General features: G+C 39.5%; 6 protein-coding genes, 3 long non-coding RNA genes and 1 pseudogene across 9 annotated transcripts; 7 read left to right on the top strand and 3 right to left on the bottom strand.

Moving 5' to 3' along the window:
* The first annotated feature begins 9,910 nt into the window (after positions 1 to 9,910).
* LOC131318089 (MDIS1-interacting receptor like kinase 2-like) lies at positions 9,911 to 13,597 on the top strand. Its single transcript, XM_058347894.1, has 3 exons — positions 9,911 to 12,097; positions 12,182 to 12,629; positions 12,749 to 13,597. The coding sequence occupies exons 1-3, from the start codon at positions 10,001 to 10,003 to the stop codon at positions 13,120 to 13,122; spliced, it is 2,919 nt and encodes a 972-aa protein (XP_058203877.1). The 5' UTR covers positions 9,911 to 10,000; the 3' UTR covers positions 13,123 to 13,597.
* A 645-nt stretch (positions 13,598 to 14,242) lies between these two features.
* Positions 14,243 to 16,459, top strand: LOC131317079 (uncharacterized; annotated as a pseudogene).
* Positions 16,460 to 16,624: 165 nt separating this feature from the next.
* Positions 16,625 to 17,328, top strand: LOC131318120 (uncharacterized). Its single transcript, XM_058347947.1, has one exon. It carries the CDS (start codon positions 16,625 to 16,627, stop codon positions 17,156 to 17,158), a length of 534 nt encoding a protein of 177 aa, XP_058203930.1. The 3' UTR covers positions 17,159 to 17,328.
* A 6,508-nt stretch (positions 17,329 to 23,836) lies between these two features.
* LOC131318124 (uncharacterized) lies at positions 23,837 to 27,255 on the top strand. Its single transcript, XM_058347952.1, has 3 exons — positions 23,837 to 23,996; positions 24,570 to 24,632; positions 27,034 to 27,255. The coding sequence occupies exons 1-3, from the start codon at positions 23,903 to 23,905 to the stop codon at positions 27,207 to 27,209; spliced, it is 333 nt and encodes a 110-aa protein (XP_058203935.1). The 5' UTR covers positions 23,837 to 23,902; the 3' UTR covers positions 27,210 to 27,255.
* Positions 27,256 to 40,986: 13,731 nt separating this feature from the next.
* Positions 40,987 to 42,069, bottom strand: LOC131318148 (uncharacterized). The gene is made up of 2 exons (XR_009197520.1): positions 41,947 to 42,069; positions 40,987 to 41,360 (listed from the first exon to the last, which is right to left on the bottom strand). It is a non-coding gene; the product is annotated as an uncharacterized LOC131318148 (long non-coding RNA).
* Positions 42,070 to 47,425: 5,356 nt separating this feature from the next.
* On the bottom strand, positions 47,426 to 48,282 carry LOC131318139 (uncharacterized). The gene is made up of 2 exons (XR_009197511.1): positions 47,817 to 48,282; positions 47,426 to 47,660 (listed from the first exon to the last, which is right to left on the bottom strand). It is a non-coding gene; the product is annotated as an uncharacterized LOC131318139 (long non-coding RNA).
* Positions 48,283 to 50,569: 2,287 nt separating this feature from the next.
* LOC131318143 (uncharacterized) lies at positions 50,570 to 50,994 on the bottom strand. The gene is made up of 2 exons (XR_009197515.1): positions 50,854 to 50,994; positions 50,570 to 50,817 (listed from the first exon to the last, which is right to left on the bottom strand). It is a non-coding gene; the product is annotated as an uncharacterized LOC131318143 (long non-coding RNA).
* Positions 50,995 to 55,014: 4,020 nt separating this feature from the next.
* Positions 55,015 to 55,791, top strand: LOC131317078 (uncharacterized). Its single transcript, XM_058346660.1, has 2 exons — positions 55,015 to 55,407; positions 55,489 to 55,791. The coding sequence occupies exons 1-2, from the start codon at positions 55,015 to 55,017 to the stop codon at positions 55,789 to 55,791; spliced, it is 696 nt and encodes a 231-aa protein (XP_058202643.1).
* A 3,326-nt stretch (positions 55,792 to 59,117) lies between these two features.
* Positions 59,118 to 60,716, top strand: LOC131317077 (uncharacterized). Its single transcript, XM_058346659.1, has 3 exons — positions 59,118 to 59,208; positions 59,308 to 60,497; positions 60,585 to 60,716. Exons 1-3 carry the CDS (start codon positions 59,118 to 59,120, stop codon positions 60,714 to 60,716), a joined length of 1,413 nt encoding a protein of 470 aa, XP_058202642.1.
* Positions 60,717 to 60,833: 117 nt separating this feature from the next.
* On the top strand, positions 60,834 to 61,403 carry LOC131317076 (uncharacterized). Its single transcript, XM_058346658.1, has one exon. The coding sequence runs from the start codon at positions 60,834 to 60,836 to the stop codon at positions 61,401 to 61,403; it is 570 nt and encodes a 189-aa protein (XP_058202641.1).
* The last annotated feature ends 9,299 nt before the right edge of the window (positions 61,404 to 70,702 follow it).

Genomic DNA, 70,702 nt, shown 5'->3' with positions numbered 1-70,702 from the left:
GACCAAAGCTTGGATTTCCCTCGAGAAGTTGCAAGTTCGAATCCCAAATTAACATTCCAAACAAACCAAAACTTGGATTTCCTAAAGCTTGGATTTCCTTTGTAGTGGCACTCTTGTAGTGTCATTTGTCATGTCAAGGGTTGTGCCATGGTACCCTCACTCATACCAAAATAAAAAGAACATTCCAAACATCAGGGCCATTGAAAAATTGCATAGCCATTAGTTTTAGTGCCCCACAAATAATTAAGTAGCGCATAAGTTGATCCGAATATCCATTATTAGGAAAAATAAAGGATGAAAAATGAAACAATATATGCCTTATCTTTCTCACTCCTCAAATTCACCTAAACTTCATATCTTTTTCCTCATTGTCATGTTTTTGCTTTTACATATATATTCTTAGAGTTCCCTTCTTATAAGGACTACCTTATTTTAATAAAATGCGGACCTTCCTTTTCCGATCGAATTTCGATGATCCGAGCCGCTCAATGTGTTCAGAACGTGATTTTAAGGATATTCCTGAGAAATCAGCAAAAAAAAGGACCGGGAAGGGTTTCATCCGAGCAGTTTTTATTTGTTTTTTTATCTAACGGTTCAAATAAAAACTGCTCAAATCAAGCCCTTTCCGGTCATTTGTTTTGCCGATTTTTTTGCGGGTACCCTTAAAATCACGTTCTGAACACATTGAGCGGCTCGGATCATCGAAATCCGATTTGGAAAGGCGAGAAATGGAAGATCCGCATATAAAGTCCTTATTTTAAGGTCCTCACCTGAAGATTTTTATATATTCTTATAATTTATCAAACATTTTTTTTCCCTATTGTTCAAACAGATATGAAGGATGGGGAGCTTGTTGTTGCCCTTGATAATCCTTGGGCCCCACAATCAACCATGATCTATATCTCACTAAACCAATATTACGATTGATATAGTATTTGAGATCAAGATCAGCTGGGATGTCCGATTCTTCGACAACGGGTATTTCGTCGCGAAAGTTGAAATCCAGCTGAGACAGTGTACGGGTACGAAGGGGACGCCCTAAACAGGGAAGGGAAGGGGATCGCTGGATTAATAATTCCTCATCTAGTACTGTTTGGTTTGGACAATAGAAAATGAAGTGAAATTGGAATTTATTTCGTGGATTTTTTTTGGAACCATTCCTATAGAATCACTGTGTTTTTGTACTAACATTAACACTCAAGTTGTTTTTCTCCTTTTCTTCTTCCTTTGCTACTTCATTTGAAAAGCAACTATCTGTAGAGCATCTTGCAGGGTGCAAACTAGATCATCCATCTCGACAATATAATCAATGTTCCGGATTGAAAATAAACTCTTTCAAGAAAGAGTTAACGTGGAAGATATATTTTTTTAATCCAGACTGTTGAAAACACTTTTGGACGGCCTGGATGTGCCTTGCATCTCTGTAGTGCACCCCTGCACTATAGGGTTTCTGATTCCTTATATCCCCAGAGATCATTTTTATTTTATTTTTATTAGCCCCAGAGATCATCACGCTACAAATTTGAGTAGAAAATGATTGGGCGCGTGGGACATGATCTATTTTTGATCTCTCTGTATTCGGCTCAATGAATCAAACCATTCGGCGGATCAACCTCACTGTTTGCTAGTTTGGGAGTTTAATTAAAATTGGAGTAAAATTTTGTATGATCTTGCCAACACGAGTATTAATAACCTGCAAATTGTCAAACGTGGTTCTTCACTTTTAGAGGGCAGTTGGTCCTACAATGTTTTTTTTTTGTTTCGTTTATTATAGGCAAAAGTAATTCCATTCATCCCGAAAGATACAAAATGAAATCAACAAAAATATATAGAGTAAAAAAAAAGAAATGCAATGGGCAAGTTGGTCCAAGAATTTTACAAGTTGCAACCACATAAAGCTTGAAACAACAAACGACAATATTGTTCAATTGAAGTTATTTATACAAGATCCACTACAATTTCATTTTAGATAATTTACTTTTTTTTTCAATTATTGCTAGAAAAATATAGAAAAGCAAAAATAGCAGCCCACAACTGCGAGACTCAAACCCAAGCATTAGTCTTGATGAGGAGCCTCCTATTCCGAAAGAGTTGAAATAATTAATTTCATGGATTATGGCTCCACGGGCCACGGGTCATCGCGTTTGCCCAATTTCTTCGTGGGTGAGGGTGCTGTCTCTGTTGAACAAGACAATTGAGGCATGTCAATAATGGCATTTCTTTAGCAAATCAAAATAATAATAATAATAATAATCTTTTCTATTGAACCGTAAAATTATTTTTCAGAAACTACCCCATTTAAAAAGTCAATAAAGAAGCTGATAAAAAAAAAAAAGTCACGAAAGAAAGAAGAAAAAAAGACTAATCAAATTTTGACATTGTTTGTGCTTCGTTTTCTTATCTTCATAGGGTTGTTTTGTTGTTGAAATGAAAAGATAAGGTGGGGGAGGGGGTATGAGGAGTGCCTCATCTGCGTGGACTAAATGTGGACAACTCGAGAGCTGTCAATAATTTTTTCACCTTCAATCAGATTAAATAGTCCCAACCATAAATAGTCCGGGTATATCCTTTTGGGCTGCCAAACCAAGGCATACATTACGAATGGTCCCTTATCCGGGCGCATAAATAATCCCCCTCCCTATGCATGCATCCAATCGGGGCCATTGGGCAGTCAGCGACGATTTTTGTTTTATCTTCAAAATATGGTCCATGTTTCGGTTATTATTCTGGTTTCTTTTTGGACGAGATAAACCGAATAAGTACTCCCTCTGTCCGGATTTAATTATTCCTAATTCTATTTTAACCGGCTAAAAAATGGGTTATATCTTTGAATCTATAATGAATTTTATATCGAATATCGATCTTGTTTGATAGATCTCTATTAGTTCTATAGTACAATATTTTCAAAATTATGTAAACATTATAAATTGGAAGATATAATTGATTGAAAAATGACACGAATTTTAAAAAAAAACTATTAAATCTGGATGGAGAGAGTATGTAAAAAGTATCGAAAAATGTCATATTCGATCCAAATGGGACAAAAATATCACCATTGTGGCTGAAATTACCGAGAATTGTTCTTGAAATTGCTACAATACAGATCCCTTATTCGAAGGTGTATGGTATGCAATTTTCAAATTAATCGCTTTAAATTCATATATAATTAGCCTATGTAAAAAAATACATACACGTCTGTAAAAATTTATAAAGTCAAGGTTATTTTCTCGAATTTTCAATTTTACGTGAATATTATATATTTGTAATCAAAGTTGCGAATTCAAGAATAAGTTACGAGTTCGCATCAAAGTATCATAAAATCCTATCCATAATTGAAGGGTGCATATCGTATACACTACTCAAATATAGATGGCATTGGTATATTACCATTTTCTGTTATTTTCGGATCAAGTAAACAAACAGATAAGAAGGGAAAACTCACCAGGGACAGGGGAAGTTTGGAGCAGTTCCCTAGCAGCCACCTGAAAAGCCAAGAGAAGGGTACAAAACAAAAGGACTTTCCAAACGACAGAAAGCATTTTTAAAGCCATTTTCCTTCAAGCGTAATACAGGGAATATAGGGCTCATCTCTTTTTATAGCCCAAATAATACTAAGGAAACTTGGGCCACAAGAAGACTTCAAAGACTACCAAAAGTCGTCCTGGACGCGGGTGGTGCTGGCCCTTCCGTGATGCACAGTGTTGTGCCACATTCAGGCCGTCTGTCTCGACAATTATTGGCCTGAATTTAAAAAAAATGCTTCGGGAAAGAAATTTTAAAATCTAGACTATTCAAAACACTTTTGAACGGTTGAAATTAAACACAGCACCGTGCATAGTACCTTCGTCCCACCATTGTGCACAGTACCTTCGGCCCACCACCGTCCCCGAATCTTTCTGAGGCAAGGGTCATGGTGGAAGTGGTCAAATGGTATAATAAGAGCTGAACTAATGTTAAAGAAAATTCGCTGATAAAGAAAAACAGGTTAAAGAAAATTCTTCTTCGGCCACGAGAAGAATTTAATTTACATCCATTCTTACGTCATCTCTTACAAGTCATGGCAGGACCATCTCGATAGTTTTGTGGGCACCACCTTCAAATGTGAGAAAGGACGTAAGAATAGATGTGAACTTGGATGTAAGAGCATCTCCAATAGGAGATGTCAAATTTGATGTGGAGCTTGTAACGGTAATATTTGACACTAATTGACAAACCAACCCAGATGCCTTTTTTGGGCCAAATCCTACGCGGCTTTTGACATGGATGAAAGGGAAGAAAGCATGCTAACTTTAACTACCTACACCTTGCTTGCCAAATTTCAAAAAATGACTATTTGTATTTTGACATAAGGGTTGGAAAGGGATAATTTGATGTCAAATAAATAGGATTTGACATAAGGGTTGGAGAGTAGGTTCTGATGTCAAATTAGAGATGCCAAAATGCCACATCAGCCTTCAAAAAAAATTGACATCCCCAGTTTGAAGTCAAAGTTAGAGATGCTCTAAGCTATATATCCCTTGTTCCTGGATGGTGGTCTTTGTTGGAGGTGGTCTTACACATCGCAAATACAAAATAACTAAATCGAAGTATTTAAATCTCGTATGATTTTTGCTTTTCTTAACTTGGTGAAGCATTAATGAGAAGGATATGGCTTCTTTGCAATTTGATGTTGGACTGAAAAGTATTTTTAATGGTTCAAATTTGTTAAAAAAAAAAAAAGGACTCTAGCAGGTAAAAGTTTATTCTTGTCACCAGGGGTGGACGCAAGTAATGGCAAGTGGAGATAGGTGACCCACTGAGTTGAAAATTACCCCAGAAAATCTATAAAGTTTTGAGCTATATTGGTAAATTTGGCCCAAGAGATGTTATACTTTGTTCAAGTATCTCAACAATATTACAATCCTTGACCTCAAAAAATTCTTACATCTGACCCACTCTCTCTCTCTCTCTCTCTCTCTCTCTCTCAAAACTTGTGATTTGATTGGATCCACGTTCAAGTACATATACCCACTCCCATTTTCTCTCTCTCTCTCTCTCTCTCTCTCTCTCTCTCTCTCTCTCTCATATTTTAAGAAAGCAAAACAAAAAAGAAGAAACATGATACATGGACTCCAATTTGGAAACTCTAAACCTGAATTAATCAAGGGCAAAACCGAAGTCAAAGTAGATTTTGTATCATAGAGATATATTTTTCTCCAAGTTTTACAAGCTTTTCGAGAGCCCGGAGTGAATTTTTTCGAATGACACCCTTAACAAATTTCACAATTAATAATTTAGAACGATAAATTAAATATAGAAATTACTCCATATTGCAAGTATTTTAAAGGAAATGATAATGTTAAAACTGTTTTTGTTGGGGCCAAAACTCTAGTGCACAAAAACCTTGCACCATGTGTAGTATACAAGACTTTAATGTACTGGAGTTTTGGCACAAACAAAAATAATTTTGACATTATCACCACCATCACCACCCTATTTTAAAGTATAAGTAAAGGAAATTAATAGTCATGCCATTAGAGCTCCAGGGCCGGCTCATAAGTTTTGAAGGTCGGAAGCAAACCTCTTGAATGAGGCTACCCTATATTTTTCATATAAAAGTGATCTACAAATTTTACCAATTAGGTCAACTGGTTAAGATAATAAAAAACTTACTTGGTAGAGGTGGAGAGTTGGAGATAGTAAAAGAGAGGCCTCAAGGAATTCCTTGTGCAAGTATTTTCCGTCCACAGTCGTTGGTTGTTGTCTTCCCTCCCCTTCGACTCCTCAAGCATGAAGCGTTTCTAGTTCCTGCCGTACTTGCTCCTTATGATCGGCTATATCTTCTTTTTCTTTTTTGATCTTTTTTGATTGGCTATATCTTCCTTGCTAGTTCCTACCAACCCTTAAGTTATTTTCTTTTTTTTTTTTTTTTACTGCATTAGTGTTTCTAATGAATAATTCCACAATTTGGGCTTATTTTATGGCTCCTAAATCTCAATTGGGCCTATTTTGTGGCTCCTAAATTTTAATTGGGCCTATTTTGTGTAAAGAAGTCTAGTGCAATTTTTTGTGGACCATATATATATATAGGAATTCTAAAAATTTGGGAGCCCTCGTTTTTAATTTTTTTCGGAGGCCCGAAGCGCTCGCTTCCCTCGCCTTGGCTATAAGCCGACTCTGAGAACTCATGAAACAAATTCCTACATATAAGACCGAAATCTAAAGACATCGATAGTGTACAGTGGCATGCAGGTTCCACTTCAGATCCCGCATAGATAATCCGAGCTGTTCAATAATTTCAAAAAAAAAAAAAAAAACGGAGTGGGCCCTTGAAAAATTAGCGTAGTTGAATATATGTAGGTGCTCAATTCAATCTTCTAATTTTTCATTCATATTCGGCTCGGATTATCCGTACGGAATCCGTTGTGAGACTCGCGTGCCAGTATATTCATCGTTGGTGCCCATAACAATTCTGATATAAGACTTGACTCCAGTGACATAAAGTTCTACATCCGCCCCTGCTTGTCACTAAGAGTTGGAGTAATTTATTCTTACTGATTTGCATGTATATAACAAATTTGAATCCTGATAGTGAAAATGAAGTCAGGTCATAATGCGAGGGGTTGTATCCCAACCAATTTGGGTTGAGACTAGTTTGGTCCAGTTAAGATTGATTGTGGGCCCAACAATGATCGGAACCGTTCATTTTTTAGAGCTCGTCTAGAATGTTGACCACACCAAAAATTACATTGATCGGAAATCGTTTTTTATGTTTTCGAAATGCATTAATCTTCAAATAATTGTGTCAAAGGGTTGCAATCTGGTGTTGCACACTTTTATTCTTACAAAATTAATGCATGCATTTCTAAATCATGTCAAACTATATCTGATCAACGTGATTTTCAGTGTGGTCAATGTTTTCAACGTGCTCTAAAAAATGAACGGTTCCGATTATTTTTGTGAGCTCGGGGAAGGCCACAATCAGTTTTAACTGGACCAAACTGGTCCCAACTGAATTGGTTGAGATACGTCCCCATAATGAGAACTCCTATGTTATAGGAATACCTTTGACCAAACTCCTATGTTTCTGTCCATTTTTGACAAGTAATCTTGCCTCAATAGTTTGGATATTTGTGTCTTAAAATATATTTTTTAAAGGGCATAATCGCGCTATGTCATAGGTAGGCGTCAATGGACCGGATTCGATCCGAATCCGATAAATCCAAATCCAATAAGACTCGAATTTGATAGTGGTAATCCGAATCCGAAAACTTTTTTACTTAAAAAATTGTAGCAAAAAAAAATTATTTTCCAAAAAAGATTTAAAATAAAAATACAACTTCTTAAACATATATATTTTTCAAAATAAAAAATTTACAGTTTTTTTTTGTAAAAAAAATTAAAAAAAAACAAAGTTCAGATCGGATTGATAACGGATTTAATCCGATCCGTATTTGGATTACCGGATTTGAATTACCGGATTGACATTATCGAATTCGGATTGAATCCGATTCATTGATATGCCTAGTTATGGGTAGGTAGATGGACTTTGAATAATAGCCACACCAAGGCAAGGGTTCATGGTTGAAAATTCTCTAGATTAATGTCAGGATAAAATATGAAGTATTTGTTTTTCTTGGACAATGAAAATAGTAAATTCGTTAAAGGACCAGAAAAGGGAACAATAACCGGAACAAAATCGGATTTGACTAAGTGAACATAAAAAAGTAAAGAAAAGACTTGCCCCAAGAGATCGCAAGTTCAAAATATTGGGGCCATTGGAAGATTGCCCAGCCGTTAATTTTAGGGTCCGAAATAGTCAAGTTGTGCACAAGTTAATCCGAATGTCCCGTCATAAAAAATATATATAAAGGACCAAAAATGGAAGTCATTTTGGACAAGTGAGATTATATATAACGCGGTTACGACCATCAAAAACTAAGTCCTGTAAAGCAAAGTCTTTTTCATGCAACTCATTCTGGGCATTTCAAAAGGCTAAACGGCTATGTTTCCATTTGTTTATCGAACGGATATTTTATAGGACTTGATACTCTCTGTCTCTAAAATACCACGCTCAGTTGCATGGAATGGAAGGAAAAAAAAATAGCTTTTCCGTATTTTTTATTTGTTCAATTATCAAGAAAGTTATAGGATCCACATCTTTAACTTTCACACTTTTCTGCAAAATAGGTCTTGCCAAAATGAATAAACTTTAGTTTTCCTGAAAGATTTCTTGTAAAAAAAAACACATACAACAAAATAAATAATATTATTTTTACTTTACCAAACCCCACTTAACTTTCTTGGGAATTTATTTCCCACACAGTATTCCCGACAACTGAACAAAACCTCTGAATGGTTCTGCCCAAGCAGCCGAACCTATTGTGGATCTTTCCCGAGGTCACTTCGATGATTGATTGCATATCGTTGTTCATTTCTTAAATTTAGTTGACAAAATTAACCACCCTGAAAATAATGTTGACCGGGTATTGTTTAATGTGCTTTTGGAAGATGTCTTTTTAAAGAAAAACAAGTTTCCGATCTAGCTAATATTGCAATAATTTTCTTCAAGTTAAAAGACTTTTTGAAATGTTACGATATCCAATGATTCCAATCAAATATAATTTTTGGCGTGCCATAAGTACTGGACAAGGTCCTAAACATGAATGGTCCTGATTATTAAATTGAATCCGAGAAGGGCCACAAATAGACGGAATGGACCTGGACCATCCCGTCCCTTTGAGAAATTGAAGAGAGACAAGAGACTCCAATTCCTATTTTTACTTCCTCGAAGCACTTCCATTGAAATCTTAAATTTATTCCATTTTTTTTTTCATTTTTCATGAAAGACTAAGAATTTTATTGATAAGAGAATATTACAACCTACTGTGTGCAACCAAGAAAGAAAGCGATAGTTGAAAAGTCTTTTTTTTTTTTTTCATACAAGTCCTTCTACGCTTACTTGGATCTTAAGAAACCAATCTGCTTAATTTTAGTCTAGAGCTTGGTATAATTTCGAAGTCCAAGTCGTCGGTGTCATCAATAAAGGCTTCTAGAGGAGATTTTTAAAATAGAGATACGTGATGCATATGGTCTATGCATGGCAGCTTCATTGGTCAAAGAGGGAAAGTGATTAATAACTACTTTTTCTCTGACCAAGGGAAAGTAATTCTATCAGTTTAAGCAATGATTAAGTAGAGATGGTTTTATAATAGTTTTTTTAGAATAGTTTGTTTTTATTGTTCAAATTATTACTCATTTTTCTACTTCGTTATTAAACTAATCGGATTGAATGGGTGGAATTTGGATAGTTTAAGGACGAAATGAGTTGTTTTGGTAGTACGAGGACGAAGTAAAAAAGAAGAGAGATAGTTTGGAGGATAAAAATATAAATAATTCTTTTATAATCCGAGGACTAGACTGACAACTATTTGATAAATGTATCATGGATTTGATATGTGTGTGGAGACTAGTCAAGATAAAATCCTAGACACCTTTACCGGAAAAATATGAATAATGACCCTAGAACAGCCACATCAATCCACCCACAAATTAGATGTAGTATATTTATAAGTTAATCACATACAAGAAACGGAGAGTAGATGTATAGATCATAAGAACACGATTTTAAAACACAAAACATAATTGAACGACTTCGAATATAGTTATCTTTGAGTTGTATTTTTAAAGTTATCTCATGTACTTTTGTTAAATGTATGTGGACGTGGGACAACCTGAAATATGTTCAAATATCACAAACTAGATATATATGCTAGACAAGTCAATTACCAATTAAGAAACCAAGCTAGCTCAGTTGGTTGTCTCATTTTTTCTCAGTGGAGGTCAGAGTTTGGGTTTGGGGTTCAGGCTATGGACAATCTCTGAATCTTTGTTGAGTAACATGGTAAAACTCAAGAAGTCTAATTTTTGTCCCTCCTTATGTCCCTTTCCTTCCATTTGAAAGGGGAAATAAATAAAGTGCACCCAGAAAATCAAACCACCAAAACAGACCTTTTCACAAATGCCAAACCTTTTCAACTACCTTGCTCTGGCTCTCTCAGTCGTTCTGGTGGTTTTCGCACCTCCCTCCACCGCTCAACCACCACAAAATCCCGAAGTCGAAGCGCTTCTCCTGTGGAAACAAAGCCTACGCAACCAAACAATTGTCAGCTCATGGATTTTCAACCAAACAAATGGTAACTCTTCAGCTTCAAGCCCATGCAACTGGCGAGGAATTTCATGCAACGCTGCAGGAAATGTAACTGGAATGAACCTTGCCTACACGGGATTACCAGGTACTCTTGATCATTTAAACTTCTCATATTTCCCTCTTCTCCTCCGTCTCGACCTCAAAGTCAATCAACTAACCGGTGCCATACCCACCAACATCGGCCTACTCTCAAACCTCGTGTATCTTGATCTCTCCACCAACTCTTTCTCGGGCACAATCCCTCTCTCTGTCGCGAATCTCACCAAGGTTGTCGAGCTAGATTTTGGGCGAAACGCCATAACAGGGCAGCTTGACCCGCGGTTATTTCCTGACCGTGGGTCAAGTCAGGCTAAAACCGGCCTGCTTAGCCTCCAAAAGCTACTCTTCCAAAATACTTCGCTCAGTGGTCCCCTCCCGCCAGAGATAGGTAATTTGGAAGATTTGACAATCTTGGCTTTAGATGGTAGCAGATTTTCTGGCCCAATTCCTCAATCTTTGGGTAATTTGAGTAAGTTGACTTTCCTGCATCTTAACCGAAACCGATTAACTGGCCCGATTCCTAAAAGTTTCGGCACCTTGACCAAGTTAACCGATTTGAGCTTGTATTCAAACTACTTATCCGGTTCAGTACCGGAAGAAATCGGAAATCTTTCATCACTGGTACGTTTTCACGTACTTTCTAACAACTTGAGTGGTCAATTACCTCCACAAGTGTGTCGAGGTCGAAAGCTACAAAATTTCAGCGCTGGGTACAATAATTTCACCGGTCCAATCCCGGTAAGCCTAAAAAACTGCACATCCTTGCGCAGAGTCCGGCTTGAATATAACCAACTGACCGGAAATCTTGATCAAGATTTTGGATTGTACCCAAATCTCACTTACATCGATTTGAGCCACAACAATTTACAAGGGAAAATTTCACCCAAATGGGGAGAATGCAGTAACTTGACACTGCTGAATTTGGGCGGAAATTCTATAGAAGGTGAAATCCCCGTGGAAATTTCCCAATTGAACCAATTAGTAGAGCTGGACCTTTCCTCCAACAAGATTTACGGCGAAATTCCTGCCCAAGTTGGACAACTGTCGAAATTATCATTGTTAAACTTGAGTGACAACAACATTTTTGGTCGAATACCGTTAGAAATCGGGGGACTGTCCAATTTGGCTTCTCTTGATCTCTCAATGAACATGCTAAGCGGACCTATTCCATATCAAATTGGAGACATCTCAAGATTAATCTTTCTAAGTTTGAGTACAAACCACTTGAATGGGAGCATTCCATATCAGATTGGTAATCTTGTATCTATACAAATTCTGCTTGATCTTAGTAACAACTCTCTCACTGGAGAGATTTCGCCTCAACTTGGGAAGCTGATTAGCCTAGAAGCTTTAAACCTCTCCCACAACTCTCTCTCCGGTTCTATACCGGATTCGTTCAGTGGAATGCTCAGCTTGTCAACCATCGATTTGTCGTACAATGAACTGGAGGGTCCTCTGCCTGACTCCAAGGTTTTCAATAAGTCTCCGTCCGAAGCGTTTTCTCATAACAAGAACCTATGCGGTTATCCAAACCAAGGATTGACAGCATGTAACAACTCAGTGTCTGGGGGTGGAGGTAAGGAAAATAAAGGAAACTCGCGGTTGATCATTATTGCAGTTTCTGCCTCGTTAGGCTCGTTGTTTCTCTTGCTTCTGCTTGTTGGAGCCATCGTGCTTCATCGAAAAAGTAACCGGAAAGGCCAGAAAGAAGATGTGGTAAAGGGAGAAAACATCTTTTTGATCCGGAATTTCCGTGGAAGAATTGTGTATGGAGATATCGTCCGCGCTACAGACAATTTTGACGATGCATACTGCATTGGACAGGGAGGATCGGCCAGAATCTACAAAGTTAACTTACCAAGTGGGCAGGTACTTTTGGAAGTTTTAAATAAATTTTCTCTATCTATCATTTCGATTGATAACTATCTTATATTCTGTGTAAATCCTCAACAGGTAGTAGCAGTTAAAAAGCTATTCATGAATGAAGGCTCAGAGATTGGGGAGATCAAGAGTTTTGCGAATGAGGTAGCCACGCTGACAGAAATAAGGCACCGGAACATCGTGAAACTCTATGGCTTCTGTTACCATGAAAAGCACACTTTTTTGGTTTGTGAGTACATGGAGAGAGGAAGCTTGGCGGATGTTTTGAGGAGAGATAAAGATGCCAAGGAGTTGGACTGGAGTAAGAGAGTGAACGTAGTTAAAGGGGTGGCTCACGCTTTATCTTACCTGCATCACAACTGCGCGCCTTCCATAATTCATCGGGACATATCGAGCAAGAATGTTCTGTTGGACTCGGAAATGGAGGCTCATGTCTCAGATTTTGGCACGGCAAGGTTTTTGAAGCCCGATTCTTCAAATTGGAGCGCGGTTGCAGGCACGTTCGGATACATTGCTCCAGGTAACTTTATTTAGTGCTCGAAAGGCCATCCTTTATTTGCTTGGCTAGTTTGATTCGTGAGTGAGAACTAACATGAGACATTCTTGGTGTGTTTTTTTTTTTTTCCTTGGCATGGCCAGAATTATCGTACACAATGGCAGTGACAGAGAAATGTGACGTGTATAGCTTCGGTGTTTTGACACTAGAGATTTTGATGGGATTGCATCCGGGAGAACTCAGTTCGAACCTATACTCATCCGTGGACAATGAACGCATACAATTGGCAGATGTGTTGGATCCTCGTCTTCCGCCTCCTACTAGTCAGAAGCTACAAGACGAATTGGATTCCATTTTGAATCTAGCAGTCTGGTGCTTGCGCGTCGAACCACATTCTAGGCCTACCATGTATGATGCATCTCAGGTGCTTGAGATGAACGCGGGAGCTGGCAGAGATAGTCCAGAGTTGGTAAAATCTGTTAGAGAGGGTGTTGATGAGCTGCCCATGCTTAGTTAGTTAGTTGAATGTTTCTCTCTTTCTCTCTTTCGGTCTTGTAATCAGGGTTAGAGTCAGGATTTTCGGGTAGTGGTGTCAAGTACCAAAAGCCATGTTAATTAAGGAGCTGAAGACTTCGCGATGAAAGGAAAATGTGGTTATTTTAGTTGTCTTTGGGGCTATTTTCCTACTATTAGTGGTGTCAAATATGAATAATACAACCGAAATCCTTAGGCATCTCCGCTATTGTCTCGTCTTATCAAAGCTCGTTGGTGTATCCTTTGGCTCGTTGGTGTATCCATTAGGACTTCATCATGTATCATAGCCAATGACTTGGTGACTTGCAAAACTGTATGCATTGTCGATGATTGTTTGAAAGAGGTTAGGGGTGATATACAAATTCCAGTCTCGCATTTTTCTAGTGTACTTTGAAGATTGGATTCAGCTTCTACTTTGAAGATTGGTTTCAATTTGGAAATCGATTCATGATAGCCTGTGGAGGTGATTTCACTCAAGGATGTATCTGTTTTTACCTGATTCTAGTTTTTAGCCGAATTGTGATCTTGAAAACATCGACTTGTGATCCTCAATCCTTCCAAAATTCCGTACCTTAGTAACAAATACATCATTCATGGTTGCATTTGTTAGCAAAATATTCTGAATTGTCATTCAGTGTGATTTTGCATCTGCTTCTCTCCAAAGTATGCCACAAATTCGAACCATCCATATTTTTTTTTGATGCACTAAAATACTCCGGTCCAGTTTTTTTTTTTGCCAAAGTTTAGGAGTAATTTTATTGACAACAGAATGTCAAACAAAATACAGCAGAATGTCAAACGAAACAAAGAATTGCCATTCCTCCTAACAAAACTCACTCTCACATCAACAAAGTCTCGCATCAACATTTCACATCTGCTATAAGAACCCTTACCGAGGAGAAAGAGTCCTCACTGTCATTAATCATATTGACCACCTGAAAAGAATCACCTTCAATGTGTGCCCAATCTCCTTAGTGATAACCAAGCACTCCCTTGCCGCCAATATTGCCTCAAGAGCCAGAGGGCTCATCACATACCCAAGATGAACAGCCCTTGCCGCTCTAACTCTAAACCTTCCATCATGCTCCCTAGCCACAATCCCCATGGAATCCACTCTCTTTGATATGGCTGCCAAGACCCCCAATCAAAATTCAGCTTCACCCACCCAAAAGCTGGCTTTTCCCACCCATGCAGATTACCACCCACATGTGCCTGGCTTGCTTCGCACAGGCTCGTTAGCTGCTAGAAATTCACTTGCTTCTAAAATTGCTTGCGTACACGCCATGTCCGGGCAGCACGATTTGCCATTGAAAACCTAATCGTTTCTGCACTTCCAGATTTTCCATATAATTGAACCTGCAACAGCCCAAACCTCTTTATTCTCTCTTTCATGTTTTACCATCTTTCCAGCATATTACCCCACCAAGACATAATATCCTCCCTTAAGACAGTTGACATGTTCAACCCCCAACGGGGACAACCTCCACACCACTTGTGCAATGGGACATCTAACAAACAAATGAACAACTGATTCTCTATCCTCCTTGCACAGAGGGCACAACACATCATTCGCAAGATGTCTCCTGACTAGCGCATCTTTAACAGGAAGAATATCATGAAAGCATTTCTGGACAAAGTGGTGAATCTTACCTTGACAAGGTAGTACCAAACACTTTGCCAGAGTTCCTTCCGTTGGACCCGATATTGCTCCCTTCTTCACCATCAGCACTGCCACTCAAAAGCCCATTTCTTCTCATAGCAAATTCACCTGTTTTCCATACTACATCAACCAGAAGTTTTCCAATTGTATACTCAAATGTCAATTAATGCGCTTCATCACTTGTTTGCAAATGGTACCTAGATACCATCTCCAAAATTAAACAATCAAATGTCAATGAATGTGCTTCATTACTTCTTTGCAAATGCAACCTTACCATCTCCGAAATTCAAACAATCAATCGGACCCATAGTTCAATTCTTATGAAGCGGAATTATTTGCTCAATATTTCATGAAAACACAATGCCCATCATTCCACCCAGCCAATTTGGTTATGAGCCATCTCAATTTTTGTCTTAAGATAGAGAATGATCCAGCTAGTCCATTAAGTCCACTGAGTGCACAAAAATTGCAAAAAAAATGGCTGCGCTCAAACGCGCTTCGAATCACAAATCGAGTGTTTTCATCTCACAAAAGGAACACCGCCTAGTGTGATTGGTTCCTCACTCTTTCTATTAAGTGAAAGGGTCCTAAGTTCGAGTCCTCATGGATGATATACTCATGAACAAAGCCCTTTAGCATTCTATCTATCGTCGGGAAAAAAAAATACTTTGCAAAAACCTTCGTAAAAGGTGGTTTAGGTTTGGTCAAAGAGAGGGTTTTGGGTGCTGTAGTGCACCCCGTGCGACGATCTAGCCGTCCATCTCGGCAGAACGGCTAGGATTTTCATCTAAACAATGGACGGCTCGGATTTGGAGGAGCTCGGATTAAATCCAAGCCCTTTATATCGAGATGGACGGTCGGATCTACTAGTGTGGCTGCCGCACTACAGCAACTTCCAATCCAGGGTTTTAGGGTTTCCTGGAAGAAAGAGGGTTATCGGGATAAACCCCCAATTTTTTGAATGTCTCTTCTTGAAAACAGGTGAGTTCCTTCTCTGTTGCCCAAAATTCTTGAGTGCGCAATTTAGGTGGAAATCTTTGCTACATATGAAATGGTTCGAGCTTCACTAGCCCACAGAGAGGGTTTGCGGTTCATGAAGGAAAGAGGGTTACAAGGTTCCAAGCTTGGGGAAATCTCCTCTGTAGTGAAGGTAAGTTTTAGTTCCTCCCCTCCGCGTGACATACTGAAATCTCATCAAATGTTGAAGTTTTTCTGCAAATCACGCCATGGAATATCTGCTGCTAAAGCTTCTCCAACCTATGTTTTCTATTGCCATCATCTAACCCACCCTTTTTCCACATCCCTCAAACCCATGGATAAATCTTCAAATCAGCACTCGTTCACGGTCACATACCTCATAAACTAGTGTGGGTTGTCTCCAGAAAAAGCTCTCTCAGCATCTAAGTATGTCAAATTTGAGACTCCAGATAAGCCTGACTCAGTCTTGGCATTCTTCAGGAACCATGGATTCACCCAAACCCAGATCTCCAGTGCCATTAGAAAGTACCCTCCTGTGATAATACGTGATCCCCAAAAGTCCCTTTTGCCCAAGCATGAGTTTCTCAAATCTAAGGGCCTTTCGATCACAGATATTGCCAGATTAACGTCTATGTCACAATTCATCTTGAAACGCAGCTTGGAAAACTCAATTATTCCTTAATTTCTATGGTAATTTTCTTCAATCCGAAGAGAAAGCGCTTGCTTTTATTAGACATTGTGACATTGTGCTTGGTTTTGTTTTTTTGATTATCAAAGTCATGTTATACCAAATATTGAAATTCTGCGAGAAGTAGGTGTTCCCAATGCCAATATTGGGCTTTTGTTGATGAGACGACCTAGAGCATTTGCTGTAGGCAGCAATCGGTTTAGGATTTGTGTGGATGAAGTTAAAAGGATGGGTTTTAATCCTTCGCAAATGGAGTTTATGTCAGCCATTCGTGTGTTAACAGGGATGAGTAAATCTACATGGGAGAAGAAGGTTGAGGTTTACAAGAAGTGGGGTTGGACCCAGGACGAGATTCTTGTTGCTTTTAAGAAGCATCCAAATTGTATGATTGCATCACAGGATAAGATCAACCGCGTGATGGATTTTCTTGTTAAAAAAATGGGTTGGGAATCTTCGTTGGTTGCAAGAAGACCAAAAATTATACAACTAATCTTGGAGAAGAGGATTGTTCCGAGGAGTGCAGTTTATAAAGCTTTGTTGTTGCAAGGTTTAATCAAGACTAATGGTATCAGCTTGAGTACATGGCTAAATTTTTCTGAAAAGCAGTTCTGGAAGAAGGTTTTGAGCTATAAGATGGAAGAAGCCCCGGAGCTATTGAAGTTGTATAATGAAACATTGGATCTTGCGAAGTAGATGGGATATGGGTATCAATGCCAGACATGTTATGGATGTAGTTGCCCTGTGGTTTTGCTTCTCATGGTTCAACTCTGGGGAATCGAATTCTTGTAATTTCAAACCCGACAAGTGTGAGTTCTTTTACCGTGAGAGAAATGGAATTTGAAGCTCAACATCGGATTGCATTATGTGTCATTTTGTAGTGGTTGCGTACTTTATGCAGTACATCACCATCTGCTCATCTCTAGTAAGTTGGAAAGGTCTTTTTAAATGTGTGATTTACGATTGGATTTTTCTGGTTTCAGCATTGTGGGTTGTTTAATAAAGGGGAATTTTTAGGCCGGTCCTAAAAATTAGGTTCGGACTTCATTTAGTCCTGCACAATTATTTATATTTTTTATTCCAACCTTGCCCCTTCACGTGCAGCAGCCCACTATACTAGAGAGCATTTAATATAGAAAAATTATCCAATGCTCCATGAGTATTGGTGCACCATTAAAACATTGTTTAAATTTCAAAAAGTAATATCTTTTGTTGTAGTTATTCATTTTTTTTAAAAATTATATTTTTGGAACCTATTCGACGGTATCTACCAAACAAGATCCATATTGAATATGAAATTATGTAAGATTAAAAAAATATAATTTTCTATGAGAACTTTCTATGAGAACTGTTTCTATGATAATTGTCTCCATGTGAACTGTCTATGAGAATTATTTCTACGAGAACCGTTCCAATGAAAACTGTCTTTATGAAAACTGTTTCGGACAAAAATATCCTTGACTATGTGAACTGGTTATGAGAACTGGCAATTCTCATAGTCAGTTCTATGAGAATTATATGAAATAACTATGTGAACTGAAAAATACACAGTTTAAATAGTCTTACCACACACTTAAATAGACAGTTCTCATAGAAAATACACAATTGTTATAAAAAATACACAATTTTCATGTATAATACTCAATTCTCATAGAAAATACACAGTTCTCATAGATAGTTGTCATGAACAATATACAGTTCTCATAAAAAATATACAATTCTCTTAGAAAAATAAACAGTTCTTATGGAAAAATACACAGTTCTCATAGAAAAATACAATGTTTCCATAGAAAATACACAGTTCTCATGTATAATACACAGTTCTCATAGAAAAATATAATGTTCTCATATAAAATACACAGTTCTCATAGACAGTTCTTACCCTTAGTTATGTGAATTGGTTATGAGAACTGTCAATTCTCATAGTCAGTTCTATGAGAACTATGTGAAAATGGCTATGAGAACTGAAAATATACAGTTCATATATAGGGTTTTCAAGGGTAGAAGAACCAAGCTGGAATAAGCAGATTGAAAGGGGGAGGGGGGAAATAGATTCGGCTTGATTTCTAAAGCAAGTTTATCGATTATGAGAGTAGTCCGTGGAAATTAGGCGGCAGCTGCTAATGGCTTCATTGTTGGACTAACCAACCACAGGTCGAAACAGGATTGCCGATTGCAAAATTTTACCTTAAACTAGGCTTGAAAACAGTGGGCTTGGAAGCTAGGATATGGTCTTTTCTTAAGGGGTGAATAGTACCAAAGGACAGTAACTAAGGCTAGCTCTTTATTAGAAGGATGACAAAGAAAGGAAGAAACGAAGGAAAGGATTCTTAACCTCACTAGGCATAAGCAAAATGAAGTCGATAAAGAGCAAGACGAAGTAAATTAAACAGGCTAGGCAGTAGGCACAATACGAAGGTGAGGCTAACATGAACCATGCATAGTAAGTTAATAACCTCATTCGTGCTTGGTTTAAGAATTGACGGTATCGTTTTGCTATAAGAATTCTCTATGAGAACTATTTATATGAGAATTGACTCTATGAGAACTGTTCCTATGAGAATTTTCTCTATGAGGGCTGTCTTTATGGAAACTGTTTTTATGAGGACTGTCTTTATGAGAACTGTTTTCATGAGAAGTGTTTATGAGAATTGTCTCTATGAGACTAGTTATGAGAACTATGTCTATTAGAACTCTCTCTATGAGAATTGGGCACAATTCTTATAGAAAATACACAGTTCACATAGTTTCACCACACACTAAAATACACAGTTCTCATAGAAAATACACAACTCTTATAGACACTTCTCATGGACAATACATAGTTCTCATAGAAAAATACACAGTTGTCATTAAAAATACACAATTCTCATAAAAAATACACAATTCTTATAAAAAATACACAATTCTCATAGACACTTCTCAGGGACAATATACAGTTCTCATAAAAAATACATAATTCTCATAGAAAAATACACAGTTCACATAGACAACTCACCTAATTGACATAGATAATAAATACAAAAATTCAACTACAGAATAATTTTCTAAATGAGCACGAAGAATCTAGAGCAAGCTTCAATATACCAGTTGATAAGCTTTATCTAGTTTTTTATTAGTATACTACAATATTATTTGACACATAGTAGACTGAAGTACCGAAATACCATTTGATAAGCTTCAAAAAAACAAAAAAAAAATCTTGTGGACTGAAGTACCGAAACAAAGAATCACAGGTTTTGTATCATTAATAGCTTCAGAGGTGCGACTAAAATAATGTTATAGTAATTGCCGACTCGAGATTGTTTCCTCGCAGCCACTGATTGTAGATTGCGGATTCGTTCTCTGATCACGCCGCCGCTCTAGCGTAGTCGACGACGCCGGAGCTTGCGATGAACCGGAGGATGAAGAGCATCGCCATTGACGAAGAAGACGAGGACAGCGATGACGTGGTTAACAAAGAGAGAGATCTGCATCGGCGACAGAACACGACACCGGTCCACCGGAGCTGCCGCCGTTGTCAGAGATGAAGGGGACGCCTTGGAATTTACTTCTTCATGGACGAAAACATGCCAGGTGTAGAGGTAGAGAGAGGAGGTGGTTGTTGGAGAGGAAGAGGGAGAAAGAGATGATTTGTTGATGATGGTGAGATTGAATCAACGAGACAGAGTAAAAAGGCAAGAAAGTCATGACATGACATATCCGAGCCTACGCAGTTTCGGAAATAATATTTAGGGTTGGGATCAAAACGAACCTAAAAAAGAGGACCGGCCTTTAATTTTCTATTTAATAAACTATAGTGCAATAGTTCAGTTATTAGATTTCCTAGTGTTTGTGGAATTTTATCTTTATCATCGAAACACATGCATTTAGCCATCTAAGCGTGCCCTGAATTTCGGCTTCTGTGTATGTTGCTTAAACCACTGCTCGTAGTATATAGTAGCAGCAGCTAATACTTGCTCTCTTTTCTCTGGATGACAATTGGATGACCATAGTAAGGAGATCAAGATTCAAGGCCATTTTCAACACCATGGTATAGGGGTGAGCATGGTCCGGATTGGTTCGGTTTCATACTAAACCAAGAACCAAACCAATACTTCCGGATTATGAATTGGGAGAACCAAACCAACACACAAAAGACATAAAACCAAACCAATCCAAGTCATTTAAATACGGTTCGGTTTCGGTTTTAAACCACGGTTTGCTTTGAACTATGTTATTGTCTTCAAAAAATATTTAAAGTACTTAACATTATGAAGATAAATTAAAAAAATACATATATTTAAACCAATTCCATTCAAATTATTAAAACACACTAATATCAACAAACTAATTAAGGGTAAGATTCCAAAAATTACCTCAAGTCTTAAACTAAGAAAATAAAATGCTGATAAGTTACTAAACTGAACCAACTAAGAATACCACCTACTAAGTATCTTAAGATAGTTTAACCAAATAAAAGACCAAAAATAATTTCTAAAACTATTGAATTGAAATGAGGTAGCAAAAGGGCAATAGTAGCAGTATGGTAGAAATCAACTTGTGATATCACTCTACATCAAGGTTCGTATCTTTATCTTGGCAGTGAAGAAAAATTAAATATTGCAGTGGATTTAATGGGATCAATAAATTAAGTAGTTGACTAAAAGCTCCCATATTTATTGGGTGAATCATAATTAATTTATACATATATGTATGTATGTATTATATGGTTCGGATCGGTTTGAAACCATAACCGTAAATGTGAATCCATAAACCAAACCATATAACGCGGTTTCTAATTTTTTTAAACCATGACCAAACCATATTACTAAAAACCCAAACCAAACCTTCCGGCTTGGATTGGATTCGCGGTTTGACGGATATTTTGCTCACCCTTACCATGGTATATTGATTTTCGCATTCTGGAACCTTGAGTTTGTTGCTCGCCTATTTAGACTTGACTAGTAAAAGAGCACGTGCGATGCACGTGATTGTTTTTTATGCTACTATATACTGATGAGATCCAAAGCATACAACTTAAAAGAGTAATGGAATAGAGTAGTCATTAGGTGAATTCCAACCCTCAATCTCTCCTCTCTTTTTCTAGCTTCTACATGGTGTTTTGCAGAAACCCAAGAAACCCTTTCGTATGTATAGATTTCAATGCATTATATCCAAATATGCACTTTCCTTATAGCAATACATATAAATTTATAATGGAAGATTCTGAAGTTGTGTTTGAAGTTGTATTTCAAGATTTTGTTTCTAGACTTTTTTGTTGAATATCGGGTCAGATAGCTTGTCAGATCCAATTTTTGGTTTGCGAGTGGTGGACGAATCTTAATCTGAATTTGATTTTGCAAAATGCCAGCCCTCAAATCCATTTCTCTGGATGTATTTTTCGGATGGCAAGATGGATTCCATTTGACATATTATTTGTCACATAATTAATTTAGTATCTCCTAGTATACTCAAGTAATTAAAAATTGAGTTGCTTAAATAGAGGTCCTAGTCTCGAGTACCCATATTGGAGTATAATATTATGTATCCATCCTAATCAAACTAATGAGCTATGTTCTCATCCTAACATTCAAACATACTTGGGGATGGCGCTGTGCGCATCCGGACCGTTCGTCACAGCAATCAATGGTTAGGATTGCCGAGACAGTTGAGATTACGCACAATACCGAACAATTCGGACCATTGATTGCCGAGGCGGATGGTTAGCATGCGCACAACACCGTCCCACAATCCCATTCAAACAAACCCAATTGTATTAATTGATTAATTCTATCACCTGCCAACTCCCCAGTTAGTTGATTTTGATAATAATTAATACGGTGGGATTAGAATGTGTCAATAATTAATCCTTATCCAAGGGAGTGGACAATCCCATTCTAGGACGGAGTAAAACCTGATCAGGAGCCTTGTGGGGGAAGCAGTAATTGGTTAAGGCTATGAATAACGGACTTCGGATTGGTGCTGTGTAGTGAGTTGCAAAACACCGAACATGCTGTGTACCTACGAGCCGTCGGATCGTGCATCCGACGGCTCAGATCTCATCTCGGCAACTAATGATTGAGAGCCGTTTATTGCCGAGACGGACGGTAATTGGTTAAGGCTATGAATAACTATCGGTTTCGCTGGTGTACGTCTTTATCCAGGTTAATATTTTTAGGATCATAACTTAATTAATTCTAAAAAAATACAAAATTATTTTATTAACTTTGAAAACTATTTAAGCCACTCTTGATTTGAGTAATATTGAATAATGATTCAATTTGGTATAGATTTAAGTGGAGGAATGGAGAGAGCATTAGAATTTTTACTCAATTTTTTTTGTTTGATGAAACTAAGGCAACGTACAGACTGAAGATCACTTGTTTATATCAAATCATTTTGAATCGACATAAAAAAATAGAGAAAAAGACAGGCAACAAGGTTTTAATGATTGGTTTGACTTATCATAGGTGTGGTCTTGCGGCTCTTGCCCTACGGAAGTGGAAGCTGTCATCGAAGATATTCGCTTCGATCGGTTAGGATTTGTGATTTTCTTTTTATTTCTAGGTTGGCGAAGGTAGTTGCGTACGCTTTAGCAACTTCGAATTTGTGAGATTCTAGTATTCGTATTTGGGAAGCTAGACCTTCTGATTGGTTACTGAATCTTCTTTGGAACGATAATTGTTTTCTTTAATGTACTGCTTTATATGATCTTTGTTATGAATGAAATTTCGTACCACGTTGACAAAAAAAAAAGTTTTAATGATTACGATGGTTCACCCTTTAAGCATTAGACTTTTATTTTACGCTTGTACCAGTTCAATATATAATGGGCAATGCATTCACGAACTAATTTGTATATTATGAAATATATTTTGACTTTATAACTAACGAAAGGGACCCTGTTAATTCTTTTGTGTAAATTTTTGGAAGCCCTCGAAGGCCACCCTGTCATCTTCCCCTCAGAAAAGGCCCCATTAACAGCCTGAAGAAGACTTCGATTAATTTTATGCTAGCTTCTACCAGTTCGATTTTTGTTCAATAATGGGCCATCCAATGGTATTTTAATTATGCCTTGCCCACACATAGAATTGGAAATTCTGCAGTGCCCTCCTCTGTTGTGCACCTAACAGGACAGATCCGGATTGTCAATCTCGGCAATGAATTGTTCAGATGTGTTTGTAAACTATTACCGGTCAAAGTTAATTACTACCGGTAATAATTAACAAATATATCTGAACTATTTATTGTTGAGATGGACGATCCGAATCTGCCCTGCAGATACTACAGAGAGTGCCCTGCAGCATCCTTGGATCCGCCCAACACTTATTGTTTTCTATATCATTATTTTATAAGCACTCCATAAATAGAGTCTATGGCTCCTAGATCAACAAAGCATATACCATTACCTTCATAGGAGACTAAAAGATTGGCAACAAATTTGAGAGGAAAGATCTAATGAGGAAATTGGAAGCCCTCTCCATCCTTTCTTTAACTCTTCTTTTGAGCTCACTTGCCCTTTCTCAAGGTCAAGCTCTAGGACCTGATCAAGGTATGATCGATATTCTGAAACCCTTACTTTTTAATTACTTGAAAATCGATAGCCGTCTACTTTGTCAATGAACTAGCGAAACCGACAGCGTATGTGGTGTCCCTTTAAACCCTCCTTCGTTGTACATGTTCCTTCAGATGATTTGCCTTTCTGAGATGCTACCGGCTTCGGTCATCGAGTTTAAAATTATCATGATTTTATCTTGAGCTGAGGCGACTTATCGAACTCTTTCGCTCGAAGTAGGGGAGGCATTCCATGCTACGTATGCACGAACAATTGTTCAGTGCTATTTATAAGTTTGGCTAATATATATCTCCCATTGGAAATTAGTACATGCAATATCCAAACCCCATAAATAAATTTTCCTTTCCTTTGAATCCAATCCCTTTCTCATAGTACTGATCACAACCAGTATATAGTCTTAAACTGGTACTGTCCTGTCCATCTGAAATTCACCTTTTGCAAAAAAAGGAAAAATTATTGGTACTTCCATGACGGCCATTAATTTCGACCGCTTGACACTCTCGCATCTCTTCTCACTATGACACCCATTTGCTGTAAAATATGGTACAGGTTACTCGTCTGCGTCGCAGCGGCGACATCACCCTATGCTTGCTCAAGAAAAGCCATTAAAAGGTCAGTTTTACCATTTCAACTTTCGTTCTTATTATGTTTATTTAGGGTTTTGTTCTGGGCCTCTTCTACAAAACCCATACCATACGTTGTTTGGTCTCATTTCACATGCATTTATGTCTCTCGACATGGTTTATATTGGTATTGCAATACTTCCGGAGCGTTGGGAAAATACTCATAATCGATAGAGGCTAATAATTTTTTTTTTTAATTTCAAAGCAAATCTTTTATATTTTGAAGTAAATAAGAGAAAATATTTTAATCCCTTCTACTCTAAATATAATCGACAAAAACTACCCAGACTATAGAGTTTTTAAAATTGGATGTTGTCTCTTTAATTCATATTATTAGGAGATGATTAAAGTGAATTATTAATAACCTTATTCTCCATTTTATCCCTCATCCAAATTAACCAAGTACTATTTAATCCTTCATTGAAACCAAACCAACTAATTTCTCTGTCCCAAAATGTTAAGACATTTCTGGGATAGCGTGCCATTTTAAATTCCCTATATCTTTTAATGTGAATGTCAAAAAATATGCAATATAGATCTTGTTTGATGGATTTTAAATAATTCTATTAAACAAAGATTTCAAAATTACATAAGAGTTTATAAATCGAAAGATATAAGCAATCTAAAATGGCACACAGTCCCAAAAATGTTTTAACATTTTGGGACGGGGGGAGTACTTTTTAATTCACCTTCCATAAAAATCACATTAATGTGAATCTGTCCTCTATAATAACTTCTACTACTATCTTATCCACCTCCATAAATAATACCCCCAAACTCATTGCACATTCAATTGGGCCATTAGGATACAAAGTTTCAAACTAAGAATACAAAAACGATATATCCAAAACAGCAGTATAATTAACAAAAACAAGTATTGTCGTTCGTGGTATTTTTACATGTACCCAACCAATTTTGGGCTAATAAGCTAGCCAAATGGCCTATTTTTTTGTCCTTGTTAAATTTTTTTCGCATTTGTTAGTTTTTCGTCGATTTCTTTTGGATTATTGCTTATGTCATGACGAAAAGAATCTAGCTAATAAGTAAAAATTTACGACCGAAACCCAAATTTTTCTGAATAAGATAACTAAAATAAGCCAATTTTTTGTCTTTATTCAAAAAAAAATATAGATTTCGATCATAAGTTTCTAACTTTTAGATTCCTTCCATCATGACAAAGCAATAATTCACAAAAAAATCGACGAAAAACTAAAAAATGTAAAAAAATAAAATAAACAAGAACAAAAAAAAAGGCCATTTGGCTCATTAGGCCGAAATAGGCCCGTTTTTGTAGGTAATCAAAACACACCACATAACAGACAACTCCAAAACGCATCTACCAGATTTCCTTGTTTTCCTTTTCCTTTTCTTTCGATATGAGTATAGTAGGTTTGTGTGAACAAATGGCTCTTGACAGAGCTCAATGGAGGAAAATAATTCATGTAGCCAACCTCAAGTGATTGGGACTTAAGGCTCGGTTTGGTTTAGTTTTCCTTTTCTTAGAATTCAATATCCGAATATAGCGTTCATGTAATCACGTACATTTGTATGATATAATATAGGAAGTATGTCATATTCAATATCCCAGTTTTAGTTTTTTTGAATAAGAAGATAAAAATAAACCCACTAAAACTGGGTTTTGATTCAATGTCTTTTTTGGACCCAATTTTGATTTTCTTCAATTTTCACATATGCCAATCATGTATTTACTAAAGTCCGATGAACACGATTTTCGGTATGATTAAGGTTCTTGTCGAACTCTACATAATGAACGGGATCATCCAAATGTGATCAGAAAATGACTGGAAAATTAGAAACTTCCCGGAGGGGATACCAACCCCCTTTGTATACCAAGAATACATAAAAGTTTCTCGTGTAGATGTATGTAGTATGTATGCAGAAAGTTTCAAATGAGAATCTCTTAAAATGCGGACCCCCCTTTCCTGATCGAATTTCGATGATCCGAGCCTTTCAATGTATTCAGAACGTGATTTTACGGGTATCTGTGAGAAATAGGCAAAAGAAAAAGACCGGGAAGGGATTGATTTGAGCAATTTTTTACTAAACTGTTCATTAAAAAACTGTTTGGATGAAGCCCTTCCCGGTCATTGTTTTTGTTGATTTCTCGCATGTACACTTAAAATCACGTTTTGATCACATTGAGCGGCTTGGATCATCAAAATTCGATCGGTAAATGAGAGAAATGGAAAGATCTGTATTTTAACTAAAATGAGGACCCTCTCATGGAAAACAGACTGTGTAAAATGAGGACCCCCTCATGGACATTATGGCATACTGATCAGGTTCACCTTTCTCAAATTCAATATCGATCTCAATGTAATTAACCTTGTATAGTTAATTCTTTTCAATAATGATGAAATGAATTTCAGGGAGGCAGTGCAAATTTAACTTTGGATTACCAGAGGGTACCAAATGCGGGTCCAAAGGGAACCAGTCGTGCAAAGATCGTTACAATCGTCCCCCATTGCACGTTCAGGAATGTGAATGTCAATCACATCTACCTCCTGTACCTGGCAATTACTGCGCATGCCGTTTTTCTTGTTAATAGTAATTTCAATCAAAATTCAATAAAATGATGTTTTTCCAAAAACATCTGTCTTGTGATTCTTTTGGACGATGTGTGACGAAATACTATTATTTGTTAGGCTATTTTGAATAATTCAAAATGGCCTAATGAAAAAGCATTGATTGTAGGACTTTCTTTTAGGTATTTCGTTACAAATGACACCCCCCAAAAAATACAAAAAAAGATAGTAGATGTTTATATCTATGTCGCTGCTGTTTGATATTGGGGCGGAGGAGGTGTACGTTTGTTTACGCCGACAAGTAAATGATTGTTAACTTGAAATTTTAGAGGTTTTTTTTTTTACATGCACCTATGTAAGAATGTTTTATGGTTCGTGTTCACCAGAAGAACTTCCGAGACCAATCCGGCTTAAAGAACAATTAAACCTAACTTGAAAAACGATTGGTATGGTTAGTGATGAGAAAAAATGGAGTTGTGCAGGGACCGGACACTCTAGCCACGCCCTTGAGTCCACCCCGGACTGATTGACGATTATGGTGATTCATGTTTTTTGCCAATATAGTATACATCGGTGAAGGTTAGTTGGGAAAGTTAGTCAATTAGTCCACAGAGGTTATCTATAGCCTTGAATCCACAAACCACCCACAGCGGGGCTCGAACCCTGGTCTCCCATAAGGGAGAGCCAGGAGTTATCAACTGGGCTACAAGCACATTGGTTGGTGATTCATGGTTTTTTTTTTTTTGGTCAAATGGAAATAATATGAAACTAGCGAATCCAAGTCACAAGGAAAGGTACCATATTACACACCATCCTAAAAAGGAGGAAATACAAGAACCATCGGTTTTGATGAGTTACTCCTGTTCTGTGTTTTGTTATTTATAGTGTTAAAAATAAGGCAAAATTCACTTTGACCTCCTATGGTTTGAGTCATGTGCGGATACACCCCGTATGTTTGAAAGTGTGCAATAACACCCCTGTGCAGTTTGTGAAGTGTGCACATGACACCCAATTTCGTCTATAATAACGTCAAGTGTGTGATGGACGCGCATCAAAAGTTTGATATACCCTCATCTTCTCCCTTGATTCATCTTCTTCCTTAATCTAACCAATCCATCCCATGTACTAAAAATTACATCTGAATTGTTGATATTGTAAATTTTGACAAGTACTACATCTATACCAAAATTCAAGTTGATCAAAAAATGAAAACCTCATGGTCAAATCGAATTTATTATGAAGGAAATTTTCAAATTTAAATTTATCATTCATCTTAAAAAGAATTAGATCACTGAGTTATTGATATCTGATCGAGTATGTGTGTGTGTGTATATATATATATTTATTTATAGAGATGCTCTACAATTTGATGCATGGAATATCTTCAGTCTATCACTGAGTTATTGATTTTTTTTCATTCAACTTCCCTACAATTTGACTGTTTAATCAACTTCAGTCTATTGCTACAAAAAAATAAAAAAATTTAAAATTGACAAAGAAAAAAGGCAGCTTACAAATATACGAGACTCGAACCTAAACATTAATTTGTCCGGATCGATAAGGAGTCTCTTGTTCTGAATGATTTATTTTGACATCACGAAAATCAAGGATTAATATTCTGAAAAGAAATCCCTGATATTCCTATATGTGGTGGCCCCAGGGATCATCCTGTCTCTTCGCGAGCTTCATAGGCATCTTATCTGTTGAAACGAGACAAATGACATGTTAACAATGGCAATCTTTAGGGGCAAAAAAAAAAAAAAATTGCCTTTAAGCTTTAGATAAACTCAGTGACCTTTTCTTTTAAAGCATACGTACAAAAATTAATAATAAATTTGCATAGAAATTCATATTAGCTCTATGAAAATTCATGACCTCGAGACAAAAAAAACTCATAACACATAAATTAATGTCATGAATTCGGTTGATGTTATGAAATCATAGTATATATGTACATGTTAAGAATTTCTATTCAAAAGTAATAAGATTGAGTTTTTTTTTTGTCAAGCGGATCAACGGGGATTAGGAGTAGTTAGTAAGTTATTCCACAGAGGGTTCAAAGGGTGTCCATAGTTCTGAACCACAGACGCCCACGATAGAGCTCGAGCCCTTCATATCCCTGGGAATTGTTTTCAGATCAAGTGAATGACAAATAAGAGTATCTCGAGCAGATATTGTAAAAATTAGATTTAAAAGTGTATTTTGCTACTTATTTAGCATTTTGTTTTATAAAAAAAACCTTATTATGTACTCCCTTTGTCACATTTTTAATTGGGTGTAAAAATACAAAAAAAAAAAAAAAATACACAAAAATATATTTTTTGGGGATTTAAAAATGCACGATCACTACAAGAAATTTTGCTTTTTCCGGCATTTCATAAATGCCGCTAAAAGTTAAAAAAATGCCGGTAAAGAGTATTACCGGCATTTATTACAAATGCCGTCTAGGAGTGTGTCGTTAAAAGTACAAATGCCAGGAAAGATCTCTATAAATGCCAGGAATAGTTGGACTCATTTGCAGCATTTGTACAAATGCCGGGAAAAACTATACCTTATAAGACAAAATGCCACATGGGCGCCACGTGTCAACAAATGCCGGTAATAGTATAATGGTATTATTTTTGGCGGAAAAATCAACTTTTGCCGGCATTTTTTTAAACAAATGCCGGTATTGATTATTTTTTTTCGGCATTTCTTGAAATGCCGGTAATAATGGCTTTTCCGGCATTAATTAAAATGCCGGTAATAAAAATGCCGGGAATAACTATTTTTCTTGTAGTGGATTTTTTGCAAGGAACATTTAAAATGAGACGGAGAAAGTATTTGGTAAGAATATCTCTCCAACAAATGAGAAGCTAAAGGAGAAGCAAACTTACGAGGGACATGGGAATTTGAAGTCTCGAACAGTTCCCTTGCAGCCACCTCCAAAGCAAAAACAAGGGTAAAGATCAAAATGACTTTCCAAAGTACAAAAAACATTTTCAGAGCCATTTTCCTTGGTATAATTAGGGAAGGGGATCTAGGGTTCATGACCTTTTATAGCACAAAATTAATTAAACTAATTAAGACATGGGCCACAAGAAAGTCTTCACAGAAGACTTGGACTTTTTGATCAGGCAAAGGGAATTAGTGCCAGCACACGGTCAAAAAGAAGTGAGAAACTTATTTGCGACAGAACTGTGAACAAGTTTTTGCGGAATCGTGCAATCGCAACAATCCATTTCCACACTTAATGATTGAGATTGTTTTTCAATTTTGACCGGTTAAAATTGATTTTCAATTTAAATCGTCCAAAAACACTTTTGGACGCATGTGATTAGGCCCCGTAAACCTATTTTTACGGAAATCTCCGTAAGAAAATTCTCCAAAAAGAAATGGTCAACAAATTCAATAATGTTTATGAAAATTCAACGTAAGTGGGCTTGACCTTCGACGGTTCCACTTCAACCAGTTGACATTTCTACGCTTATAAATTTTTCGTTGCTTTCATACTTATTCGAAGTGGTGATAAAAGAAAAAAAAAATATTCGCAGTTGATTGGTTTCTGTTCAATTAATAAAATATTAGTCTAGGGTTCACTATAGAGAACTTGTAATCCAGTTAGTCTACTTTTAATATTTGTAACTCATCTAGTCCACTAATATAGTTCAGTAAGGCCTTAAGTCCATTTCTTTTAAAAAGAAATTAAACCAAGATAAAAATACGCTCTTGTATAAATCTGGAGCACAGCCTCCTCCTCCTCCTCCTCCTCCTCTCTCTCTCTCTCTCTCTCTCTCTCTATCTATCTCTCTGTCGGCGCCGAAGAAAAGTCGTGGACAGATGTCACAACGCGCTCGGCACCACCGTCGGCGCAGTCAAGGAGTTCATTCATGGGCATGGTGAACTCGCCGATGTCCTTGTCGCCCAAGTTTCTTTAGAGGTTGACGATAAGAAAACGAAAAGGTTTTTCTTTAGAGAAGGACTATTATCCACCTTCATTTTTTTGTTTGCCTTTGTCTCGCTTTTGTTTTCCTTCTCTAGTTAATGTACTTTTATAAATCCTGACCCGTCTTGTTCTTTGTGTCTTTTTTTATCTGATAAAACTTTTGATTTCTTTACCCCTAAAAAAAGTTTATATCCTGCATTTGACTAGTCTTTTTGATTGATTCGATTTCACTTATCATTAGTTTGGCTTGAGTTGTGTTGCTTTACAATTCAATTAGTATTATTCAATTTGACTATTACATCACGAGAAATGATGAGTTTTCTTCTCCAGCGAAGTTTATGCGAGAAACTTGCTAGTCATTAAATTTGTTTTATCTCAATTGAAAAGGGCGTCGGCGATCGAGACGATGACGTACACGTCCATTTTGGAGATCAGGTTCACATCTTTCAGGTTCTCGGCCGAGACCACCGTTATGTACAGCGGACGATACTCCATTGATCTTTTTGAAACAAAAGGTTTCTTTAAGGGATCTTGTCTTTTGATTTTTTTTGATGATAGTATGAGAGAATACGGTGGAGATTAGAATCAGGGTTTGGGTGTCTATATGTACTAGAGATTGGGCACACACAATTGAGAGGGGATGGATAGAGATCAGGGGTAGATGTTACGATGGCTACCGGTCCGTCAATGCAAGGGAGAAGAGAAGGGGCTAGGGTTTCATGGTTATATGTCTCAGATTTAGCTTTGTTTTTGATAACATACAGAGAACAGAACGTAGGGCCAAAAAATTTAGTTCAGTTTGATTTGGTTCGGTTTTTGTACTATGTTCAGTTAGGTTCCTTTTTTTTTTGGATAAAATAGAGTTCTCCTCCCTTTGACCAAGAACGTGGGGCAAAAAAAAAAAAATTGGTTTGATTCGATTTGGTGTGGTTTCAAATTTAAAATACACATGATTTACACCATTACTTACTTTTAAAAAGACTAAAGTCAATTGCCAAAGTATAACTCAATATTGGGCAAATTTACGAACTCAATAATGAAATCTAATAGAAGAGTATATTAGATCTTGAAAAAACAGCAGAGGCGGCGGTGTTGACAATTCTGTACATTACCATACTAAATTTAACATAATTTGTTCGAACTTCCCGTTTATTGTTTGATCAAATTTTGACAATTCTGTCAAAATTCGATTTGCACACGCATCGCGTGTGCCCCAGCCTCTAGTTTACACTTATGCGCACGCGGGACATGATCGATTTTTGATCTCTCTGTATTCGGCTCAATGAATCGAATCATTCGGAGGCCCAACCTCGCTGTTTAATTGCTAATTTAGGAACTCAATTAAAATCGAAACAAAACTTTGTATATTAATAGCACGCAGATTGTCACACATGGTTATTCACTTTTATAGGGCAGTTGGTCCAAGAATGCTACAAGTTACAACCTCATAAAGCTAGAAACAACAAACGATAGTGTTACAATTGAAGTTATTTATACAAGATTTCACTACAATTTTTTGTGGTAAGTAGAATTTCACTGCAATTTCATTAGATAATTTATTTTTTTCCAATTATTGCTTGAAAAATATAGAAAAGCAAAAATAGCAGCCCACAACTACCTATGAGACTCAAACCCATGCACTAGTCCTGATGAGGAGCCTCTTATTCCGGAAGAGATGAAATTAATTTTGTAACAAACCGAATTTATTACAAATTGTCGCACCTTTTATTACAAATTACAGTTCCGGTTATTACAGACGTAATTAAAATATTACTTTACTGAATAAAGTTGAAAAGTGCATTTATTACAAATTTTCAAATATAAAGTGCTCAAAGACACAGAGCCAACAACTAATCTACTGGTACAGCCATATATGGCTCGATCGGCTAATTCGACCTTGTGTTCAGCTGCTATAGAAATGTCTTCAGAATACTCTATATCCTTGCCTGCACCTGGCGTTGAATATACCGCACTACCATGAGTTTGTGAAAACCCAATAGAACAACACAAAACTATCCTCACCCCAATGTATGCATGATATCCATAACCACAGAAGCACACATAATTAGAAATAACAACGGAACAAGTAATTAAACACGTAGAGTCTTATTAACGTGATCGACCCAACGATGTTCCCGTACACCATGCTCCCATTCACTGTGTTCCCGATCACCATGTTCTGATACTCTATGCTCCCAACCACCACCTTCGGCATGGCTTAAGACATAACACGGCTCACGACACAGCACGGCTCATGACATAACAAGGCCAGCTCACGACATCAACCCATCCCCGGGTTCTACCCGCTGCGGGTTCTACCCGCTGCGGGTTCTACCCGCTGCGGGTTAATCCATCAAATTCCACCTCAACCATATTTCCAGATTTACCGCAGTACTCAGAAGTCCATCTCCATACTTGTTCTCAACATTTCTACTCATACTTTTAATATATTCTATTAAGCAATAAGTTAATAACAACCACAATAATAGTTTTGCGTCAAACTTTTGAGGTTACTGATCGAGGGAAATCGGAAAATAATTTTTTTTACTTTTACCCAAGTATTTTGATAAATAACCATTTTTTAGCAAGAAAATGTTATTTTTTTACTAAAAAGTGGTTATTGTTCAAAATACTTGGGTAAAAGTAAAAAAAATTACTTTTTCGATTCCTCTGGTCGAGACGAATCAATGACCCACAAAAATTTGGCGCAAAATTAACAAATACAAAAAAAATTCAAATAAAGACAACTTTCAAATTTAAGTTAAGTTCAAAAGAATGGGGCCTAACGTTTAGCTAAGCATGCACATCCTACGAAGACTTGGGCAACAAGAAATCTTCAAAGACAGGGTCCTCTCCCCTTCTCTCTCTAGAAACTATTCCTCTCCCCTTCTCTCTCTAGCTTTGGGAATTTAGGGTTTCCTCTGGGCGGGGAGGCGCCACCGACCTGCCTCATCCTCCCCTCCCTCTTTCTTCCTTTATCAAAAACGATTGGCATGGTAACGAAATGGCTGGAGGCAACGGTGCTGGTGGAAGAAGCTGGGGTTATGGCTCTTGACATCTGGGGTTCCTCCGATCTTTTATGGGTGCCGATTTGACAGTTACTTGGCAGTCACTTTTGGGGATACTGGACGGCGACAAGGGCGACGTCGTTCAAATTTGTTGAAAAAGAATCTAGCAGGTAAAGTCTAATCTAGTAACTAAGAGTTTAATTCTTACCGAATTGTGTGTACATAACAAATTTGAATCTTTGATCGTGAAAATGACGGTCAAGATGCTACTGCTTCCTGCAACCTTAGTTTGAACTGCAGCGTGAAGGGAAGCCGAGTCATATTGAGAAACTTCATACTCCTTTGTTAAAGGAAAACCTTTGAAATAAACACTTCAAACATGTGTTTCTGTCCATTTTTGACAAGTGATCCTGCCTCGATAGCTTTGATATTTGTGCCTTAAAATAGAGTATTTTTTACAAGGCAATCACGCTAAGTTATGGGTTAGGTAGATGGACTTTGAATAATAACCATACGAAGGGTTCATGGTTGAAAATTCCCTAGATTCATTGCAGAATAAAATATATTTGTTTTTCAAGGACAAATGAAAAAGTAGTAGATTCGTTAAAGGACCGCAAAGGAAACAATAACCGGAACGAAATCGGGTTTGGGTAAATAGCTATGAAAAAATAAGGATTGTGATTTTGGCACTTTAAAAATTGATGGAGGGGCTCTAAAACTGAACTGTATTAATACACAAAATGACGTCGTTTTGGAGCTCCTTTATTAATTTTTGGAGTGCTAAAATTAATTTCTAAAAATAATTAAAAAGCTTGTCCTTAAGAAGTCGCAAGTTTGAATTTCATGAAAATCAAATTAACATTCCAAACAACCAAAGCTTGGATTTCCCTTGTGGTGGCACTCTTGTGGTATCGTTTGCTATGTCAAGGGTTCGAGCCACGATACCCACACTCACCCAAAAAAAAAAAATTTATTCCAAAGATCGGGGCCATTGAAAAATTGCCCGGCGGTTAGTTTTAGGGCCCCAAATATAATTGAGTTGCGTACAAACTAGTCCGAATATCCGTTACTATAAAAAATAAAGGACGAAAAGTTGAACAATATATGCCTTATCTTTCTCACTCCTCAAATTCACCAAAACTTCATATCTTTTTATTCATTGTCATGTTTTTGCTTTTATATATATTCTTGTAATTTATCAAACATTTTTTCCCCCTCTTGTTCAAACAGATATGAAGGATAGGGAGCTTGTTGTTGCCCTTAAAAAACAACCATGATCTATATCTCACTAACCCAATATTACGGCTGATATATTTGAGATCAAGATCAGCTGGGATGTCCAATTCTTCGACAACGGGAATTTCATCGCAAAAGCTGAAATCCAGTCGAGACAGTGTATGAGTACGAAGTGGACTCCCTAAACGGGGAGGGGAAGGCGATCACTCGATTAATAACTTCTCATCTAGTGTTTGGTTTGGAGTATTGTTTGTAATAAGTATGAGAAATTGATTAATTCCCCTATGTACTTGTGTAATTTTTTTTTTTCTGGGTCAAACGGAAATACATTTTGTATGGACAATAGAAAATGAAGTGAAATTGTAATTTATCTCGTGGATTTAAATGTTTTGGAGCCATGGCTTTACTCCTATAGAAACATTTGTGTTTTTATCCTGACATCAACACTCAAGATGTTTTTCTCTTTTTCTTCTTCCTTTTCTACTTCATTCGCAAAAAACGTAAGAGGTTACTTTGCACTAAAGGAGAAGTACAAAAAGAGGATGGACAACTCGTTTATCTGTAGGGTGTATATCCAGACTGTCCATCTCAGTAATCAGTAATCCGGATTGAAAACAAACTTTTTTACTCTTTTAATTCGAACCGTTGAAAATACTCTTAGACGGCTTGGATGTGCCCTGTAGTCCTAGAAGGCACCCTTGCACTATAGGGATACTTTCCGATTCCGTATATCCCCAGAGATCATTTTTATTTTTATTTTTATCAGCCCTAGAGATCATTACGCTAAAAGTTTGTAGAAAAATGATTAGGTGAATAAATGTGCATTCAGTTATAATTGTGGTCAAGTTATGAGTTTATGACGTCTATCTAATTTCAGAGTACGTAGCAACATTTACACTTATGGGCGCGTGGAACAAGATCTATTTTTGATCTCTCTGTATTTGGCTCAATGAATCAAACCATTCGGAGGATCAACCTCACAGTTTGCCAGTTTGGGAGCTCAATTAAAATCGGAGCAGAGCTTCGTATGATCTTGCCCAACACGAGTATTAACAACCCGCAGATTGTCAAACGTGATTGTTCACTTTTAGAGGGGCAGTTGGTCCAAGAATGTTTTGTTAACTCATAATTAAGACGAAATATAGAGATAATAGGGCCTCAATAGTTTGGATATTTGTGCCTTCAAATATATTTTTTCCTTGGCATATTTACGCTAAGCTGTTGGTAGGTAGATGGACTTTGAAAATTCTCTAGGTTAAAGTCAGAATGAAATATATTTGTTTTTCTTGGACAATGAAAGTAGTAGATTCGCTAAAGGACCACAAAGGGAACAATAACCCGAACGAAACCGGGTTTGGCTAATTGGGTATGAAAAAACAAATAAAAGGCTTGCCCTCAAAAGATTGCAAGTTTAAATTCCACGAAATTTAAACATTTTAAATATTGGGACCACTGGAAGATTGCCTAGCCGTTAGTTTTAGGGCCCCACGAATAGTTGAGCTTCGCACAAGCCGGCCCGAATGTCCCGTTATAAAAAATATATATAAAGGACCAAAAATGAAACAATATGCCTTTATGCCGAAATTTCAAAGTCTTCCATTTCTTAGTTGGAAGTGATTTTAGACAAGTGAGACTATATAACGCGGTCACGACCATCAAAAACTAAGTCCTATAAAGCAGAGTCTTTTTCATTCAAGTCATTATGTTCATCTAACGGATATTTTATAGGACTTGGATATTCTTAGTCCCACAAATTTTACCCCGTTCAGTTGCACAAAAAAGATGAGAAAATCAACTTTCACGTTGGAAAACATGCACTTTCCTCCGACATAGGTCTTGCCAAATGGAAGGATCTTTAGTTTTCATGCAAGGTTTCTTGTCAAAAGAACCCACGCAACCAAATAAATTTTATTTGTTTTTTCTTTACCTCACTTCAGCTTTCTTGGGAATTCTTACACAGTATTTTCGCAACTGAACGGAACCTCTGCATGGTTTTGCTCAGCCTATTGTGGATCCTTCTCGAGCTCACTTAGATGATTGAGATTGTACATTTCTTAAATTTAGTTGAGAAAATTAACTACCCTGGAGATAATGTGGACCGGATAATTTTTTCTTTTTGAATGGAGAATTTTTTTTTATTAATCTCTAAATAAGATACAAAGATTAATAGGATAAGGAGAATAACACATATGCTGAGTCGAGACCCAATCCCTTAATTAATTGGCAAGATGTCAACCAAAGAATAATCCAATGGGACAAGCTCAAACTTCTAAAAGGCCTAAAAGTACAAATAAAATGGGACAAGCCCAAACAATTAAGCCCAAATCAAACCCCAACAAAATCCTAGACTGCCAACAGCTGTGCCCCATCCGAACAGCATCAACTTGGATTCAAAACGCCGCCGCCACGAGGACCGCCGAGAACCCTCCGTATGTCGCCGGATATTGTAATGTGCTTTTGGAATTAACACGTCTTTGTTAACAAAAACAAGTTTCCGATCAATCTAGCTAATATTGAAATAATTTTCTTCAAGTTAGAGATGTTCTAAAATTTTACGGTATCCAGTCAATATAATTTTTGGCATGCCATAAGTACCGGACAAGATCCTAAACATGAATGGTCCTGATTATTAAATTGAATCCAAGAAGGGCCACAAATATATAGACGGAATGGACCATTCCGTCCCTTTGAGAAACTGGAGAGAGACAAGAGACTCCAATTCCTATTTTTACATCGTCCAAGCACTTCCATTGAAATCTTGAACTTTTTTTTTAAAAAAAAGAAGGGTTATTTCATTCAATATATATATATACCGGCCAGTAATATCGGTCGTAGCGGCTCTAAAAATTCTTCTAAGAGTGGTCATTAAGAAAACTGGGTGATAAACCGGTTGAGACAAACACTATTTCATCTTCTTAAATAGCTTCCGTGTTCGTCTCTTAAGTGGGTAATTCAAAGAATAAAGAGGAATCGATAACAATCAGATGTTCGTTATTCAATATCTCGACTGATAAAAAGGGCGGACCGAGCCGAAAAACCGGGTGGGAGTAGAAGCTTCTCTTTCAATCATTCCTTCTCTCATTCTAACCTATCTGCAGCAATCAGTATTCCGGGGCCCCCCGTAAGTTCGACAAGAAAGGACTGGCATATCTCAAGTATTCATTCCGATTTTCTCCTACCACACCTGCTACTGTAAATCCAAACCTCCCATTGATACTTATTACCTTATTTTGGTAGACCGGTTTTGCCCTATGGCCCCTATATATGTGTTAAGCAAGCTTATTGTCTATTCACTGTTCTAACACATATGGCCACCTTTTGCATAATGTAGCGCCGCTTCTGTCTCAGGACCTACATTAATATTTGTTGGGTTTTGCCCATGTGAAAAAGAAAAAGAAAAGAAAATTATTATGGTTAGTTTGTTTTTAATTGGTTCGATGGTGCAGCAGTGAAATGGGTTTGACTATTTGGCTCTAGAATCCTCTTTTGTAATTAGCCGGCTGTGCTAAGTCCCAAGGTGCATTTGTGGCTAGTTCAAGTTGTACTGCATCCATCCAGATACTTCTTAGTCCCAAGGTGCATTTGTGGCTAGTTCAAGTTGTACTGCATCCATCCAGATACTTCTCGGCAGATGAAGAGGCTTTTTGCTAGCCTTATGTCATGCCTATTTATAGAGAGTGTGTGTGCCGTGCAATGTAATGAGAAAAAGGCAGAGAGCACAAAGCAAAGTATACAGTGTGTCTGAGAGAAAAAATATCAGTAAGAATATTGTGTGAGTAAGGGAGATAAAAATATCGAGAGCTTGAGAGCTAGAGTAGGGTATTTTGTATCTTATTGTACTCATTCAATATTAGTGGAAGTTGTTCTCTCCGTGGACGTATCCGAGTTTGGGGAATCACGTAATCTTGTGTTTTTATGTGATTATTTTTTTTACGCTTCCGTTGTGTGGGTGATCGGGTAATTTACTCAACAATATTGAGGAGCGATCGATACATGGCTGTGTATCGCTCCTCATCCGTTTTATTTAGGGTGGCCTTTTTTTTTGGGTTTGGTCGGCCTTAGGGCCTAAGTGTTGGGGGTTTTGGTTGGCATCTTGCCACATTTTTAATCTCTGTTCTTATTTTTCGAGATTAATAGAATTCTCTTTCGCTGTTAAAAAAAATTAAATAGAGTAACATCACAATCAGTTGAAGTAGTATTATCCCCAATGGTGGAATTGGACTAAACCATACTTCCCGACATAAGATTTTGGTTGGTATCTTGCCAGCTTGTAATCGATCTTGGGTCTCGAGTGGCATATGATCATCATGGGATGAGGTGCCAACATAGTTGGTATGTCATCCTCCTATCGCGATGTCTCTCTCTTGTCCCGTTTAATCATTGTAACCATTTACATTTGATAATTAATAAAAAAAAATTTGCTGTTCAAAAAAAAAAAAAAACTTCCCAACAATTCTCAACGATATACAAACAACGTTATTCATACTTTTTATTTTCTATGATCAATATAAGAGAATAATTTCAAAAAAGAAAAGGAATAGTTTGCAGTAAAGAGATACAAATTCGAAAATCAGGTCATCTTCAGGAGCAAGCACGCCAACCTCTTCGTCTTTCTATTCGTGAGATAATATCACTGAATTTAAGGATCGGTGGGCCATGGTTTATCCAAAGCGCCCGAACTAGCGAGCTCCCTCTCCATCTTATGATCATGATCTGTTTGAACAAAAGCATAACACATGTTTAATTCAAGTAAATTAATAAACAAAAAGCTTGGTTTATTTGTCATCCTTAGGTACACGTAAAAATGATCCGAACAGTCGGTTGTACAAAAACTAAAGTAAATAAACATGGTAAACTTACAAGGATTTAGAGGGATCGGATATTGTTGGACAAGTTCCCTGGCAGCCACCTCGAAAGCCAAGAGAATGATGGAGATGATCAAAAGGACTTGCACACCAACAAAAGGCTTTCTTGGACCCATTTTTTTTAACCCCTAAGGAAAACAGAAGTGCTACCAATTTGAATGGTGCAAAGGGAGGGGGGTTCAGTTCACCTTTTATAGGCCAAAAACAGGCTAGGACTTGGATTCATTTTCTAGCAAGACTTGGACTTTTGGATGGTAAACGCCGCCAGAGTGCAACTAATTTCATTCCAATGTTTGGGCTAATTCAATAATCTTATGCAAAAATAAATTATTTTAAAAATTTATCAAAGTCAACATTTACTTCTTTTTATTGATTGAGTCAGGAATCTAAGATTCTCATGAGTAAAAGATGGATTAGATTCCTACTCAATCTGGTAATGTGTTTTTTGGTTGGATGTGTCAACAGGAATCACAATCCTATTCATGTCTTTTCCAAACATGAGAATCTTAAAAATATGACATCAAAATCAAAGTCCTGTTGTTGTCCTTCTAGATGTCGGAATTATTGAAGTATTACGTTACATTGTCATTCTTCCTCAAGATTTCTGTCATCCAAATTGGGTAGAAATCACAATACGTTATCTATATGAGTACTCGCCATTACTTCTAAATATCAGTTCGAACTTCAAACAAAGATTACTTCTAAATAGATAGATAGACTAACACAGTGATGCATTTGGACTAAACAATGTTTTCCCAACAGATTTACAAACAACTTATTTTCATTATTTCACTTTTTTTTTTTTTACAATAAAAGAGAAAACAGTAACAGTACAGTAGCGGCTTGCAGTAGCGAGAGAAAACAATACAATACAGTAGCAGCTTGCAATAGCGAGATTCTCTCAACAGATTTACAGACAACTTATTTTCATTATGTTACTTTTTTTTTTACAATAAAAGGGAAAATAGTACAATACAGTAGCGAGATTCGAACGTGAACATCAGGAAATCTTGTCCACCATGCCAACCTCTTTGGCACAAATTAAGCTTTTAATAATTTTGAGACAAAATCATCCATGGCGAGGGTGGTGGCCCCAAGGATCATCCGAGTTAACAAGTTCCCTCTCCATCTTATGATCTGTTTGAACAATACAAATGCTTGTCAGTCACACAATATTATGAATTGTAATTTAGTAATTAATGGCCATGATTAATCATGACGTATTTCTTGGCCTCATGCCGTGAATTTTTGGAAAGAAGAACAGATTATTTTTAGTTTTTTACAAAACAAATATAAATTCAATCAAACATAAGTTGTCTTGTAAGGAACGAGAATATAACAAATATAAATGACTTTAAACACGAGTCTGATTTTGTTCACTAGTTTTGAAGGTACGAGAACATTACCCACGTCTGTGATTGATTCCTTCAGTGCAGTGGAACTAGAGAGTAGGGTAACCTTCACTAATGAATTCCAAAGTAGATGAAGAAATATATGAATCCATTTCTTTTCATATTTGTATGGAAAAACATGTATAAATTTACGATTCAAATACAGCCAATATCACTGAGGAGGTTTTAAACTATGATCGAGAGAGCAAAATTCTAAGTTTTCCACCAAGACAGTTTCTCAACTACTTAAACTTTCATTAATTTTTTTAAATAATAAAGTGTTTGGACCAGTTTACGCGCCTCTCTACTAATCTTCAAATACGTAAACTTACTAGGATTTAAAGCACTAGAAGTCTCGACCAATTCTCTTGCAGCCACCTGAAAAGCCAGGAGGAGAATGATAGAGATCAAAATGACTTGCAAAACAACAAAAAGCTTACTTGAAGCCATTTTTCTCTCTGTATAAGGAAAGGGCGTTATGGTTCACCCTTTTTATAGCCAAAAAGGGGAAAGGATTGGTATTCATTTTCTACTACTAATTTAATGCCTTTGGCCCCAACAAGACTTGGACTTTTGGGTCAACGCCAGAGTTAAACTCCGGACATGACTCATGAGGTATATAACATTATTTTAATTAAAAGATTCTCTCAGATTCTTAATTTGAAATGAAGGATTCATTCATACCGCATGGAGCTCATCCCATTCGTATAACTCAAATATCTGATTTGTAGATGCCGTCGGTATAGTGTGTAATCAGCATTAGAAAATCTCACTCTGATTCGATAATCGTAGCCATCTAATATAAGCTTCATCTTGAGAAAAAGTGGACTGCGAGAATGATGTTTAGGAAATGGAACTTATAGTGTGTAAAGATCAATGTTAGAGAATGATGTACCTCATTTGTCAAAGTTTCTTAATAAAAACATTTTTGCCTATAAAAAAGAAGAAGAAGAAGATCAATGTTATTAGATCAGGGACGTACGACTTTCGAATCAATCTAAGTTTGTAAAGAGTTTTTATAGTGGGTTTACGGGATTGTTTTTTCATTTGTATTTCTCAGTGTCTAGACAAATTAATTATACGCTTCTGGATCGGCTAATCATTGAGCGACCAATTAAACTGTTTATTTGCGGGGTCTGTTTGAAACTAGAATAAAGCCTCGTTTTAACTAATCCCATACGAGTTGATAACTCCTAAAATATTTCGAATCGAAAACTCTAAGTGGGACTAGACTCTCAAGTACTCTCATTTACCACCATGCCAACCCCTAAGGCTACTGAGTTCACAAGATGAACAGTCCTCCGATTTAAAATAAGGAAGTGGAAACGAAATTGAAAGAGAAGTCCAAGCAGAGGGCCATTACCTGCAACAAGGGGCAGTTCTAAAATGGATGTGGATTTGACACATGAGTATGCAAAGTATGACCCAGTTTTCTGTCATTTTTCTATTTTTCAATACTAATTCTGCTAAGGGCTTAGCTTTTTAATTGGATTTTTTCTTGTTTTGTTTTTATTTAAATTTTTTTCCCGTTTGTTAGTTTTGCTCCTAATTTTCGTGGATTATTGATTCGTCTCGTTAAGACGAACCGGAAAGTAAAAAATTATGACTTTTATTCAAATATTTTTGAAAATATCCAAGATAAAGTGACCGCGTCGTTCCGTGTCAAATATAAATTTATAAAACCTTGGAATTAACTACTACTCCGTAGAATAGTGGTCAAGACCGAGTATCGTTCCGACGGAGACAGTATGGCTGAGTTACGACAAATTCAATTAACTTCTAGATTAATTCGGACAAGGAAGTTTGGTTGTTTGAATTTGGAGAATTTATTAAACTAAGAGAAATAATTAAATGGAAAGTTTGTAACGATTGGAGAGAAAATCTAGGGTTCGAATCCACCTCGACCGCATAACTCCAACATGCATAGGTAAGATTAATTATTCGAATCAGAAGGGATTATTACTACGGCTTGCAAACCCTAGCAATAATCATCTAGAAAATAATTGAGTTGTTAAAAGGTATAGATTATCCCATAGCACGGACCGTCTCAGAAGTACGATCTAGCCGCCTAACGGCACGGCCCGTCTTACGAGTATAATCTATCTCAGAACTCCAACCACAATCGATGAAAACCATTATATAACTCGTATTTGAAAGCATGCATACAAATACTCAATAGATTAAAACCATCAAAATCATTCCATTCAATTGAAACGGAAAGGGTTCTTAGTTATACAATTGATCCGAATAATAAACCTAAAACCCATACATAAAATAGAGTTACTTGATGGGAAGTTTCATCTTCCCCCTATACAATGGAGTTAGCCGGCCATGGAAGCTGGAGCCCTGTTTATGCGTAGCCCTATTCTCTGTTCTTCGACAAAAATCCCCTCTGAAAACGTCGTCCCCCCGTTTATACAATATGACCTTTTATAAGCGTTCCGAGAATAGGTAATAGAATTCCCTTCCTTAGTCAATCACTTACTGTATTAAGAGTTAGAATTCTTTTCTATCTTAAACTCTCCTATTTTGGCATTTTCCATATTAATCCATGAGTTTAATTCCTCGGCTCGGGATTCCTACTAAATCCAAATTGATGCATTCTAATTAATTAGGATTCCATACACCTGGACCGTCGGCTTGACGTAATTCAATACTCCACTGCAATTTGTGATTTTATTTCAGATGATATTGGTTTCCCGAGACCAAAATTCACACAGATGCCGTAGACAATCAATTCCCATCTTTGCGGTAAAACTCCGTAAGACTTGCCAAATTGCACCTTTTTTTGCACCCATTGATCTCCGAGGCCTGCATACACCATAAAACACTAAACGCGTTAAGTAACAATGTAAACGGACCGACAAGACATAAATTAGAAGGATTAAATGGGTGATTTTCAGCGCCTATCATAAAGTAAAAAAAAAACCTAGAAAATCTATTTTATTTTTTTTGACTTTGTCACACCTTTTCCTGTCTTCGTTGGGCACCCTATGCATAGGATACACCAAACCAAAGAAAACCGCGTGATTGAAATTTTTGAAACTGGAGAAGACTTATGGGGTTTCAATTCCTTGTGTTTTGAAATCAACTTGATCGTCCAAATTGAGTGGACCGTCCATTGTATCAATAGTCAATATATACCTAAACAACCATACGTTTATACATATAATACGGGGGGCAGTGTGCCAAGATTTTCCTCTCTCTCTCTCTCTCTCTCTCTCTCTCTCTCTCTATATGTATCTTCTTGTTATATAGTGGTGGCCGTTGAGGTTTAGGTTGCCCTATATATGCATTGAATTGACTAAAGAAACACAAGTGATTGCAATTTGAAACCTCAGAAGACTTTTATGGAGTTTGGAATCAACTCGATCCTCCAAAATCGACTATAATATTTTTGATTCAGAAGACTTATATATATGGAGTATGGATTAGGCCAACTTTGAAAAGATATCCTTCACAAGCTTGCTTTCCACAAAAATAATAATAATAATGTTCTCCACAATCTCATGAGTCATGACCGCCACTGAGTATAGGGTATTTCTCCTTTTACTGTCAAAACAGGCTAGGACTAGCATCCTTTTTCTACCAATTCAATTGTCTTCATTCCCAACAAGACTTGGACTTTTTGATGGTTCAACGCCGCCGGAGTGGAATCGATGACAAGATATCCAGCTGTAGAGAATCTCCAACCCATCTCTCACTCTTTCTTCATTTTGAATAATCAAAAAGACATAATTTGTTTGTAAAGGGTACTGTTTGGAGCATGACACTATTTACACACACACTCTCTAATATTCCCAATTCTCCAAGATTTTTCAAATACACATTCATTTCTTTTTAAAACCACAAGTTCCCCTCCAAATCTGTAGTTTTTTCTTGGGATAGATTTCAATATATCGAAGATGGTCGCATTCTGAAGCTATATTGTCGGTACCTTTTGAACGCGTACGGTATCATTTTTCGGACATCGATCGAATCTATAGGTACATTGAGCTATTTGCAATTTACATAAATCCATTTTCTGAGAAAGTTTCCATATATGGAACTCAAACTTCAGTCTCCATTTTGGAGGCCCAAAATGGTTATGATTTGGAGCCTTCCAATTCTCCATTTTGTCACATCAATTCGCTCTTTTGGAGTTTTGGTCCTTTGTAGATGGTTTGGAGACGCTCTAAGAGTTTCGCAATCGTATATTGGGATCCTTAATTACATGCATGTGTGATTACTTGACCTTAGATATGCAAACTCGATCATTCAAATCCGCGGTATCCACCCACTCCAGAGTTACCTAATTCAACCCACTTAGAGTATCTCTAAGGGAGGTAGTATAATTTTGTGCCACTTGACCAAACAACACCCCCCCCCCCCCCCCCCCCCCGTGGAGTTAAGAGTCTCCATTGTTCTGTTCAGCCTATATATTGTTGATCTTTCTCGAGCTCATTTCGATGATTAAGATTGTTCATTTCCTAAGTTTAGTTGAGAAAAATAACCACCTTGAAAATAATGTGGACCGGATATTGTTTAATGTGCTTTTGGAATTAACACGTTTGTTAAGAAATTTAAGTTTCCGATGTATTGCAATATTTTTCTTCAAGTTAATTAGAGATCGATGTTTTGAAATTTTGCAATATCCAATCAATATAATTTTTGCTGTGCCTTAAGTACCAGACTAGACAAAGGTCCTAAACATGAATGATCTTGATTATTAAAGTGAATCCGAGAAGGGCCACAAATGGAGGGAATGGACCGTCCCGTCCCTTTGAGAGACTGAAGAGAGTCTCTTCTATTTTTACATCGTCCAAGCGCCCACTTTCGTTGAAATCTTAAACTTTAAAAAAGAGAGAGGTTATTTCATTCAATATACACGAGTTATACCAGTCGTACTGAGACTCGTCTCATCAAAATGGGAAAATACAAAGAGTAAAAGAAGATTTTTTGATCGGCAAGAGTCAAAACAGATGACCATCTTTGTTTTGCTCTAGCTTTTAATTGTTTAAGTGAGATAAAATGCATTGTATTTTAAGCGTTTATAATAAGGCTTAGTTTGGGGTAATGATAAATTGTTTGTTATGTTATGAAAAATAATCATTATACTTCTACGGATGATAGGCACCTTTTGCATTTCGGGACAGTGACGGCTCTAAAATTTCTTCTAAGGATGGTCATTAAGAAAACTTGGTGATAAACCCGTTGAGACAAACGCTATTTCATTAAAGAATTCTACCCAAATCTCAACTCGTGAAATACTGTAAATCCAAACCTCCCATTGGCACTTATAACCTTATTTTGGTAGACCGGTCTTGGACTATATATATGTTTTAAGCAAAAGCTTATTGTCAATTCACTTTTCTAATACATATGGCCACCCTTTGTATAATGTAGCGCCGCTTTTGTCTCGGGACCTACATTAATATTGAGGAGCGATATTTGGTTGGCACCTTGCCACACTTTTAATCTCTGTTCTTATTTTTCGAGATTAATAAAATTCTCTTTCGCTGTTAAAAAAAATTAAATAGAGTAACATCACAATCTGTTGAAGTACTATCAACCCCAATGGTGGAATTGGACTAAACCATACTTCCCGACATATGATTTTGGTTGGTTTTCTTGCCAACTTGTAATCGCTCTTGGGTCTCGAGTGGCATATGATCGTCATGGGATGGGGTGCCAACATAGTTGGGATGTCATCCTCTTGTCGTGATGTCTCTCTCTTGTCCCGTTTAATCATTGTAACCATTTACATTTGATTAATAAAAAAATTTTGCTGTTCAAAAAAAAAAAAAAACTTCCCGACAATTCTCAACAATATACAAACAACGTTATTCATACTTTTTAATCAATATAGGAGAGTAATTTCAAAAAAGAAAAGGAATAGTTTGCAGTAAAGAGATACAAATTCGAAAATCAGGTCATCTTCTACAGCAAGCACGCCAACCTCTTCGTCTTCTATTCGTGAGATAAAATCACTGAATTTAAACATTGGTGGGCCATGGTTTATCCAAAGTGCCCGAACCAGCGAGCTCCCTCTCCATCTTATGATCATCTGTTTGAACAAAAACAAAAGCTTAAAAATGTTTAATTCAAGTAAATTAACAATTAAACGAAAAGCTCGGTTCATTTGTCATCCCTAGGTACACGTAAAAATGATCCGAACAGTCGGCTGTACAAAAACTAAAGTAAATAAACATGGTAAACTTACAAGGATTTAGAGGGCTCGGATATTGTTGGAGAAGTTCCCTGGCAGCCACCTCGAAAGCCAAGAGAATGATGGAGATGATCAAAAGGACTTGCACACCAACAAAAAGCTTTCTTAGACCCATTTTTTTTAACCCCCAAGGAAAACAGAAGTGCTACCAATTTGAATGGTACAAATTAAGGGGCGGGGGTGGTTCACCTTTTATAGGCCAAAAACAGGCTAGGACTCGGATCCAATTTCTAGCAATACTTGGACTTTTGGTTTTGGATGGTAGACGGCGACTGCAGGGTGCAACTGGTGAGCAGATATCCAGTCCTAAGATTTGGGGAAATTATTGGGTGATCATGGACCTATTCCCTCCACAGTCATCTCATGCATGGTTGACCGGAATTTTGACTATGTTTGGATGACTGGAATCTTATGTAGGAATAGAACTATGTTTGAATGACAGGAGTCAAATTCCTAACCAATTGGGCTTAACTCAGTTGGCCAAGACTCTTGCATGTCACTAGGAGGTCAGAAGTTTGAGTCTCCCCACTTGCGTGTGAATGTTCTTCCCTTAGAGAACTTTTCATTTATTTCTTTGTTTCTACCCTATAATGAGCTTATTTCTTGTATTGGTTGAGTTGTTGGACTTGATTATCTCGTGGACTCTTATAATTAATATAGTGTCCCTAGTGTGTACTATGTACTTCATATCTTATGTAAAATGATCTCTTTTATTGATTAACAAAAAAAAAAAAAAAGAAATCAAATTCCTAGAAATTTTCTTGAGCAGGAATGGAAATATGATTAGTAGAAATTAAATTAATAGAAATACAATACCTAAAGTAATTTTGTTCCGGTGTTTGGGTTAATTCAGCAATTTTACACAGGAATAAATTATTTTAGAAATTTATCAAAGACAACATTTCCTTCTTTTTTTTTTTCTTGATTGAGACGGGAATCTAAGAATTCCATAGGCCCCGTTTAGTTGCCAGCAAAGGACATGAAAGAATGGGAAAACCAACTTTCCATAACTTTTGTAGTGTTCAGATGCTAGGAAAGTAGTGAGATGGATGTTTTTGAGTTTTCATGCAAGATTTACTTTCTTGCAAAAGTAATCTGACCAAAAGTATAGGATTTTGCGTCACGAAAAAAGATTTGTCAATTATAGTACCAAAATAATTGGCGGGTAAGAAAAAAAGAGAATGGTGCCAATACCAAAAAAATGCTGCCAGAACATTTTGGCATCGTGCCCATGAATATAGTTCTGTGAATTCTTCATCTTGGAATTCCAGTTAGTGTATTAAAATTTTTTCTACTTCATATTAAGGCTTTGTATTGGATAAAATATATTTTCTGTATGTGTTAATATTTTCTGTTTTGAGGAGTTTTTTTTAGGGAGGTGTGAGGTGTTTCTTTTTTGGGAGTGGTGGTATTTTGTCATTGTTGACTTCTTGCCAACCACGGGTTGTTATTTTATCCCTTCAGATCCTTGCAACACATAATTGTTGGAGTTTGTTGTTGCCTCTTTGTGGGTTAGCTCTTCTCCGGCTTGATACCTTATGTTTAAGATCTTTTTAATCTTTGTAATTTGTTTTCAAAGATTAATAAATTCCTTTTTTGCCTTTCAAAAAAAAAAATTGAAATATGGTAGCTCATTATTTATCTCTCAAAGTTACTTTTATTTAAAACTAACCATGGGAAGTAAAATAAAGAAGTTTCTCAGAAGTGTCTTTTCCAGACAAATGAACAACTAAACTTTAGTTTTTCTACAAAATTCTTTTGTCAAATGAACATTCATAGGAAAATAGATTTCATTTTCTTTTACTTCATTTTTTCTGAGAATAACTTTCTTGTACAACATTCCTGGCAACTAAATGGAGCCATAGGGAAAGGGATGGATCAGATTCTCACTCAATCTGGTATATAATATGATTCCTGGTCGAAAGTGTCAACAGGAATCACAACAGGAATCACAATCCTATTCCTGTCCCTTCCAAACGTGGGAATCCTGAAAGTATGGCATCAAGTTTCTGTTGCCGTCAATTCCAAACATCGAAATCATTAAAGTATGGCGTCACATTATCATTTCTTCTCAAGAGTTCTGCCATCCAAATTGAGCCTTACATGTATGTTTGCCTTTTCTTTTGGATGACCTTTATATATATGTATGTTTTGATGTTGAGGGTATGGGCCGATGGGAAACAGCTTTGGCTGGTACTTGGGCTGTTCAATTCTCGGGCTAAATATGGGGGAGTGCAATAGGTTGTTTTGGGAACAACGGGCTTTTGCAATAGGTTGTTCTAGCGGGAAATTCTGAGCCTGTCCAATTTTTTGCATGTTTTTCCATCCGGACCTTTTTTTGTAGTGTTATCCCATCCACCCTTTCAACTCATCACCCCATGCTAACAATTTTTCATGTGGGGTCAGTGTGGACGTAGTTTTTCCTCGGCTTTAATTAATTGCAGTACACAAACAACTTATTTTCATTATTTCACTTTTTTTTGTTACAATAAAACAGAAAACAGTACAGTACAGTAGCAACTTGCAGTAGCGAGATTCGAACGCGAACATCGGGAAACCTTGTCCACCATGCCAACCTCTTTGGCCCAAATTAAACTTTTAATTTGTGAGACAAAATCATCCATGTCAAGGGTTGTAGTACTTGGTATAAATTTGGGGCAACGGAGTCTGGCTTGCTCGACAGTCGGCACTATCCCAAAGACAACAAACAACACACAATGTTGGGTAATTCCATCGAACAAGTGGTGTGCATGACATCAACAATTCAATTTTGTTTTAAGGAATATCAATTTGATGTTGAAAGCAAAGATACCTATACTTGATGCACATGTTTACAATCGATGAAGATGGGGAAGAGAGGGTGGGGAAAATGCAACTTACTATGCAAATATTGTTGGAAGTAGAGAACTTGGAAGTCCAGGCAGGTCTTCTGTATGAATGAGAAATGGATGAAGGGCTAGACATGAAGACGTCTGTAAACGGACACCGGGCTCGTCTTCAATGAATGCGGAGAGAATAGGATCTTAGTAACAGTCTATAAAAGGATTGAAGGCCGAAGGAGAACATGGAGGAAGATGGAACCACGATGAAGGCCGGAGAAGAAGAAGATGGAGGGAGAGCCAGAGGAAGACATGATGTTTCTAGTTGATGGCCGATGGAGCGTTCGAGAGATGGAGAGAGTATAAGTCGTTTGGGTTGGGGCGTTCCAGAGATGGAGCGAGGTTATAAAAATAAACAAACATCTCACCCTTTGATAAGGAGTTGTTGGGTTGGGTTGGGTTGTGACGGTGGGCAAGAAGTATAGATAGGACTGATATTAGTTGCAAGTACTGGGGGCATTTTTGGAAAAGAAAAAGGAGAAAACATTTTCGTACATTTAAAAGAAGTAGTATAGATAACCACGTATGCAACATTCTAAACCATAATTATGTAAACATAGTATATTTGTAATTACTCACCTCTGAAGCGTAAATCCAAAGCAACACAATACAGGGAGATTTAATGGGTTGCACTTAGAGCTGGGCAACATGATAACACGACACGAACCAGACACGAAGTTAGCGGGTTAGGGTTGAACATTTCTGACACGAAACACGAAAATGACACGACTCGAGAACACGAATTCTAAATGGGACGGGTTCGGGTTGAACACGAGAGACATGAAATTGACACGACCAACACGGTTACTAATCTATGTCACCCATTAACATGAACATATATACATATATATATAGAGTCCCCTTCTCCTAAGGACCACCTTATTTTAATAAAATAAGGACCTCCCTTTCCCGATCAAATTTTGATGATCTGAGCCGCTCAATGTATTCAGAACGTGATTTTAAGGGTACCCGCGAGAAATTAGCAAAAAAAAAAATGGGAAGGGCTTCATCCGAGCAGTTTTTGTTATGTTTTTATCAAACGGTTCAAATAAAAACTGTTCAAATCAAGCCCTTCCCGATCATTTTTTTTGCCGATTTCTTGTGGGTACCCTTAAAATCACGTTCTAAACACATTGAGCGGTTCGGATCATCGAAATTCAATCGGAAAATGGGAGAAATGGGGAGGTCCTTATTTTAACTAAAATAAGAACCTCCTTATTTGAAAATAACTGTATATATATATATATATATATATATATATATATATATATATATATATATATATATATATATATATATATAATATGGTATATCTGTAATTCTATATAGAGTTGGGCAACGGACACGATAACATGACACGAACCGTACATGTAGTTAACGGGTTAGGATTGAGCATTTCTGACATGAAACACGAAAATGACACGACTCGAGAAACACGAATTCCAAATGGGTCGGGTTCGGTTGGGTGATTTGTGACACGAACCCGGCTGACACGACACGAACACGGCTGACACGACACGAACACGATCCGAACACGACCCGACACGACCTGTTATCCAGGTCTAGTTGCACTGGGACCGGCCAGTTCGGGTCATAAATTCAACTATAGTTAATATCTTAAATGAATCGGACGCTTCTAACTTAAAACCTCGCTCTAGTGTAGTGGCGTATTTGTCGTGCTTAAAAAAATTCCAGCGATGGTTCGGAGCCTCGTGGCTTCACAACCCGTATTTAAAAAATAATTAATAACTCCATAACTTTCACCAATAATCATCATTTCTTATCAACTCACACGATTTTTCCCAAAAATTATGTTCACATCTTATAAATAACATAATTATTCTAAAAATGTTATTTTTACTTTTTAAAAATATAACTTATATCAATTATATCTTTTTCATCTTTTTAATTCTTGTTTACACCCATTTTTGACCGAAAAATCAGAATGCCGATTGGTCGGTTCAAAGATGGCCCTCGCTGAAAATTTCAGGCTTGGGAAGGATTTGAAAGTCGGCTACCGGTGGTATTGGGCCGAAATGTCACTTCAATAAAAATCAGGCTTGGCCCAACTCTTAGAAAAGATGAGGCCCTTCAGTAGGTCCAAATCAGTTAAAGGCCCAAGGCCTAAATCAGTCAACTTAATTATCTCGTCCAGGCCCAACCTAAAAGCATGTCACTACAATAAGGTAAGGCCTTCGAGATCAAACCCAAATCAGTAAAGGCCTTGGTTTTCTCACCAGGCTTAAGCTCAGAAGGCTTACAATGGGCAAAGGCCCACTATTCACCTATGAGTTCAGGTCCAAGTACGAAAAGGACCCACCGTTTTAGCAGCTCCGTTTAAAGCCTTGAATAAGTAAGAAAAATGCCTTAAAACTGCTCACAAGCAGCTCAAAGGCCTAGAAGCTGCTCACAAGCAGCTCAAAGGCCTAGAATATTCTTGGTGAGACAGGTCTGGGGGAGCTACTCACAAACAACTCAAAGTCTGAACTAGTGGGACCCTGCTTTTTAAAATGATGCAAGGCACGCAACAGGTGGCACGCATGCAACCCATGAAGATACTAGTGCATAACTCTTACAGACCTAAGCAAGCTGCTCACAAGCAGCTCACCCAGATTTGCCCGAGCTTTTGATTCTCGATTCTTCTTCCGAAAAGAACCATGTTCAGAAGGTTTAAGGGCCCACGAGAGATGCAAGGTCCGATGAAATGATAGGAATGTTGGTCTTCAGCAGTGGTGGGCCCGGAGGGAATCCACTCAAGCAATAGTTTGAGTGTTGAAGCAGCTCAAAGGCCTGGATGCTACAGGAACAGAAATTCTTTTTGCAGAAAGAATAGAGGTTTCTCAGGCCTTTGCCGTTCTCTTGGAGTGAAAGACACGTTTTGTTCAGAGAGTAGCCTTTCATTGGACCATTTTGAAGCTGCTCAAGCCTAGACCTCTGCTAGAAGGCCATATGGCAGCCATGCATTGGAGTATTTTGAAGCAGCTCAAGGCCTGTGCCTCCTATAATTCTCAGTTTTGGAGGCCTTGGCAGTGGTCCACGACCTCAAAGCTCACAGCTTAAGCATTTACATTTTCATTCCTATCAAGCATTACTTGTATTCACTCTAAAAATAGCTTAATTTTTCATCACTTTCCCTGCACCCAAACCTCATTAAACCGATTAATGGAGTTCGTTTGATCCGTGTTTACTGCATTGTCTTTCTTTCCATTGTTCTAGCAACGAGTAGAAAATATTTCAAGTCCTTAGCCTGACAAGGCAACCAACGAACCATCACGAGGCTTTACCCTTTAGGCCAAGCACAATCACTCGACAGAAGTCAGGTTTTGAGGCACGAAGGCCTTAAAAAGCAATTCGGACAGACTTGTCCTGGCACGCCCTCGCATTCCAAGCCAATTTGGTTTTAACACTTTTTGTAGAGAAACATTTGGCACGCCCGGTGGGACCTCTTATCGTAAAGGGTGACCATGGCAAAGAAAGACAACCAGAAAGGCGTCTCAGCTTCTGATCCTCCGGAGGACCCAATCCTCCAACAACCAACTCATGACGAGCTAGGCAGAGGCCTTGAACAGCCTCTCCTCAGCGCCCAAGACCTGAACGAGTGTATGGGCAGTGTACGAAACTATATGCCGGAGACCAACCACGAGATGTCACAAGAAATTTCTCAATATGTTGGTTCAGCAATGACAGAGATTCGAGATTCAAACCTGCACCTTGCAGCTTCTATGGGGTCGCTCACAACCAACGTAAATGCGGTGTCCGCATCCGTGGGTGACTTGGTGGCTATGATGAAAGAAGAAAGGAAGGTAAAAGGCCTTGCTGACCTTCCCTCTCAAACACCCGTGATGCCGCACTTTGGGGTGTTTAATGGTTTCTCTGAACGTCCACCCCACGGGAGTTACACTTCACCACAACCACATGGATTCCAGGCTTCTAGTTTAAGTGGAAGTTCGGCCCACGGCGAAGCGCATCATCAACCTCAAGACCCGACAGGCCAAAACCCATTAAGGCCTGTTGAGAATTTGGATAGGCGTTTCATGATGGGGGGAAGCCCCACTCCACGTCCTACTTTTGGAAACCAAAATGGCGGGCCTCATCCAATGGGAGGAGGCCATACTCCCCACGTGGCGCCCCACATGTGATTCATACAGCAAGATGCTCGGGGGGCATGGCACGGCCAATAACAGCCAGCCAACGCTGTGCAGATCAGGCTGCCACCCTAGGAGTATGCAAGGCCTCCCCCCCTCGAAGAGGTACCCGGCAGAGACCAGATCATAGCGTTGCTCCAGGAGCAGTTAGGGCCAGAATTTAGGCCTATGGGGAGGCCTATCTATACTAAGCCCCACTCAGACGAGGTTGATCAACTACTATTCCCAAAAGGTTTTCGAGTACCGGAGTTCCTTACTTTTTCTGGGGAAGACGCAAAGGAATCGACGGTGGAACACGTGGCTCGATTCCAAGTTCAATGTGGGGAGGCGGGGACTAAGAACAAGTGGAAGTTGAGGTTGTTTCCCAACTCCTTGACTGCCACTGCCTTTACTCGGTACATAAATTTGTCTCCCAACTCCATTCAGACCTGGCGACAAATGGAGGATGCATTCCACCAACAATTTTATAGGGTGGAGCCAGAGGTCACAATGGCAGACCTTTCAAGCTTGTGCCAGCTACCAGACGAAGGAGTGGAGACTTATTTGGCCAGATTCAAGAAGGCTTGATTTAAGTGCAAGGTCTCCCTGCCCGAGAGGGAGTATGTGAGTTTGGCGTTAAATGGCCTAAGCTTCGAATTGAAGAAGAAGTTCTACGAGGCGGAGTTCACGGATCTTTTTGAGTTATCAGCCAAAGCAGCAAGATATGAGCGGATCTTAAGGCAGGAGCAAGACCGCATGGCCGACTCGAAGGGAACCTACTATAGGGACCCCAATTATGAGGTGGCCATGATAGAGCCTGGGTATGAAGCAGAAGTGGCTGTCGCGGAGTTGATCAACAAGAAGCCTTATTTCTTAAAAGCTGGCAGGTTGGAAAAGGCAGACTTTGCATCATCTTCAGGCAAGTCGAGGCAATCTTCGATCAGCTCATGGCCGACAAGCTTGTGAAGCTTCATCCAGGCCATAAGTTTCCTCCAATGGAGGATTTGAAGGGCAGAGGGTATTGCAAATATCATAATTTGTGGAGCCACACCACCAATAACTGCATGGTCTTCCGAAATGGTATTCAGGATAAGATCAAATGTGAAGAGTTCAAGTTCGAGTCAAAAGATAAGAAGGCCATGGGGGTGGATGCAAATCCATTCCCGACAGGCCTGAGTACCAATATGGTGTCCTTTAACATGAGGGGCATGCCGAGGAGCTCTTCAAGGCCTAAGATCAGCCTAGGGGAACCATCTAGGCAAGCACAAAGGCCTACTTATGAAGACCCGTCTTTTGAGGAGGATGCCAAAAGGCTTCGTCGAATAAGACAGACTGAACAGCGGCCATCCCGATGGAGCAGGCCTGCGTCAGAAATCAAGAAGTTCTTCACACCAAGGTGCTCGCTAGTTTGTAACGAGTGCGGACAGACAGTCGAGCCATCCAGACCGCGGCAGAAGAGCATAGTGGTGAGGCCTCCAGAGTTTGGGCCTGATCAAAGACCAGAAACGCACAAGCATCCATCCATCTTCTCACGTCTTCGGTCTGGCCAAGGAAATGAAGCGAGGCGTGACTATGAATTTGAGGCCTCTTCCTCGGCAGAGAGGAGGCCTAGGACCGTGAAACCTAAGAACACTCCTCTAAACGAGTGGTCCAGAGTTGAACATCCTAAGTTTCCTGCAGAAAAGCCGCCTTTGTCTAGGTCATAGAAGCGGCGTTATCAAAGGTTTAGGCAGGCTGCCCGGAGGGCAGAAAAAGGAATAGATTTGGAGGATATGCCTAAGGGAGATCCTTTAGAAGACCTGGAAACTTTGAAGCAAGGTAACATGGAGGTGGATTTTCGCGAGGAAGAAGGCGTCGTGAGCAGTAAAAAGGGCAAGGAGAAGGTCCTGGTTCAAAGGAGTCTTTCTTGTTCAGAGGAGGACGAGACGTCTAGGCTTAGAAGGGAGCGCAAGCCCAATGAGAGAATGGTAAAGGAGGCTCCTATTGAGCCTCCACGCCAAGTAAGAATCCTTCAAATGACTGAGCCGGTGGCCAATACTCCTATTCCAAAGCTGGGTGATCGATCGGCCTCGGGGGGTAAGCAAGCCTTGAACCCATTAGCCAAAGAATTTAGGCCCTCTCAAGGCCTTTCGAAGCCTTGCAACATGGTTTTCATTCTGCCAGAAGAGGCGATGGCCAAAGAGCACCAAATTTTCGTCATAGAGGGCGACGTAGAGGAATTAGGGGAGATGGCACAGATCTTGGGACAGTCTTCCAAGCCTGTGGAAGCTGTCTCATCGGTGATTATCTTGAAAGAGAAGGCTAAGAAGAAGCAGGCCGAAAAGGCCGCTTGTGCCATTTTTGAAAAACCAACTTCAAAAGTGGCCAACCACATTAAACCCTTGTACATCTCAGGCTGTTTGGATGGGATACCGGTCAATCGTTTGCTTGTAGATAATGGTTTGGCTGCCAACCTAATCCCTAAGTCCATGATGTACAAGTTAGGAAAGACCGATCAAGACCTTATCGCTTCCAGTGCAAGCTTGACTGACTTCACGAGAGGCGTCACCGCTTGCCAATGTATCTTGATCATGAAGTTGACGGTTGGATCCAAGACGCTCACCACTCCTTTCTTCGCGGTCGATTCTCGGGCGTCGTACAATGTCCTGTTGGGAAGAGACTGGATCCACGCCTGCATGGCAATCCCTTCAACCCTACATCAATGCGTAGTGTTCTGGAACCAAGGTGACGTCGAGGTAGTATGGGCAGATCATAGGCCCTTTCTTGCTTCCACAAACCATGCAGAAGCAATGTTGTATGACCCAGACGTTGGCCTAATGAAGGTAGCAGGCCTGGACAAGTATGGCCGCCGCAAAATAGTTTCCCTCTCTCCACAGGCCTCCGTAGATGAGTTAAGAAGGCTTTTCCAAGAGCTAGTCGGCCTAGATAACCATAGGCCGATTGCTCCCACAACTCAAGCCATTTCCAATGTCAGTACGACTGATTGAACAAGAGGAGGACACGGCCCTTCAGGCCATGATTGCACGGTTTAGTTCTTACTTGATGGAGGAAAGAATGTATAGATCATGTGAAGAAGAAGGACCCTCGCCAGTAGGAGCAGCGGAATTCATCTATGAGGACGAAGGCCTTGCAAAAGGCCCTAACGTGATACAATCGGAGGACTTAGATGCAGCCCCAGCCAAGATGGACGATTTGAAGGCCGATGTTCAGGATCCTTTGCAAGAAATCAACTTGGGAGATTCCGAGCATCCTAGGCCTGTATAAATCAACCAGCTCTTGCCCGATGAGGTAAAAGAAAAGTTCATTCGGCTCTTGACGGAGTTCAAGGTTTGTTTTGCATGGGATTATGATGAGATGCCAGGCCTCCCACGGGATTTGGTTGAACACAAGCTGCCAATACAGCCGGGATTCATGCCGTTCAAGCAACCTCCAAGAAGGATGTCAAGTGAGGTGGAGCTTAAAGTCAAAGAGGAGATCGAGAGGCTTCTTAAGACTGGCTTCATTCGAACGGCAAAGTACATGACTTGGCTTTCTAATAATGTCCCGGTAGTAAAAAAGAATGGCAAGATTCGAGTTTGCATAGATTTTAGAAATTTGAACCTTGCTTCGCCAAAAGATGAATACCCGATGCCATTGGCGGACTTGATGGTAGATGGAACGGCAAAGCATAAAGTTTTGTCTTTTATGGACGAGCATTCGGGTTACAACCAGATCTTCATCGATGAGGCCGATACCACCAAAACAGCATTTAGATGTCCAGGTGCTTTGGGGACATTTGAGTGGGTTGTGATGGCATTCGGCCTGAAAAATGCAGGAGCCACGTATCAACGGGCAATGAACGCCATTTTCCATGATTTTATCGGCCATTTCATGGAGGTCTACATTGATGACGTGGTAGTAAAATCTCAATCCTATGATGAGCATTTGGAACATATCCGGAAGGCTTTTCAAAGAATGAAAGAGTTCGATTTAAAGATGAATCCTTTGAAATGTGCCTTTGGGGTGTCCGCGGGAAACTTTCTAGGGTTTTTAGTTCATCAACGGGGAATCGAGGTCGACAAGAACAAGTCGAAGGCCTTGATGGAAGCGAAATCTGCGTCAACAAAGAAGGAGTTACAGCAGCTCCTCGAATCCCTAAACTATTTGAGGGGTTTATTTCGAACTTAGCAGGGAAAGTCAAGGCCTTTTCTCCATTGCTGAGGATAAAGGACCGAGAGGACTTTGTTTGGGAGGCCTGTCATCAAGAGGCCTTTGAAGCAATCAAAGGGTATCTAGCGCAAACCCCGGTCTTGATGCCTCCAATTAAGAATAAGCCATTGAAGTTATATATCTCTGCGGCTGAAGACTCGGTTGGAAGTTTACTGGCCCAAGACAATGAGCAAGGCATGGAGCAGGCGGTTTACTATTTAAGTAGATTGTTAACTCTTTGTGAAAAATGAAATTCTCCTATCGAAAAATTGTGTCTTGCCTTGTACTTTTCAGCAATAAAATTGAGGCACTACATGCTGCCCATTTCTGTTTATATCATGAGTAAAACGGACTTAATCAAATACTTGCTAACTCGGCCTATCTTGAGAGGCCGAATTGGCAAGTGGTCCTTGGCCTTAATGGAATTTAGTTTTTGTTACGTTCCTCAAAAAGCGGTGAAAGGCCAGGCTTTGGCAGATTTCCTGGTTGATCACCTATGTTTGGAGGTCAGCAATGAAGTCGGCCCTGGCCTGGACGCGATGGAGGTATCTGTAAAACCTTGGAAGTTGCTTTTTGACGGATCCAAAACGCAAGAAGTATCAGGCTGTGGGGTTATCATAATTTCTCCTGAAGGCCTGAAAATTGAATTGTCCTTCCAATTCAATTTTCAGTGCACGAATAATCAGGCTGAGTATGAAGCAGTGGTGATAGGCCTTGAAATTTTGAGAGAATTAGGAGCCGGAACTATTGAAGTAATAGGGGATTTAAGCCTTGTAATAAACCATTTAGCAGGCACGTTCAAGTGTTACAGCAAGGAGTTGGCACCTTACTATATGGCCGCAATACAACTCGTACAAGATTTTGACGATGTAACGGTGAGGCACGTACCAAGGAGAATGAACGAAGAGGCTAATAGTTTAGCTCAGGCCTCAACAGGCCTGAAACTTTCTCCAGGCACCTTGTCTAGGGCTGTAACGGTCCAGAAGAAATTGTTGCCCTCTGTTCGAAGGAGAGGTTTAGGTCTGCCAGCGTTTATAGTAGAGCCTCTCGGGCCAACGATCGAGGATACTGAACGAGAAGGTGAGCTACGGCAGAGTGGTTGGCGTGATCCCATCATCTCATTCCTCAAAAACTCGTGTACCAAGGTAACAAAGAAGACTAGGAGAAGGGCCATTAGCTATCTTTTGATAGGAGATGACCTGTACAAAAAGAGTCTAGAGGACGACTTACTCCTTAAATGCCTTGACGGGGTGGAAACTTTGAGGGTGATGGGTGAGGTACACGAAGGTGTCTGTGGTGCCCACCAATCAGGTGTCAAAATGAGGTGGTTGATTAGGAGGTATGGGTATTATTGGCCTAGGATTCTTGAAGATTGCATCCGATATGCTAAAGGATGCCAGGCCTGCCAAGCCCATGGCCAAGTTCAACACGTGCCAGCAGCCAACTTCCAGGCCGTGATTAAGCCATGGCCTTTTAGGGGATGGGCAATGGATCTAATAGGGATGATACACCCACCGTCGTCTAAAAATCATACTTTTATTTTAGTGGCCACGGATTACTTTACTAAATAGGCCGAGGCCATCCCATTAAAAGCTGTGAACCAACAAGATGTCATCAAGGACATAAGGGAGAAGATCATTCATCGATTTGGCATTCCCCAACACTTGGTGGCCGATAGAGGATCGGTTTTCTTCGGAAAGTAGGTCCAGGCCTTTTGTAGCCAGTACAACATTACCCTATCCTATTCCACCCCCTACTATGCTCAAGAAAACGGACAAGCGGAATCTACAAACAAGACCTTGATCGGGATAGTGGAAACAATGGTTGAGGAGAACCCAAAAGTCCGGCATGAACTTCTGTCCAAGGCCTTGTGGGCCTATAGGACATCCAAGAGGGAGGCCACTAACGTTACTCCTTATGTGTTAGTGTATGGCCATGACGCAATAGTGCCAATGGAGGTCACCGTTAGGTCAACAAGGTGGGCCTACCACAATGGCCTTACTCCAGCAGAGTATTCCCAGGCCATGCTCATGGAATTGGAAAACCTGGATGAAGTGAGATTAGCAGCCTTCGACCATATGGTGGTCCAAAAGCAACGGGTGGCCAAGGCCTACGACAAAAGGGTCAGAAGGAAAAGCTTCTCAGAGGGAGATTTGGTTTGGCAAACCGTGTGGCCTTTAGGTACGAAGACCTCCAAATATGGGAAATGGTCTCCGACATGGGAATGGCCCCACCAAATCTGTCAAGTCTTTAGGGGTAACGTGTATCTCCTTCTGGACTTGGATGGTAAGGTCCATAAGCATACTATTAATGGCAAGTTTTTAAAACATTATTATCCTACCATATGGGAGATGGGGGATTTTAATGAGAAATGGCCATCACAGACATAAGCACATAAGCAGAAAAACCAAATGCCGAAGGTATAGTCTGTCAGCCACGTTTAAACAAACAAAAAGCCTGGCAGAAAGGGAGTCGCAGGCCAAAACACAGTCAAAAAGACCTAGGCGATAGTAGGCTACATCACAAACAAAACAGACTAGCCTCAGGCTTGACAAAAAGAGTTTTAGGCTAGGCTATCGTAAGCAAAATTAAAAGGGTGCATGGCTACGATTATTACATGTTTTGTGAAGTTTAGAGCTCATTTTCCAGGTTGGCCTTGAGACCCGTCCAGGCCATAGTGGCATCATTGATCACTATTTCTGCTCGATCCCTTGAGGCCTCGGCTATCGGTTTTTCGACCATCAAAGTCTGAAGAGCATCTAAGGGACCTTGAGCAGCGTCGAGAAGTTCTTGCCTCCTCTGGGCTAGCGAGGCTTTATGCTGTCCATGGTCTGCCAATTGCTGTCGGGCTTCGATCAACTGTTGGTCTAGGGATTGGATGGTCGAGAGGTGCTCTTTGCGCCTAGTCTTGGCCGTTTCAATCTCTGCCTTGAGCTCGTTCTGCGCCCCAAGCCCCTGTTTCAATTCTTGCTGCAGGTCATCGATCTTGGTGAGTTTGGAGGTCGCAAGGGTACGCTTCTCGGTGGCCGACATGAAGGACCTCTTCAGGTTTGGAAGATCCCGGAGGAAGAGTTGTAAGGCAGATTCAGCATTGCTCCCTAAGGCCTGGGATTTGACCAGGATGTTCATCGATTTCTGAAGGGAAGGGTAATGGTCTGGTTGGAAGGCAGATTTGATGCCCAGGTTTAGGGCTGCCTTCAGGATTTCCTTAGCTTGATTGATCTCTTCGGGAGTGAATGATGCTGGGGTTGATGACCCAATTCCACTACCAGAGGTTCTTGAAATGGTTGGGTTCACTAACTCTTCCAGGGTCTGAAAAAACTTGTCAAAAGATTCATCATCCAGGTCAAGAAGAGTGGGCTTCTTCTCGGCAAGTGAGTGAGTTTTCTGTGTTTCGTGGGACGAAGAGGTGGCTTGAGTTTCCCCTTTAGAGCCCTCAAGTTTCTCTGAAGAATCGGGGTCGTCAAGTTCCTGCCGAGGCCAGTAGGAGTTTAGTGTTAACAATGGCTGAAAATAGAACCTACGGAGAGTATTGCCTTACATGAACGACGAGAGTACTGGAATCCGATTCCTCAGTAGAGGTACCCCTTTTGGTCTTTCTTTTTACAGTGACTTGTGCCCTTTTGATTTTGGCAAGGGTAGGCTTGGTGACCCCGCTACCAGTGCTTCTCTTGGTGGCCTAATTTCAGAAGAGAAAAGTGGTTAGAACCAGACGAGAAAAACACAAGAGGTTAAAGCCAAGAAGGGATAAACGAGTACGGGCGTAGGGGGAGATTCCTCTTTGTCCAAGGACTTGGTAGAACTACCCCTTGTACGCCCAGCAATAGCTGCCTCGATGGCTTGAACAAGGATCAAGAGGCATAAAAATCAAAATCCACAAGTTAACAATAGTAAAGGCTTGAAAATTGAGATACCTTTGGGGGAAGACCCTTCCCAGGCACGGCCTTTGAGGCCAATCCAGGGAGCATCTTAGCCTTCTTGGCGACGTTTTCCTGTTGTTCGACTTCTTTATCTTCGAGGCCGATATCAATCGAAATTGTTAGAACAAGGAAATATGGCGATAGTTTATATAAGGAAAAAGCGGTCAAAGCTTACTCCTCCATTTCGAAGAAGTTGCCGAAGTAGTCTTGGCTTTAGAGCCACCCTTCTTGGGCTCGGGAGGAGGTGGAGGCATTATCTCCTTCAGGATTTCTTTCACAGGCTTGGAAAACAGGGGTTTGATGTAACCTTTCTGCCAAGCAGCGAACTCGTCGGATTTCTCAGGGAATTCAGAATAAGGGAGGAGTTCGAAGTCAGCCTTGGCCTTGACAAAGTCATCCTTAACTTTTTCCAAAGATTTTAGTTCAACGATAGGCCTTAGTATGAAGTTAACATTCAGTGATGCATAGGGAGGAAGAGGAATGAGTTGAAGTAAGCCGTATTGTCGGGCAAATTGAGCAGCATTATAGAACTCAACTCCGGACTTCTCATTTTTTGATTGGGCACTCAGACTGAACAACAGGTCTCAGGAGATTAAGAAGCTAGCCCATATCTCTTTTTGGTCATCATCCTCCTCAAACTCAGATGGATCGGCTTTGAGCCATGTAGGGACTGTGTCCCTCTCAAAAGGCATCCAACCCGTGCCCATTGAAGCCAAATCGGTATAAAAATAATGGAAGCAGGCCTCGAACGTATGTTCTCGGGGGGAGAGGTCACGGTAGTGCAGGCCGTAGCATGTGTTTTCGGGGTTTTTATTGGGTTTCGGGCCCAAAGTAGGAAAGTAGGCCCAGAGCCATAAGGCCATAATCCATAATGGACCAGCAGCGAACACATAGCGATTCCCTAAAAGATCATGCATTCCTCTGTACAAATAGGCCAAGATCAAAGGGGCCATGGCTAGCTTGTGACCCGAAGCCAAGGCCTTGGCCAAATCCGTGAAATCTTTGGTAATCCGACTCGAGGAAACACAAAAACTAAATTTGTTTAGCTAGTAGAGCAAAAAAGCTACATGCTCCTCTTCGGTTACATCCCCTTCTCCATGGAAAAAGGGAATGAAACGGGTATAAGCTAGGAACTCGGAGGCAGGATACTCAAAGACAGGAGTCTTTTGACTTAGAAAGCAGTTGGCCTCAACGCCGTGAGCGCGGAGGCCGGTAAGGAAGCATATGTCTTGTAGTGTCGGCCCCATCATCCCAACCCTAAAATGGAAGCTGTTAGTGATGGTAGACCAGAATTGGGCCGCAGCAAAAAAGAGGGCATTGTCCATGTTTATGGCAGACCTACTAAGCATGATGGCATCATGGATACCAATTGATTTCCACAGATGGCCCTTGGCCTCGGACATTTGGTCCAACCAGGAGAGGTACTCCTTGTCAGGCCAAGGCCATAATCGATTGGGATTTGGTTTATGGTAGTTGCTCCAGTCAGGATTGACCGAACCAAAAGGTAAGGAGTCTTCGGCCAGGGGATAGTACGAAGAGAAAAAAGAGGGAAACTCACCATCGAAGGCCGGGCCAAGCGCCATTCCTGATTTTGCTATGGTTTGCGGGATCAAGATCTCTGTGTGGATTGGGGTTTCTTCTCCTTCGATTATTTGCATGACTTGGGTCGCCAAACTTGCTGCCTTCTGCCGAGACTTTTTGGGAGCCATGGTGGGGGTAAAGAACCGAGGAGTAGGGTTCTTGTTTTCCCTGAGGAATGAAGAAGAAGGGGGACAGTTCTCGATCGTGGAAGAAAGAAAAATGGAAATGGGTTTTGGAAATTAGAAAGAAGAAGAGAGTTATAGAGGGAGTAAATGAGGAGAAGATATAACCGCCCACTACCCCTTCGTTTTCGGGAAATGGGAAGGACCCATGTGGGTTAATCATCATCCCCTTTTTCCTAGAGTGTACTTCTCTTTCTCTCTCTCTCTCTTTCTCTCTCTCTGTGTTTTTCTGTAAAAGGTGGTGCCTGGAAAAAACAAATGTTCTTTAAAAGGGGCGGCTGGTTTGAAATTTGGGAGTTACAAGAACATCTAAAATTTGATCAGGTGTAATAGGAGCACCGAATAATTTGTCGTTGCACCCACATTTTTAGGATTAGCCCGATAGAGAGGCCAAAATGGAACCGACACACCCCTCGATTTCTCGAACGAAGTTGAGGTGTGGGGGGGCAATGTTTACACCCATTTTTGGCTGAAAAATCAGAAGGCCGATTGGTCGGTTCAAAGATGGCCCTCGTTGAAAATTTCAGGCTTGGGAAGGATTTGAAAGTCGGCTACCGGTGGTATTGGGCCGAAATGTCACTTCAATAAAAATCAGGCTTGGCCCGACTCTTAGAAAAGATGAGGCCCTTTAGTAGGTCCAAATCAGTTAAAGGCCCAAGGCCTGAATCAGTCAACTTATCTCGTCCAGGCCCAACCTAAAAGCATGTCACTACAATAAGGTAAGGCCTTCGAGATCAAACCCAAATCAGTAAAGGCCTTGGTTTTCTCACCAGGCTTAAGCTCAGAAGGCTTACAATGGGCAAAGGCCCATTATTCACCTATGAGTTCAGGTCCAAGTACGAAAAGGGCCCACCGTTTTAGGAACTCCATTTAAAGCCTTGAATAAGTAAGAAAAAAGGCCTTAAAACTGCTCACAAGCAACTCAAAGGCCTAGAATATTCTTGCTGAGACAGGTTTGGGGAAGCTGCTCACAAACAGCTCAAAGTCTAAACTAGTGGGACCCTGCTTTTTAAAATGATGCAAGGCACGCAACAGGTGGCACGCATGCAACCCATGAAGATACTAGTGCATAACTCTTACAGACCTAAGCAAGTTGCTCACAAGCAGCTCACCCGGATTTGCCCGAGCTTTTGATTCTCGATTCTTCTTCCGAAAAGAACCAGGTTTAGAAGGTTTAAGGGCCCACGAGAGATGCAAGGTCCAATGAAATGATAGGAATGCTGGTCTTCAGCAGTGGTGGGCCCGGAGGGAATCCACTCAAGCAATAGTTTGAGTGTTGAAGCAGCTCAAAAGCCTGGATGCTACAGGAACAGAAATTCTTTTTGCAGAATGAATAGAGGTTTCTCAGGCCTTTGCCGTTCTCTTGGAGTGAAAGGCACATTTTGTTCAGAGAGTAGCCCCTCGTTGGACCATTTTGAAGCTGCTCAAACCTAGACCTCTGCTAGAAGGCCACATGGCAGCCATGCATTGGAGTATTTTGAAGCAGCCCAAGGCCTGTGCCTCTTATAATTCTCAGTTTTGGAGGCCTTGGCAGTGGTCCACGACCTCAAAGCTCACAGCTTAAGCACTTACATTTTCATTCCTATCAAGCATTACTTGTATTCACTCTAAAAATAGCTTAATTTTTCATCACTTTCCCTATACCCAAACCTCATTAAATCGATTAATGGAGTTCGTTTGATCCGTGTTTACTGCATTGTCTTTCTTTCCATTGTTCTAGCAACGAGTAGAAAATATTTCAAGTCCTTAGCCTGACAAAGAAACCAACGAACCATTACGAGGCCTTACCCTTTAGGCCGAGCACAATCACTCGACATAAATAAGGTTTTGAGGTATGAAGGCCTTAAAAGCAATTTGGACAGATTTGTCCTGGCACGCCCTCGCATTCCAAGCCAATTTGGTTTTAACACTTTTTGTGGAGAAACAATTCCAAAATCAATACCTTTTTCAACTATACTACAATACAATCAACTTTAAAAAATCATAAACTTCCAATTTATTCATTCTTCCAGTAAGATACATGTGATTTAGTAAAACTCATACGCATTCCATTTTTACATCTAAAAATCATATTATTACGTTTTCACACTTCAAAATCATGTTCAAACTTCATTACTTAAAAAAAGGATTGTTTATTCAACTAATTAAAGAATGAACAAAATCTTGAACAGTAGTATATATATAACTGATATCTAAATATGTACCAATATACATATTTGTACATGCATATATACAGTGAGAGGGAGAGAGGACCCGTGAGAGAGAGAGAGAGAGAGAGGAGGTGGGTGGTTTCGGGTGGTGGTGGTGGTGCCGAGAGGAGTAGGTGGTGAACCGTAGTGATGCCGTGGTGCGGTGACGGGTTTGGGGTGGTTACGGGCAGCCAAAACACGGGCCCGTAAGATGGTGGTGGTGTGGTGCCGTGAGGGAGATGGCGAGAGGAGGAGGAGGTGGTGTGTGTGGTGTCGGCAGTGGGGTGGTGGTGGATGTGGCTGGGAAGAAAAAGAGAATGAGAGGGAGGTAGACATAGAGAGAAAGAGAGAGTGTCTTCGCAGCATATGACAGAGAGCGAACATTATCATTGCAGAGCCTTAGAACTAGTAGAATGCAATAACTGTAGCCAAAACAGGGACTTCTAGTCTTTTAGCCCTCCAAGATTGGGAGTTGGAAAGAGAGAGAGAGAGAAGGGAAAAGAGAGAGAGAGAGAGATGGGCGTGCAGATCGGTTGCGGTGTCACGGCAGCTAGCACAGGTGAAGATGCTCGGTCCTTAGCAGCACAACCCCCTGAAGAAGCCTCTGGATTCTCTACTGAAGAAGAAGATCTGCTGGAACGTAACCAATGTAAACTTGGACTTCCCCGAGCCCAAGTTTCTGTCCCAAAATCTAACCCTCCTTTAACCATTTCCAACCCCCCTTCCTCTTCTCCTTCACCCAACCCTTCTCCATCAAACCTTGTCCCTCCTCCCATTAATCCTGTCCTAAACCCAAATCATCTTCTAACCAAACCTTCCTCTACCGTCTCCAACTCCGGTTCCTTATCCTTCAAGGATACTCTGAATGGAGTTGGACCTTCTGAGCTGGCTCTCCTGTCTGAAATGGATTGTTTCTCTGATGATGATGAGGAGGAGGATCCTTCTTGTCCTTCCATCAAGCTGACTAAAGAGGATAAGATTCGTATTCGCCAGCCATGGAAGCTTTCCTTGATTATTAAAGTCGTTGGAAAATCCTTCGCTCTATCTTTCCTTATGGCTAAGCTCCGTTCTTTATGGAAAATGGTGGACAACTTTTCGGGTTTTGACCTAGGATTGGGTTTTATTCTCGTTAAGTTCAAATCTGAACTTGATTTACATAGAGCATTACATGGTGGTCCTTGGTTTATCGGACCCCATTTTATCTCTGTTCGTAAATGGGAGGCGGGGTTCCAACCTTCACGAGCCACTATCTCTACCTCAGCAATATGGGTCCAACTACCTGAGCTCCCGTTGGAAATGTATGATAAAGATATTCTCCAAAAGATGGGTGCAAAGATTGGTGTTTTGTTAAAAATTGACGTTCAAACGGAGTCGGGTACTAAACTTCGTTTTGCCCGGCTTTGTGTCCAAGTGGATCTCAATGCACCTCTGATTTCATGGGTAAAAGTGGGTAAACACAGGCAGAGAGTAGCCTATGAGGGTATCTCCTCCATTTGCTTCCATTGTGGTGTGGTTGGCCATAAGCTCCTTGACTGCCCTCAGAAGAATCCGATACCGGTTACTAATTCAGCGGAAGAACAGTACGGGAAATGGATGCTCGCCGGTCGGAAAACTTTCCCCTCTCAGAAACAAAAGCCCATTCCTAACTTTCCATATATGGATTCTGGAAAAGCTAGAGTAGCTCAGTCCTTGGGTAAAGGAAATAAACTTTCTCAGCCAACACCTACACCTTTAGTCGTTGACCCTTCAACATCGAGCAGTGTGCCTATCACACCTAACCCTTTCCAAGTGCTGTCCTCTCCTTTGCTTGTGACTGCTATCTCAGGTAAGCCAAATAAGGAAGCTATCTCTGATAATAGCTCTTCTGTGATACCTCGTACCTCGTTGGGTGTCGTCCCAATCAACCGGTCTGTCCCCTCTGCAAATCCATTAAATGCCCTTTCTTCCCCACCAAAACCAGAAAAACCTATTCTTGGCAAAGAGTTAGTCACCCCAACCCTTTTCTCAAAGGCTCCTCCCAAAAACAAAAATGGCTCCGCGCCGCCGATCCCGTCTATTCAACAGCCGCCCCACACCAACTTCACAAATTCCACAAAACCTACCCCACCCGGAACCTCTGATTCCCTTCTCCCTGATGGACATGGACCCAGCGAATCAGCCGGGGTGGTATTTGGATTCTCAACCGAACAGGACCCGGTTGGGCAACGATTTCCTCCAATATGTGAGGAGGCATCCGGATACCATTCTTCAGTTATCAAATCCCGACATAATCCGAGCTTGGACCAATGTTTCACCCTTCTTTCCCATACCACAACTTCACCCCAACCACCCGATGGCAGTAATAACCTTTGTCCAACCAATCGCTAATCCCCTTCACCACTCTCCTTCCAAATCTCCAAACGTTAACCCAAACCCTCACCGCGGAAACACTGACCACACCGCCGATGGACCCGTACTCCCAGTTCCTAACCTTGGATCAGGCACCCTTGCGGTGTGTTTACCGAGCGGGGTACAGCCGAGTGGATGTCATGACCACTCCAGTGAACCTCCAAACTCTGCACGTTTGTTGTCACTTCGAAAAACCGCCAGGCGAGGTGGAGTTACAGCACCATCTGAGCCTAAGTGTGGAACAAAAAACAATGGAACCCCTGGAACTAAGGGAGGGAGGGATATCCTCGGAGGAGGAGGAACAACCAATCCTTAGCTGTCAAATGGAGATTCTTATCTGGAACTGTAGAGGGGCTGCTAACCCAGCTTTCCGCCGTCATTTCCGTGAGTTGGTTCGTCGTTATAATCCTGTTTTAGTGGTTATTCTTGAAACCCGTCTTGGGGGTTCTCGTGCTCAACGAGCAAGTGAGAATCTGGGTTTTGATAAGGTTGTGATCGCTGACTCCGTGGGCTTTGCGGGGGGTATATGGCTGCTTTGGAACGAGGGCTCTTTCCAGTGTGACATTCTTGACGTGGCACCGCAAGAGATTCATGCATGCCTTCAGGTACATTCTCACTCTAGTCCTTGGATTTTTTCAGCCATTTATGCTCGTCCTAATTATGCTCTTCGTCGAGAACTTTGGCATAATCTTACTCTATTTGCTGACTCACATAACCTTCCATGGGTTATGGCGGGTGATTTCAACGAAGTTTTGTGTTCTGCGGATAAATTTGGTGGACGGCCTATCGTTCGTAGCCGTGCTACGGCCTTTCGCAATTGTATTGACTATTGCGATATGCATGATTTGGGCTTTTCGGGCCCAAGATATACTTGGACTAATACACAAGTCACGGGTAACTTGATCAAAGAAAGATTGGATAGATGTTGGTCGAACTCGAGTTGGAATTTACTTTTCCCGGATGCCCATGTTTCTCATCTCCCTCGTACCCACTCCGATCACTGTCCCATTCTCCTTTCCACCATCCCAATCTCTTCCCCTATTTCCCCCCGACCGTTCCGGTTTGAGTCGTTTTGGTTTTCTGACCCGTCCATCTATTCGGTCGTAAATGATAGTTGGAGGTCCACTTCCCCTTCTTTTGCGCATACTACCAAAGTTTTCTCCAATAAGGTCACTATTTGGAACAAAGAACATTTTGGTAATCTTTTTGCGAAGAAAAGACGTATTCTGGCTAGACTTCGTGGTCTTCAAATAGCCATTGATTCCAATCCCAGCCGTTACTTAACTGATTTGGAAAAAAATTTAACTTCTGAGTTTGAAAAAATTTTAATCATGGAAGAAGATTTTTGGGCATTAAAATCACGGGTTAATTGGTTATGCGACGGTGACCGTAATACTCGTTTTTTTCATCTTACTACTTTGAATCACCG

This window comes from Rhododendron vialii, chromosome 2a, assembly GCF_030253575.1.
Source record: "Rhododendron vialii isolate Sample 1 chromosome 2a, ASM3025357v1".
In the NCBI taxonomy this organism is placed as follows: Eukaryota; Viridiplantae; Streptophyta; class Magnoliopsida; order Ericales; family Ericaceae; genus Rhododendron; species Rhododendron vialii.
This window is presented reverse-complemented; position numbering and strand designations above follow the sequence as displayed.

What these genes read in the sequence shown, in the direction of transcription:
- LOC131318089 (XM_058347894.1), top strand. Translation starts at nt 10,001, where the DNA reads ATGCCAAACCTTTTCAACTACCTTGCTCTGGCTCTCTCAGTCGTTCTG. An exon ending in TTAACTTACCAAGTGGGCAG is followed by an intron (nt 12,098 to 12,181) that starts GTACTTTTGGAA and finishes AATCCTCAACAG; the next exon opens with GTAGTAGCAGTTAAAAAGCT. An exon ending in GTTCGGATACATTGCTCCAG is followed by an intron (nt 12,630 to 12,748) that starts GTAACTTTATTT and finishes TGGCATGGCCAG; the next exon opens with AATTATCGTACACAATGGCA.
- LOC131318120 (XM_058347947.1), top strand. Translation starts at nt 16,625, where the DNA reads ATGAGACGACCTAGAGCATTTGCTGTAGGCAGCAATCGGTTTAGGATT.
- LOC131318124 (XM_058347952.1), top strand. Translation starts at nt 23,903, where the DNA reads ATGAGGAAATTGGAAGCCCTCTCCATCCTTTCTTTAACTCTTCTTTTG. An exon ending in AGCTCTAGGACCTGATCAAG is followed by an intron (nt 23,997 to 24,569) that starts GTATGATCGATA and finishes AATATGGTACAG; the next exon opens with GTTACTCGTCTGCGTCGCAG. An exon ending in TCAAGAAAAGCCATTAAAAG is followed by an intron (nt 24,633 to 27,033) that starts GTCAGTTTTACC and finishes AATGAATTTCAG; the next exon opens with GGAGGCAGTGCAAATTTAAC.
- LOC131317078 (XM_058346660.1), top strand. Translation starts at nt 55,015, where the DNA reads ATGGGGAGGCCTATCTATACTAAGCCCCACTCAGACGAGGTTGATCAA. An exon ending in ATTTGGCCAGATTCAAGAAG is followed by an intron (nt 55,408 to 55,488) that starts GCTTGATTTAAG and finishes TTCGAATTGAAG; the next exon opens with AAGAAGTTCTACGAGGCGGA.
- LOC131317077 (XM_058346659.1), top strand. Translation starts at nt 59,118, where the DNA reads ATGCCTCCAATTAAGAATAAGCCATTGAAGTTATATATCTCTGCGGCT. An exon ending in GGCCCAAGACAATGAGCAAG is followed by an intron (nt 59,209 to 59,307) that starts GCATGGAGCAGG and finishes TGTACTTTTCAG; the next exon opens with CAATAAAATTGAGGCACTAC. An exon ending in CATGGCCTTTTAGGGGATGG is followed by an intron (nt 60,498 to 60,584) that starts GCAATGGATCTA and finishes TTTACTAAATAG; the next exon opens with GCCGAGGCCATCCCATTAAA.
- LOC131317076 (XM_058346658.1), top strand. Translation starts at nt 60,834, where the DNA reads ATGGTTGAGGAGAACCCAAAAGTCCGGCATGAACTTCTGTCCAAGGCC.